The sequence below is a fragment of the Bidens hawaiensis genome, unplaced genomic scaffold (assembly GCF_021521415.1).
Source record: "Bidens hawaiensis isolate Kalapana, Puna unplaced genomic scaffold, B.hawaiensis_p1.1 tig00004817_1, whole genome shotgun sequence".
Taxonomy (NCBI): Eukaryota; Viridiplantae; Streptophyta; class Magnoliopsida; order Asterales; family Asteraceae; genus Bidens; species Bidens hawaiensis.
Window position 1 is genome coordinate 1,714,362 of NW_027491300.1, and position 72,089 is coordinate 1,786,450.

The following is a 72,089-nucleotide window of genomic DNA, read 5'->3' on the forward strand; positions in this document are numbered from 1 at the left end:
CTTAGACCCTAGTCGAGGATATATTCGATACCTAAAAAAATAAATAAATAAAATATAAAATAAAGAAAATATAAATGAAAGATGTAATTATAAATTCTTTTTTAAGTAATATTATTTATTCTTAAATAAATAAGTATAGAAATAGAGTATACGTTTATTCGAGAAGAAGAAGCATAATGTTTAGAAAAGTAAACAAGTAAAACTAAAGGTTTAAAACTTGTTAAATAAAGAAAATATATTTTGAACTAAAGGTTCGAATAGAAAATATAATCAGGGTAAATATTATACAAAAATAGACTAAAGGTTTAAAGCTAGATTATTGATTCAGTAATAACAAAAGGTTATACCCGTACTATAGGTGTTTAATTGAGTTAAATTAAATTGATTACATGAGATTACATATCTCTAAAACATTATGAACAAAAGTAATCGTTAGCCCTCAGGCTGTCGTTTACGTTTGTTTGGATCCTTACATATGTGGTTAGACGGTGGGCACCCCGCACCACACCTGGTGATATGCCTCCGCCATGATGGGCCGGACTTAAGTTATGTCCGAGAGAGGCTAATCATGTGTATACTGATGGTAGCTAAGTAATCTCGAACATTGTGGTGTTTGTTGAGCAGTTTCGAGTAGAGCTTAAGTTTATAATTGTGATTTGGTTTTTAACTTGATTATTCCTAAGCCACAATGGGCCGAGATCTAAATTATATCTTGAGGGGTAATTAAGTACATAAAATATTTAATGCGTCAGCTTATTCACCAGCATGTGTTGCTGGCGTATTTTCAAACTGTTTTACAGGTAACGAAGAATAAGTGCTTGAAGAATCGGAGTCATCATTAGGCGATCTGATGTCTCAGGTCATTTTGTTAATATTAAAACTTGAATGGTGGCTTTGTATAAGCAAGTAATCTTTTGTAAACATTAAACGTGTACTTTATAATCCCGTTGTTTGATATGTAAATATTAATATTTTAATCCACACAAATATTCCGCTTTAATTCATAACTCTGATATAATTACTAGAGCGGTATCAACTGCGAGTCACACGCTCAGGCCCAGAATAAGTATGTGACAAGATACCATGTGAGAGAGAGTTTCTCTACCCAATTAGAAGAGATTGTGTCTATTATATTATATGATTATTACAAGTACAAAAAGGAAATAATAAAATAATTTATACAATATAAAATACAGAATATTGACATTGAGTAAAACATGGGATATGAATATATCAATTTACGGGATTGATATATTATTTTCTATTATTTATCAAGTTAAACAAAAATAGTCAAACATGATGAATTTTGTCTGTAAGAATGACTACTTTTATTGATTTGAACAGGTGTCGCCCCCCCCCCCCCCCCCCGCCCCCCTAATTTCTTAAGAAGACAACTTTTATGGACGTGTGACACACACTTAGTCACTCTCTCCTCCATATTCGTTGTCACGTCCTCTTTATTATACACGAGGTCACGAATGTCGCAAGGGCCTCTCGTTGTAAAACCATCAAGAATATGTATATCCATAAACTTTATTAAAGGTTTAGATATGAATAGTTCTCAAAATCAAAGGGAGATGGGACATTTTAACACCGTCAAGGAATATTAAAGTATTATAAAGGAATTATATAAAGACTTGTGAAATTTAGTAAAGCTTTCTAATAAGTTAACTTGTAAATCACACTCTCCTCCATGTGTGTTGTCACGCCATCTCTATTTTACATTAGGTTAAGAATGTCGCAAGGGCATCCTATTGCAACTCATTAAGAGTGTGTGTGCATGTGTGGGTGGGTGTGTGTATATATAGAGTGTGAGAGAGAGAGATAAAGGATCCGATACATTAATCCTTTCTCGTACAATATGTACGCGACACTGTGGAACGTTGATTTTCAAAAACCCTAAACTACAATTACACTCATCTGTCTGTCCCTCTCTCTAAAGCCATCTCCACCACCACCAATCCACCACTTGCAGGTATCAGCACAACTCCTTCACCATCACTGGAGTCAATAACGAGGGTCCGATAACTCGCCAGAAAAACACGAACATCGCTCTCCTTGTTTCACAGGTTTTGTTTAGATTTTTGATAAGAATTGAAATTGAAGCCAATTGATCGGTTATTATTTGAAACCGATTCAATTAATCAGCAATTTGAAGCTTCAATCGATTGATTTTGAGTTTTGAGTTTTAACCTTGAATGCATCAGGAATTAAGCCTGGACGTTTTAGATTTTTAGTCTGAACGTTTTAGGTTTTAAGCCTGAACGTTTTAAGGTTTAACCTTGACATTTTTGGGGTTGAGAATTTGGCTTGAACGTTTTTGATTTTTTAACCTTGAACGTATTTCGCATACCTAATGTACGTTAAGCAATTACTGTACGTTAACGCACCCATATATATATATAGGGAAATGATCTTTTGAGAACTTGATAAGTTATAAGAACTTTAAGAACTCGATATGGACCACATAATCAATTAAATGAGTATTGAATATATGACTAACAATAAATCTGATTACAAAATGAATCATAGTAGATAATAAAGATTTTTGATGATTACACAAGTTTAAATGTTAGTTACACATGTGTACAAAGCCGATTCGGTGTGTAAAAAAATACTGTAATTTTTTTACGTTACTTACACTTACATATTACATATGTGTAAAAAATAATTAAAAAAAATTGTTACGTTGAGTTCTTTCGAGTTCTTAAAACTCAAAGTGGTTCTCAAAAGAAATCAATCATATATATATATATATATATATATATATATATATACACACATACATACATATACAATGATCCTAAAAGAACTTTTTAAAATTGAGAACTTTGAGAACCATTTGAGGCCACAAAAAAAACCCTTAAAATTGAATAAAACGAAAAAATCGAAAGTTTGAAAAAAGTAAAAAAAAAACGAAATAAAAATATTTGGTTTTTTTAATTTTTGCGGTTTTTTTGTTTTATGAATTTTGTTATTTTTTTTCTTAAAAATAGTTTTTTTGATCCAAAATGGTTCTCAAAGTTCTCAGTTTCAAAATAGTTCTCACATGATCTTGATCTTATATATATATATATATATATATATATATATATATATATATATAGGGGTGGGATCTAGAGATAACTCCTTTTAAAAAGAGAACTAGATAACTAATAAAGAATTATTTTTAACTATTTTTAAAAAAATATTTTGTGATTTCTTTTTCTTTCCTCCTTTTAATAAGATGATATTGTTCCTAAAAAAAAAACTTGTCGGTGTAGTACTGTAGTGCATATGTGCACTAATGCCTATTGCATATATACAATAGTGTTTTATTGCATATAATACAATACAATTGCATTATCCAATACGCACTATTGAATATATGCAAATACAACACTAATAATTGTAAGCAAAACACATTATCGCATATATGTAATACAACACTGATGCACATATGCAGTATATCGATTTTTTTAATTTTTGTATATAATATAACACTATTGCAAATATACAATACAAACAACTATATATATGCTATTCAACACTATTTAAAATATCAAAATGCACACTATTGCACATATGCATTATAAAAAAAGTCGATGTATTGCATATATGCATTACTCGTTAATTTTTTTTATTATTTTTTTATTTTTTTTCATTTTTATATTTTTTTTGTGGTGAAGAATAACAACATATAAGAAAGATGAAAGAAAAAAAATTCTAAAAATATTTTTTTAATTACTGTACGCTAATGCCTTAACATACGCTACGTACGCGAGACGCTCAAATGCAAAAACCTAAAACGCTCAGAAAACATAAACGCTCAGCAAAACGCTCAAAAAACGGTCTTCGTGAAAAAAGTGAAAAATTGATCGATTAACCATCCAAAACTGTTTTTTTGGAGAACAAATGATTGATTGGATATGTATTGATGATTCTGAGATGTTTGGATGTGATTTCATGGACCGATTCGTGAAAAAATGGATTCACGTGCGTTAATGTACGTTAAGGATTAGTGTATTGGATCTTTTCACTATATATATATATATATGGTTTGGATCAAATACAAATAAAATTAACGTGTTAATTGTGAGAATCAAGTAGAGTAATTATATATACAAGTAGAGTTATTATGTAATTACTATACAAGTAGAATAATTATATATACAATTAGAATAATAAGGTAATTATGTCATATAGTAATTACATAATAACTCTACTTGTATATATAATTACTCTACTTGATTCTCACAATTAGCACGTTAATTTCATTTGTACATTAACTTTTCCATATATATAAATATAAGGCATGTATAGAATGAAACTCATTTGAGTTGAGAGAACCCATGAAAACCTTATGTAACATCGTTTTTTTACATATGTAATATATGTCGTTACATTTAATATAAAACATCGGGGGAAAAAATTTGATTCCTATTTTGTTTATATTTTTTTAACTTTTAAAACATATTTTTCAGGAGAGAGCAAATGTTAACTTTACTCCTACATTTTGTAACCTTAATTGTGGAACACAAGATTCAAACTTTAATTAAAAACATCTTGTTTAAAAAGAGTTTATAGAGTTTTCACAACTCAAGTGGATGTTTATTTTATCCTAACCATATATGTGACAACCGGTAATTTTCCCAAACCCATAAGCTAAGTAATCAACCTAATAATTAGGTGATTGTGAATATTAAGCGCGTACATATGTTATGTGCGCCCTGCGCGAGCGCGCCATGTTAGTCAGCGCGTGCAGTTGTTATGTGCAACCTGCGCGAGCGCACCATGTTAAGAACCAGCGTGAGCATATGTTATATGCGCCATGCGTGAATGATTTGGCTTTATGTTTTCATGTAACTTAAACATTATGTTGACTATGGGTTGACCATCCCGCATGATGCTAAGGCGGGTGCATCCTACATCGTTTATGCGCGTGCGGAAGGGAACTAACCTACCCGCATGGCGGGAACGTTGAGAGCTAGTTTGTCTGAAGCTCCAAGATGGAATTGACTTCAACATGACTGATCACTATGTTGAAATACCAAGACCACCTGGAGAATCTACAAATGAAACTCAAATGTCCCTAACTGCGAGAAGGTTACGCACCTACCCGCAGCAAAGACATGTCCTATACGCAGAAAGCTATGCGCACCAAGTTATACGCGCAGAACACTTGGTCTATTCTCCAGTTAAGGAGATTACTCCCGCCCGAATGGAAACAGTAGCGTGTTTCAGAGATTTTCCACTTTTTACTGTACACTGACAAAAGTACCTGAAAAAGCACACTGTAACATGAAAAGTCAACTGTCAGCCACCCTATTCTCACCAACCCCAGATCTGCATGTTCTGTCCAAATCAAATCAAAATCTTTTATCCACCACTCCACTCTTAAGTAAATAATAATAACTTCCATACTTTATCATCATTACATTTAGATATGAAAAGATTTTAATCCCCTAAAGCAAGGGATTGTGTTCCCTTGAGTTTGCCTATAAATTTGTAGCCTAAATTATCACCCAAAACACACTTCAAGAACTACAAACTTGCACTAATCCTTTCCCAAGCATCCGTTGTTTCCAGCTCCGATCCTGTTACTAGGTAAGCCGAGAATATAACCTTGAGACCTACTATCCAACCCTTATATTCTCCTATTTCTTGATCTTAATATATATACTTGTTATTTAATCGTATTCTAGACCTTCGATTCCGAGGCCAACACCAAGAAAACCCGAATCTCGATTAATCCCTTAACAAGAACCTCAGGTGAGTCTCACAGCCCCTATTTTCACTGTTTTCACTGTTTTTAAATTGCTTTCGGGGCGAGGGACACGTACTTAAATAATGTTTTATCATGGTATACTTACAAGCTATGAAAGCGATTATGTGTTTAAGTTATGTTTCATGATGAGCAATGCAAACGGTTATCTAAGGTTTTCAATGTATGTGCGCTAGAACTCGAGTAAGTGATCACTTTACCATTGGAACTCTAAGGGTAGGGACTGCTGGTTTGATCCGCCCACTCGTAGGGGTCGCGCCTCTTTGCATGGACGAGCGCCTTGTTTTCCGGCACAACGTCTGCGCGTAACCCGCGGGACGGTATCCTTAGCTCGTAGGGGCAATGCCTCTTTGCATGGACGAGCACAGTTTCTCAGAATTGTTCGCGCGTAACCCGCGGGACAGTATCCTTAGCTCGTAGGGGCAATGCCTCTTTGCATAGACGAGCATAGTTTTCCAGAAACGTCTGCGCGTAACTCGCGGGACGGTTTTACGTTATTTTAGCTCGTAGTGGCTGCGCCACTAACATGGACGGGCACCGTATCCAGAATTTGTTCACGCGTAACCCGCGGAACGATTTTTATCAGAATATTGTCAGAATTATGTGTTAATACGATTTTACCAAGCAGATGTTAATGATGTTGCCAGAAATGTTTCAGAATGATTTTATCGAGTTACTAAAACTTGTGAACTCACTCAGTTTATACTGATTCAAATGTTTTTACGTGTCTTTCAGGAGATAACTAGGTAGCGCATGGAGTCACACTTAGAGCACCACACGCTGAACATCTAAAACAAGCTTTTTGGAAGATTTTGGTTTTATCCCCTCGATGCGCACGGTTACCCGCCGCGCAAGGGGATATGGCGAGGAAATCTTCAGTTTTATACTTGGATGTTTCTTTTTGTAATCTTTGAACAATGTAATGTGTTTGTAATAAACTTCTCATGCGCAATAAAAATCTTTGAATGTTTTGCAATGGCCCGTGCTTAATTATCAATCCCCACTCGTGCGCGCCCGGCTGTTTCCGCCGCTCAGGGCCGGGTGTGACAGATTGGTATCAGAGCACTGGTTATAGCGAACTAGGAAAAGAAGTTTTTAACCTAGACTATAACCTTTGGGGAATCGCATGAAATATTTTTTCAAAGAATATTTTCAAAAGAATATTTTCAAAAGAAAAATCACACACGCACTTAGGAACACGGGTCACAGTGTCTAGAGATAAGGACATTATGTGCTCTGAGTACATGCGCTAAGTTTGTTATATTTTCTTTTTATGAAAAGAATGCCTCCAACCAGAGCCAAGGGAATTACCATGACACCCGAGGAGCTCGCAGAAATAATCGCGCAGGCGATTGCAACGCATGAGGCCAGCAAGGCCGAATCTAGTCAGGGTCGCCAAGAGAACGAGACCCCAGAACCCGAATCAGGAGCCTTGAACAAAGGATGCTCCTATAAAACATTCATGGCCTGTAGGCCTTGGCCGTTCAAAGGCACCGAAGGAGCCATTGGGCTCTACAATTGGATTGACAAGATGGAGACCGTTCTCTCCATCAGCGGATGTAGTGAAAACCAGAAGGTCCTTTACGCGACCTGCATGTTCCAAGAAGCAGCTTCGTCTTGGTGGAAGCTCCAAGTAAAGACTTTGGGGCGAGAAGTTGCTCTTCACAAGACCTGGGAAGAATTGAAAGAAATGATGATGAGAAAGTTCTGCTCTCGCGCAGAAATTCAGAGCTTGCAACAAGAATTCTGGAACCACACCATGGTAGGAACGGATATCGATGCCTACACCAACCGTTTCAACGAGCTCTGCCAGCTGGTGCCAGACATGGCAAACACAGAAGAAAAGAAAATCGAGAGGTACATCTTTGGGTTACCTCCTGTCGTTAGAGTCCCGCTCAACGCCGCCGCACCTCCGACCTTTGACGAGGCGGTTGCGCGAGCCATCACCCTTACAAGGGATACGGTTCGTGCGGGTATGTTGACCACCCGCTTGAACGAGCAGCGAACCTCCGACTCCAAGAGGAAATGGAACGCCCACCGAGGGTCAGACTTCAAGCAGCCACCGCCCAAGAAGCAGGAAAGCACGAGGGTTTACGCGATTCAAGCCGCGGAACCATCAAGAAAAGGATACAGCGGGCCTCGCCCATGGTGCAGCAAATGCAAGTATCACCACGAGGGTGAATGCGCAAAAATCGAATGCGCCAAATGTGGCAGACCAGGACACAAGGCGATGAATTGTCGCATCAGAGAAGCTGGATCGAGCGACAACTGCTACGCATGCGGGAAGCCTGGACACTTCAGTCGGGATTGCCCACAGAAAGGAAACCAAGCTCGCGGGAGAGCTTTTGTGATCGGCGCGGGTGAAGCAAAGGAAGAGCCGAATGTGGTAACCGGTACGTTTTTGCTTAACGGTCATTATGCATCTGTCTTATTTGATACTGGCGCTGACCTAAGTTTTATATCCCATGAGTTTAAAAACTCCCTGGGCTTAGCGACCAGTAGGCTAGACAAACCTTATACTATAGAACTAGCCAATGGTAGGCAGTTATGCGCGAATGAAAGGACTGAGCAATGTGTATTAGTCATGGGAGGTCATGAGTTCAATATAAACTTGTTGCCAATAGATTTGGGAAGTTTCGATATTGTGGTAGGTATGGATTGGTTGGTCGAGAATCTCGCGGAGATTGTTTGTCATGAGAAGCAGGTTCGGATTCCACTGTTGAACGGAGAAACTTTGATGATCCAAGGGGAAAGAAAGGGAGTTGCGACGAAACTGATTTCGTGCCTAAAGGCGCGTAAGTGCCTAAGGAAAGGGTGCTACGCCTTCCTGGCGCATGTAGTAGAGAAGAAAGATGAGCGAAGAATTGAAGACTTACCGGTAGTGCGCGAATTTCCAGAAGTTTTTCCTGAAGATCTGCCCGGATTACCGCCGCCGCGACAAGTCGAATTTCGCATCGATTTGGTCCCAGGAGCTGCGCCAGTAGCACGAGCGCCTTATCGATTAGCTCCATCTGAGATGCAAGAACTATCCAATCAGTTACAGGAACTATTGGATAAAGGTTTCATTCGCCCAAGTTTCTCACCTTGGGGAGCTCCAGTACTGTTTGTAAAGAAGAAGGATGGTTCGTTCAGAATGTGTATTGACTACAGGGAGCTGAACAAGCTGACAGTCAAGAATCGGTACCCTTTACCGAGGATTGACGACTTATTTGACCAGTTGCAGGGATCCAGTTATTATTCGAAGATAGATCTACGGTCAGGATACCACCAACTTAGGGTCCATGAGGAAGACGCGCCAAAGACAGCCTTCCGAACTAGATATGGCCATTATGAGTTCTTAGTGATGCCTTTCGGGCTAACTAATGCGCCGGCTATATTCATGGATCTGATGAACCGTGTGTGCAAACCATACTTGGACAAGTTTGTGATTGTGTTTATAGATGATATTCTGATTTACTCTCGGACCAAGGCCGAGCATGAGCAACACCTGAGATTGATTTTGGAATTGTTAAGGAAAGAAAAGTTGTATGCGAAGTTTTCCAAGTGCGAATTTTGGCTTAGAGAAGTTCACTTCCTCGGTCACGTTGTAAACGAGAAAGGAATTCACGTTGATCCTTCCAAAGTCAAGGCCATCGAAAACTGGGAAGCGCCAAAAACCCCAACTGAGGTGAGGCAATTCCTAGGACTAGCTGGCTACTATCGACGCTTCATTGAGAACTTCTCCAAGATAGCTCTACCTCTGACCGCGCTAACTCAGAAAGACAGGATGTTTGTTTGGGGCGAAAACCAGGAAGCAGCGTTTCAAATGTTGAAGCAGAAGTTATGTAGTGCGCCAATTCTATCTCTGCCCGAGGGGACAGATGACATCGTCGTTTACTGCGACGCTTCACATCAAGGACTCGGATGTGTCCTTATGCAGCGAGACAAAGTCATAGCGTATGCCTCGCGCCAACTTAAGACCAATGAAAAGAACTACACAACGCATGATCTGGAACTTGGAGCGGTTGTCTTCGCGCTAAAAATTTGGCGCCATTACCTCTATGGTACAAAGTGTATAATCTTTACGGATCACAAGAGCCTTCAACATATATTTGATCAAAAGGATTTAAACATGAGGCAACGAAGATGGGTTGAATTGTTGAACGATTATGATTGTGAAATAAAATACCACCCTGGAAAGGCGAATGTGGTGGCAGACGCGCTAAGTAGGAAGGAGCGAATAAAAACGCTACGAGTCAAGGCTCTAAGGTTGACCATTCACGCAGATCTCTCTACCCGCATCCGAGACGCTCAGCAAGAAGCCTTGAAACCAGAGTTTGTTAAAAACGAAGCCCTTGGGGGAATGATTAAGAGTTTGGAACTGAAAGAGAACGGCAATCGATATTTTGCCAACCGCATATGGGTCCCTCTCAAGGGAGGATTGCGCGAGCAGGTATTAAACGAAGCTCACAAGACGCGGTATTCCGTACATCCTGGCGCAGACAAGATGTACCAAGATGTTAAAATGTTGTATTGGTGGCCCAATCTTAAAGGCGCCATCGCGGCGTATGTCAGTAAGTGCCTAACGTGTTCGAAGGTAAAGGCTGAATATCAGAAACCATCAGGGTTGCTTCAACAGCCAGAAATTCCCATGTGGAAGTGGGAACAAATCTCTATGGACTTCATCACCAAACTGCCAAGGACACCTGGGGGTTATGACACAATATGGGTTATTGTGGATCGGCTAACTAAGTCAGCGCACTTCCTGCCGATCAAGGAAACCGATAAGATGGAAAAGTTAGCCCGATTGTATATTCGAGAAGTAGTTTCAAAACATGGAGTCCCAGTGTCCATCATTTCTGATCGAGATAGTCGGTTTACATCAAGGTTTTGGAGATCGTTACAAGGAGCTCTAGGTACTCGCCTTGATATGAGTACAGCTTATCATCCTCAAACGGATGGGCAAAGCGAGCGAACAATCCAGACATTGGAAGATATGCTGCGCGCGTGCGCAATCGATTTCGAAGGTAGCTGGGATACTCATCTCCCATTGGTTGAATTTTCTTACAACAATAGCTATCACACAAGTATCAAGGCTGCGCCGTTCAAAGCTTTGTATGGGCGCAAGTGTAGATCCCCACTGTGTTGGGCTGAAGTGGGCGACAAGCAAATGACTGGTCCGGAAGTGATCCAAGAAACAACAGACAAGATTTTTCAGATAAGGGATCGCCTTAAGGCAGCACGCGACAGACAGAAAATTTATGCTGATATGAGAAGGAAACCGTTGGAGTTTCAAGTAGGGGATAAAGTACTTTTGAAAGTCTCTCCATGGAAGGGAGTCCCCCGTTTCGGTAAGCGAGGAAAACTAAATCCGCGCTACATTGGACCATTTGAGATCCTGGAGAGGATCGGTCCAGTTGCTTATAAACTCCGTCTACCCGCCGAACTCAGTGGAGTTCATGATACGTTTCATGTGTCCAACCTCAAAAAGTGCTTATCTGACGAAACGTTAATTTTGCCGATGGAAGAGATTCACATCGACAAACAGCTGCACTTCGTAGAAGAACCTATAGCAGTAACCGATTGGAAAGAACAAAAGTTACGCAGGAGCAAAATCAAGTTAGTAAAGGTTCAATGGAACTCGAGGCGTGGGCCTGAATTCACTTGGGAAAGAGAAGATCAGATGCGCATGAAATACCCACACCTCTTTCAGAACATGGCTTCTGCCAGCAACGTCTCCTAAATTTCGGGACGAAATTCGTTTAACGAGGGGAGAATGTGACAACCGGTAATTTTCCCAAACCCATAAGCTAAGTAATCAACCTAATAATTAGGTGATTGTGAATATTAAGCGCGTACATATGTTATGTGCGCCCTGCGCGAGCGCGCCATGTTAGTCAGTGCGTGCAGTTGTTATGTGCAACCTGCGCGAGCGCACCATGTTAAGAACCAGCGTGAGCATATGTTATATGCGCCATGCGTGAATGATTTGGCTTTATGTTTTCATGTAACTTAAACATTATGTTGACTATGGGTTGACCATCCCGCATGATGCTAAGGCGGGTGCATCCTACATCGTTTATGCGCGTGCGGAAGGGAACTAACCTACCCGCATGGCGGGAACGTTGAGAGCTAGTTTGTCTGAAGCTCCAAGATGGAATTGACTTCAACATGACTGATCACTATGTTGAAATACCAAGACCACCTGGAGAATCTACAAATGAAACTCAAATGTCCCTAACTGCGAGAAGGTTACGCACCTACCCGCAGCAAAGACATGTCCTATACGCAGAAAGCTATGCGCACCAAGTTATACGCGCAGAACACTTGGTCTATTCTCCAGTTAAGGAGATTACTCCCGCCCGAAAGGAAACAGTAGCGTGTTTCAGAGATTTTCCACTTTTTACTGTACACTGACAAAAGTACCTGAAAAAGCACACTGTAACATGAAAAGTCAACTGTCAGCCACCCTATTCTCACCAACCCCAGATCTGCATGTTCTGTCCAAATCAAATCAAAATCTTTTATCCACCACTCCACTCTTAAGTAAATAATAATAACTTCCATACTTTATCATCATTACATTTAGATATGAAAAGATTTTAATCCCCTAAAGCAAGGGATTGTGTTCCCTTGAGTTTGCCTATAAATTTGTAGCCTAAATTATCACCCAAAACACACTTCAAGAACTACAAACTTGCACTAATCCTTTCCCAAGCATCCGTTGTTTCCAGCTCCGATCCTGTTACTAGGTAAGCCGAGAATATAACCTTGAGACCTACTATCCAACCCTTATATTCTCCTATTTCTTGATCTTAATATATATACTTGTTATTTAATCGTATTCTAGACCTTCGATTCCGAGGCCAACACCAAGAAAACCCGAATCTCGATTAATCCCTTAACAAGAACCTCAGGTGAGTCTCACAGCCCCTATTTTCACTGTTTTCACTGTTTTTAAATTGCTTTCGGGGCGAGGGACACGTACTTAAATAATGTTTTATCATGGTATACTTACAAGCTATGAAAGCGATTATGTGTTTAAGTTATGTTTCATGATGAGCAATGCAAACGGTTATCTAAGGTTTTCAATGTATGTGCGCTAGAACTCGAGTAAGTGATCACTTTACCATTGGAACTCTAAGGGTAGGGACTGCTGGTTTGATCCGCCCACTCGTAGGGGTCGCACCTCTTTGCATGGACGAGTGCCTGGCATGGGGCAGTACTATGGGGTTGAGCCCGCTCGTAGGGGTCGCGCCTCTTTGCATGGACGAGCGCCTTGTTTTCCGGCACAACGTCTGCGCGTAACCCGCGGGACGGTATCCTTAGCTCGTAGGGGCAATGCCTCTTTGCATGGACGAGCACAGTTTCTCAGAATTGTTCGCGCGTAACCCGCGGGACAGTATCCTTAGCTCGTAGGGGCAATGCCTCTTTGCATAGACGAGCATAGTTTTCCAGAAACGTCTGCGCGTAACTCGCGGGACGGTTTTACGTTATTTTAGCTCGTAGTGGCTGCGCCACTAACATGGACGGGCACCGTATCCAGAATTTGTTCACGCGTAACCCGCGGAACGATTTTTATCAGAATATTGTCAGAATTATGTGTTAATACGATTTTACCAAGCAGATGTTAATGATGTTGCCAGAAATGTTTCAGAATGATTTTATCGAGTTACTAAAACTTGTGAACTCACTCAGTTTATACTGATTCAAATGTTTTTACGTGTCTTTCAGGAGATAACTAGGTAGCGCATGGAGTCACACTTAGAGCACCACACGCTGAACATCTAAAACAAGCTTTTTGGAAGATTTTGGTTTTATCCCCTCGATGCGCACGGTTACCCGCCGCGCAAGGGGATATGGCGAGGAAATCTTCAGTTTTATACTTGGATGTTTCTTTTTGTAATCTTTGAACAATGTAATGTGTTTGTAATAAACTTCTCATGCGCAATAAAAATCTTTGAATGTTTTGCAATGGCCCGTGCTTAATTATCAATCCCCACTCGTGCGCGCCCGGCTGTTTCCGCCGCTCAGGGCCGGGTGTGACAATATATATATATATATATATATATATATATATATATATATATATATATATATATATATATGTTGGTGAGATCAAATGAAACTCCTTTCAAATAGAAAACTTAAAAACTCCTGAAGAATTATTTTTAATTTTTTTTAAAGTTTTTTGTTGTTTTTTTTCCATTATTCTTATATGTTGATATTGTTTCAAAAAAAAGTCGTCAGTAATCTCGTTGATGTAGTGCACATGTGTAATAGTGTGTATTGCATATAGTCAAATGTGTTGTATTGCATGGAATACAACACTATTGCACATATTTGTTACACGCTATTGTATATACGCAATATAAGACCAATACATACATGGAAAACACATTAGTACGCATGTGTAATACAACATTAATGTACATGTGCAATACATCGACTTTTTTTATTATATTTTTTTGTATATAATACAACACTACTGGACATATACAATACACAAATATTAAATATGCAAATAAACACTATTGAATATAAGAATACATAGTATTACACATGTGTAATACAACAGTATCGCATAGTAATACGTATGTGCATTACAACATCTTTTTCTATTTTTTTTACTAGTGGATAGTAACAAAATATAAGAATAGCGGAAGAAACGGAAATTTGAAATATTTTTTTATTTTTAATTAAAAATAAATCTTTAGGAGTTTTAAGGTTTCACTTAATCCTCTTCATATTTTTATATATATCTTAAATATATATAAAAGAAACTTTCTACATTTTCTCAAGCCACTAGGCTGTTTTATTTGCAAATAGAGAATCTCATGCATTTGACCTGAATTCACGTGTATGGGTTTAACCAAACCCAGATAGCCCTTAAACGGGTTATAACATCTCATTATATTAAAAATTAATCTCAACAAATATTTGACAGGAAAATCCTATAAACTATGGATATATTAAAACTAATATCTGATTTAAAAAAAAGATATTATTTATAATTAAGTAACAATTTTATAGTAAAAATATAAGCAGGTTATGAGTCTCACAAAACCAATTTTATCGTCATTGATTGTGTCTGTATTCCTTAGCATTGTGTATTTTTTTTCTTGATATTGTGTTATATTACTCAAAATTGTATTATATTTTGCTCCGCATTGTGTTTTATTTTGCGATATATTGTGTTTTTTTTATTTATCACTCTGTTTTTTGTTTATTTTCGTCACTGTGTCTTTCTTTTTCTCGACATTGTGTCTTTTTTTCAACGAGAAAGACGTGGGAAACATTTTGGTTGTTTTACTTTTTTGTTTTTGATTTATTTTGAGTTATGAATTTTTTATTATCTTTTTTAATTTTTTAGTGCTTTTTTTAAGGCTACAAATCCTTCTCACACTTTATATTTTTATCTCTCTTTGTATTTTAACATTTTCCATTTATTTTATACATCTTTCAAGCATAAGAATGTCAAAAATAAACGTTAATAATAAGAGAAACAAATTAAAATTATACACTTTTGTTGAGAAAAAAAGAAAACTCAAAAATTCAACCGTAACCCGGAACTTAATTATAAACTACACTAATTGTGGTATAAATGTATGCATCATTTTCTCTTTTGTAGGGGCCAAACTAAGACGAGGGTCAACTGGTCAATTGACTCTTCGATCATTAGAATTTGTCATATCTCTTTTTAGTTGTAGTTGAAATAAAAAATCTCCGATCATTAGAATTTGTCATTATTCTTTTTTAGTTGTAGTTGAAATAAAAAATAACTTTGTGATATCGCTCTCAGTAAACAATTATAGGTCAGCCACTTACCTCATGCATACTATCGTAAACTGTACGTACATTATTAACATCCCTCGTGATAAAGCAAAATTGGCGGTAGGTGACCTAGAAAATAAACGATAATATGCATGGGGTAAGTGGCTGAACTATAACTGTTTAGTGAGAGCGATATCACAAAGTTATTTTTTATTTCAACTAGAACTAAAAAAAAATAATGATAAATTCTAACGATCGAAGGGTCAATTGACATGTTGACTATACATTATTAACAACATCCCTCGTGATAAAGATACATTGACGTTACTTTTTGGCCTATAAAACAAACGGATACTACTGGACTAGCTACATTAATTAGCTCATCATAAACCTTACTAACAAATCTTAGCTAGACAATACCTAGTCAAGAGAAAAAAAAAGTACAATTTTTATAATACCCCCCCCCCCAACCACCACCACCACCACCACCACCACCGCTCATTTTACTTGACTTCATCTCACAAATGCCGAATTTCCTTCTTTTCTACCTATCAAACGTTGAAAGAAGCCTTGAACATGTGTGTACCCCTATCACTTTTTATATAGCCTTATCTAATATGAGTTATGCAATCTTTATTGCCCCATTCTATGATTTCTATTATAACATTATATACGATTTCACCAAACACGTCATTTTGCTCTTTTCGTTTTTTTTGTTCCTAAATTTGGAACCAGTTGATCCTCCAGGTTTTCTTTATATGGTAATTGATTGTTGGGTTGCATTGATTCAAGCAAGAGCATGTAATGCTAGTATAGTGGTATATATGATTTATCAGTATGTTTTTGCATTGAATGTATCTAGTAATTCATTAGTTATATGGTGAGTACCAATGTAAGATGATTTGAACATAAGGAGACCATGTCAAACTAGTAGTAACTAGTCAGTAGGTGAGCCATTGCACTGACGTTTACGGCAAAAAAAAAAAAAGTAATCTTTTGTTATTCTTTGTAAATAAATGATCTTTTGGACTTCAAATTTAGGTTAATGATGCATTCAGTGTTATTTCTTTTGCTACTAGGCATTCCTTATTCTTATCCCTCCCAAGACTAAGAATACCTCTCACTAAACTACTAGTTTGCATATAATGTTGTAAACATGTCTCTTGTAGATGGTTCTGTGTATGTGTATTTGATAATTGCCTGGACGTTAAACCCATGTAATGCTCAATCTTGTCTATGATCCTTTTTTGTAGCATTGTGGTGGCTATATTGGCAGATGGACATCACGGTCATATATATTGTTAGGTGGGACGAAGTTGGTTCTCTTTTGACTAATGACAATGGAGAGTATTCATGATCTTCATTTTGATCAGTGAAACAATTGGGGGAGGGGGTGGTTCCAAATCCATCACCCATCACACCCGATGGGTAGGTGACACCTCACATAAACCAAATCCATCACTAGTGATGAAATTTAGTGGGGGTGTTAGGGATTCGGGTATTTCAACACACACACAAACACAATATAATCTGCAAGAGAAATAAAAACGAAGATGAACACGCGAAATTTAACGTGGTTCAGTCTAAACTGACCTACGTCCACATGCTGCAACCAGTGTATTTTATTATTGCTACTGTCTCACTCGTGATGATGAATTACAAGTACAAGGATACATTATATAGAGACTAGTTAGGGTTTCTAGCTTTGGGAACAAAATAACATAAACGGACCTTAAAAAATAGATATAAGGCCGGCCGAAAAACCTCCCATGTCTTCCATCTTTATAAACCCGTTTAATCTGTCTTCAAGTAAACCGGACCCAAACCGAGCCCAAGCCTCCACAAACCCAACAATCTCCCACTTGAAGGCTTGATAATCTTCAAACTGCCTACCAATAATCGCTTGTACCTCTTGTAATCTTCCTCATCTTCCTGGTTGCATCTGCCATCTCATCAGTTAACCTGAACGCCCGTTGAAGCTCCCCCGAGCTCCAACACATCAGTCATGGCTACAAATGCCACTGACTCATCTCTGTCCCTACCGGCTCCCACTTACACAAACTGCCGAGTCCTGGAATACCTTGAGAACAAACAACACTCTTCATATTAAGCAGGTAATCTTCTGGAGAGACTTTAACCGCTGAAATATTGGTTCTCTTAACCCACTGTCTGGTAACTCTGGCTAAAGCTTTGACTAACTGACTGTCAGTGCTCCCAGTGCCGCGAAAACCTCTGACTGGTTTTTCTGAACCTCTTTTAGCACGTTCAACCTGAATCTGACATGTGGCTCTAGATTTATCTCCTGCAAAACAAATCTTCTTCTGCCCACTAGACTCTGTGAACCGGACTTTGGTCTTCTTCTGAACTGGGTCGGTCACTCCCTCAAACGATAAACTAACCATATACAATGAACCCCTCTTTCTTCCTTGAGCAATGACAAGATTTCCCTTAACAACTTTCCACTGCCCGTTCCCAAATTTAACCTCATGTCCTTGTTCATCCAACTGCCCGACAGAAATCAACTTTTTCTTTAAGCTTGGAATCACTCTGACATCCTTCAAGGTCCATGAACCGGCTGAAGTAACTAAATTCATGTCACCCATGCCCGTAACATCAAGAACATCATTGTTTGCCCGTTTAACCTTACCAAAATCACCTTCCTTCAAATTCTGCAATGCTTCATTGCTGTGGGTAGCATGAAATGAAGCACCAAAATCTATGATCCAGGAATCAACATTATCATCAACACTAAGAACAAAAAACTCATCCTCTGAGCATTCTTCTGCAGTGTTGACTTCTTTCTTTTCATTCTTATCATTTGGACACTAATTCCTGAAGTGTCCCTTCTCTTACAACCCCAGCATTCAATATCTTTACGAGTCCTAGACTGACTCCTCTTCCTGCTCCCACTGCCTCATTGTTTTCCCCTACCTCTGCCTTTTATGACTAATATATTACCTGCTGATTCACCTGAACTTCTGCGTCTTGAATCTTCTCCAAGAATCAAATCCCGAATCCCATCAAAAGTAATTTTTGTAGACGAACTACAAACCGCAGTCACTGTTTGCGACCAACTGTCAGGCAAAGATGATAACAACAAAAGACCTTGAACTTCATCATCAAACTTAATGTCGACCGACACTAAGCGGGACAGGATCGAAATAAGATTATTAATATGCGTTGCAATAGACCCGCCCTCTTTCATTCTTGTAGTCACTAGCTCTCGGATAAGATAGACCTTATTTGCTGCAAAGGGCTTCTCATACATGTTGGACACTGCATCCATCATACCACGCGTTGTGGTTTCTTTCATGATGTTAAACGCCACATCTTCCGACAATGACAATGTCATACAAGCCCTAGCCTTCTTGTCTAACTTCTTCCAATCTGCTTCTGACATCTTTTCTGGTTTTTCATCTTCTAGCACTACGTCCAAGTCTTTCTGACAAAGTAGCGCTTCAACCAGCATCTTCCACCAACCAAACTTTTGCCCATCAAACTTCTATATCATAACCTTTCCGTCTTCTGTCATTATCTCAAATTGAGAATTTCGACTTTGGATCTCGGTAACACAATCAGAACAAAAATAATCTCGGACAAACAAAATAACCCTCGCTAATCACCATAAAACCACCCGGCTAAACTGCCCGGAAAACGCCACAACCCAATGATCAAAAACAAAGCCAAACCCGATACTCCAAAACCGACCAATATTACTTGAACCAATCCAACCCGTAATTAAAAATCAGAAACTGAAACTAATTAAGAAACAAAAACCTTGTTTTCGGTTTCTTTCTGATCAAGAAATTGATGCCGAAGACTTGAGCAAAGGACTTCAACAATTAGCAATTGGTCTTTGGAGAATATCTTGTTGACTTTTTGATTATTTTACTTGCGTCGATGGTGGCTGTGGTATTCTCAAACAATGCAATTGTATTATTAGTTCAAACAATAATTAGTTGCAATATAATAGATGGTGAAGGAATTTTGATGGCGGCGGCGTGAAGGCCGGCTGCCAATACAAAATCAAGTCTGACACAAATCTTTTCTCTCGCGATCGTGTTTTTTCGTGTGTAACCGTAACCTCGGCTCTTGATACCACTGTTAGGGATTCGGGTATTTCAACACACACACAAACACAATATAATCTGCAAGAGAAATAGAAACGAATATGAACACGCGAGATTTAACGTGGTTCGGTATAAACTAACCTACGTCCACAGGCTGCAACCAGGGTATTTTATTATTGCTACTGCCTCACTCGTGATGATGAATTACAAGTACAAGGATACATTATATAGAGACTAGTTAGGGTTTCTAGCTTAGGGAACAAGATAACATAAACGGTCCTTAATAAAGAGATATAAGGCCGGCCCAAAAACCTCCCATGTCTTCCATCTTTATAAACCCATTTAATCTGTCTTCAAGTAAACCGGACCCAAACCGAGCCCAAGCCTCCACAAACCCAACATGGTGGTGGTAGTGTGATGGGTTTTGGTATACATACATACATACATATATATATATAGGTTTTTGTGTGAGTGAAATGGGTGTATCTTCTTTTGGTATACATACATCAACGGCTCCTTTTCCTCGAAATCCACCCCCTCACAGCGTGATAGCCATCACGCACTAAACCACCATCACGCTAGATGGGGCACCGGCGGCGGTGTGTGTGAGGCCATCACGCGTGATGGAGGCTCACCACGCTCCACCCCGGGTGCCCTTAGGGGGAGGAGTGGTCCATTTCCATCACCCATCACACCCAATAGGATGGTGACACCTCACCCAATCAAATCCATCACTAGTGATGGAGTTTAGTGGGGGTGGTGGTGTGGTGTGATGAAGTTTTTTTTTTTTTTTTTTTGCAACTTAAAAAATAAAGTTAATATTTTACTAGAACATATTACAACTTAAAAATTAGAATTAAAAAATAAAAGTTACAATAAACAATCTACTCCTCATCTGAATCCGGACATTCCAAACTTAAAGAACCTATAACTTCAACTAGATCCCATCTCAACAGATGGTGAATATTCTCATCCCGCAAGTCTAATTGCACATCCTCAGGAACGGGAACTTGAGTAGGAGGATCCGGTACCCAATCTGGAGAAATTGCACGTCCATCTTCTTTTATTAACATATTGTGTAATATGATGCATGCATATACGTAGCTAGAGATCGTGGGATTTTTCATTGCACGAACCGGTCGACTAAGTATGCATCATCTACCCTTTAAGACACCGAAAGCTCTCTCGACATCTTTTCTTGCCGATTCTTGCAACTTCTTGAACGCTTTTTCATTGTCCTCGACAGAAATTAAAAGGCTTTCACAAAAACATACCATTCCAGGTAGATACCATCGACAAGATAGTCCACGTCTGTAATATCTCCCGTTGACAAAATACGGACAGAAAGGTACGATACCATCTGTTACGCTATGAAACAACGGTGATGTGTACATAACAGTGATGTCGTTGTTTGAGCCGGGAACACCAAAATAAGAATGTCAAATCCATAAATCATTTGACACAACCGCTTCAAGTGAGATGGTCGGTCGTTTGATATCACCTCTAACATACGCCCCTCGAAACTCTCGTGGACAATTCCTCCATTCGATATGTGTACAATCGATGCTACCGAGCATCCCTGGGAAATGCCATCTAGCCTCATGTGCGGTGTAAAGACGTGTAATGTCGTGTCTTGTTGGTTTTCGTAGAAACTCTTTGCCATACAATTTAATAATCGCGTTACAAAAAAATTGCAGACATTCACATGAAGTTCTCTTAGACATTTATAAGTATTCATCGAATTGGTCAGGTGGGTTACCTGTCGCTAATTGACGAATAACAGATGTGCATTTTTGAAGCGCCGTAAAACTTCGTTTGCCCCTCGCGTCGTAAGATTCTTGAAACCATTCTTCGCTTGCTTCGACATCGGCTACAATCTTTAAAAATAAAGATTTCGGCAAACGAAACCGTTCCCTAAACATCTCGTCATTGTATTTCAGCTCCTCCACAAAATAATCGTTCATTAGTACTTCGTGGGCATGTATACGATCACGATCCACCATTTATTTCTTTGGACGGCTCGGGCCTTCAAGTTCGTTATATAACAAAGGGAACCATTCGGCAATGTCATCGTCCGTAGACGAAGAGCTGTTGGTGTCTAACGGAACCAAGTTGCTCGGAAATTCCATATTTTTTTGTTTTGAATGAAGTAGAAGATTGAGAGTGTTTTGTGTTGGATTTGGTTTTGAGTTGGATTGAAATGGTTGTTTATTTATATTGTTTAACTTTTTTTTATTAAATCCCCCCCCCCCAACGGTCAAAAAATCCCAACGTTCAATTTTCTCGGTTTCCTACACGTGATGGTCATAACGCTGGATCACCATCACGGGTGATGGCCATCACCGGCGGTGTTTGTGCGCATATAACGCGTGATGGTTTCCCATCACGCACCACCCCCAGTACCCTTGGTAAAGACTTTAGTTTTCCTATTATGGTCTTTAGTCCATATTTGCTATATGTAATTTAAACTTCAAAGATATATCCGAGACTTGTGGTTTCAACAAGATAACAATTTAGCCGAATACCTTTACAATTATTAAACTTAATAAATCCGAACAATAACTCGTCTTAACAACATATTGGAAACCGAAGAAAGCTCAAGCCCAAACTCAATTACAAGCAAATTAGTAATTACAAGTAATGGTGATATAAATGTTTTCTTTAATATATACTTTTTTAACAATGTTTGCAACCACTTTAAATGCCAACCAAATTTTGACGTTAGAGGTTTAACTCTCCTAAGAACACAATTAATGAGACAACCTATCACTATAAGAAAACCCTCTTCTTAAGAACACAATTAAATATTAATGAGACAACCCATCACTATAATAAAACACTCTTGAGTCATGTTTTAAACCTGAGACTTTAAGATCCTAAGCATTAACTGTCAACCCCTTATTTTTTTTAAACGACAAATAAACAGAAAATTGCCTATGCACTAGCACGAGGTGGCTCAATTGCAAAAGGCCACTCCTAGTTGGCCCAACCCAACCGTACGGAGCTCTTAAGAGCCTCTAAGTTATCTCCGGTTCCACCTGCTCGAAGACCCACATGTGGTAAAATCCGGATGCCCGCATGATTGAACTGGAGATCACAAAAATCTTAGTATTCTTTTATTGAACCATCCATATCTCCTTCAAGATGTTGTTTATGAGAATTAAATCTGAGTCATCATTGAAAAAAAAACCAAACTCGTAACAACTTATACTAATTGCACCGTAAATTATACACCTAGTAATAATCAAGTGAGAAAAGGACAGAGTGGCATCGTTTTTGTATTGTTGCAAGGATTATTAAAAAACAAATGAATTTTGTTTAGCGTAAGATTTCTTCAAGATTCACACACACCCCAAAACACTCACTCACCCAAAACCACACCACTCACTTTTTCTTTCTTTCTTTCTTTCTTTCTTTCTAAATCTCACCATCCAAAACACCCTCTCAATAACCCCCATCACTCTACTATTTCTTCCTGTATCTTTCTTCCACTTAGTTTTTAACAAATTCACTACCCATTTCCACTGGGTTCTAGATCTCTACATTAAAGGCTTTCAATTTCCTTGTTTCTTGATCCTTTTTCTTTCTTGGGTTTTTTTCCCACAATGTGAGGTGGGTTCTCAAAGATTTTTTATTATTATTATTATTATTATTATTATTATTATTATTATTATTATTATATCAATCAATGATGGTGGCTGCAGTTTCTGAAACAACCAACCAAACATCAAGACCCCCATTGTTACCTTCTGATAATGGAATTACAAACCCTAATAATAATAATAATAATAATAATAGTAATAAACCAACCAGGCCCAAATCAAGACAGGTTAATTCTAGATACTTATCCCCTTCACCTTCAACCTCTAATTCTAATTCAACCTCTAATTCAGTTTCCACTTCCAATTCAAACCCTAATTCATCTTCCAGAAGGTTCCCATCCCCTTTAATCTCAAGAAATTCTACAACCCCGGTGGCAAAACGGTCGGTTTCAGCCGACCGCAGGCGATCCACCCGACCGGATCTCAGTTTAAAACCCGGCAATGCGGGTGCCGGCGAGGTGTCGGCTGCGACCAAGCTGCTGGTCACATCTACACGAAGCTTATCGGTTTCGTTTCAGGGCGAGGCGTTTTCGCTGCCGATTAGTAAAACGAAGCCTTCACCGAATTCGAGTAGTGTGCGAAAAGGTACTCCGGAGAGGAAAAGAACAGGAACCCCCATGAGAACTAAGGTGGATAATGGAGTAGGGGATCATGCAGAGAATACTAAACCTTCCGATCAGCATCGGTGGCCGGGCCGGGCCCGGCAGTCGAATCAGACGATTTTGTCGAAAAGTTTGAGTCTTGATTGTGGGGTTGAGAAAAGTAACATGATTGGATCTGGGAATGTGATTAGGGCTTTGCATCAGTCTATGAATTTGGAGGGTAGACGGTCTTCGGTTGATGGTGGTAGATTGAGTCTTGATTTGGGTAGTTCTGTAATTCAACAAAGTCCAAGTGGGAATTTCGTTAGTTCGGTTAACGGGTCGTTAATGGCGCAATCTGATGTTTCGGATACTGATAGTGTGTCGTCTGGTAGCACATCTGGAGTCCAAGAAGGTTTCGGGTCTGCACGCCAACGAGGTATGGTTGCATCGGCTAAGTTTTGGCAAGAAACGAGTAGTCGAATGAGACGGTTACAGGACTCGACGAGCCCGGGTTCAAAACATGTGACCCCATCAAAGACGGCTTTTGCGAAGAAGTTTTTAAACGAGAGCCCATTATCTTCGCCTAGAACGATGGGGTCTCCGAATAGAATGAGGCCTGCATCACCGAGTAAGTTTATGATGTCATCGAGGACGTTTTCGCCGGCTCGAGGGATAGTTAGTCCGAGGAGGAGTTCGGTTTCTGGTACGGGTTTTTGTGAAACGCCTTCGGTTCTTAGTTTTGCGGTTGATGTTAAAAGGGGGAAAGTGGGTGAGAGTCGGATTGTGGATGCACATTTGTTGAGGCTGTTTTATAACCGACAGTTGCAGTGGCGGTTTGTTAATGCTAGGAATGAAGATGCTTTGATGAAGCAGAGACATAGTTCAGAGGTATGAACATGATCACTAATTGCGATATTTGCTTAGTCATAGTTAATGGTTGTTTAATTTGGTAAAAAGAAAGCTAGCAACGTTAGACCCTTAGTTTAGAAACCACTTATGAGTTTATTAGAATAACTTTGATAACATGTGGAAATTTTGACCCGTTTACTTGGTAACGGGTCGCTTAGGGTGGTAATTGAGTTTTCTGAGATGGGTTTCTTTGGGTTGTGTTTGTCTCAAAAGGTTCAATTAATTTTGACTCGTTTACTTGGTAATGGGTCGCTTAAGGTGGTAATTATCTAGAGTTCTATGAGACGGGTTGCTTTGGGTTGTGTTTATCTCAAACGGGTCAGTCAATAAGATAGCTAAAGGTTTAAGTTAAAGCTTCCTAGCATATCATTCTTAATGCATACAAACTCATAAATCTTTATTGTTCAAAGATTTTTAGATGATAATTAAATATTAATGTTGTTAATATAGTCTTGATATAATAATATTGTTTTAACATGAAATTTTGGATTAGATCCTTTAACTTCAAAACTTAAACTGTTAGTCATTTCCTTTTCGCTTTCTTTATCGTGGCATGAATGCTGTTAGCTAGAAGCCGTTAAGCCTTGTCAGGTGCTTGGCATGTGACGGGCATTTCAGTCATTCGTCTTATTTTGTTCCCTTTTTTTCCAGCATTTTGAACCTCTAGTTTCATATACAAAGTTCATAGTTTTATAAAAGCTCAAGAACACAAGCATGCAGTTTGTAAATTCTAGATCAAGATCCAAGTTATCATTGAAACAAAGCCTTATTATTCTTAGAAATCAAACCCAACACCAAATTACTTAAATAGCAAACAAACAACCATACTCAGTAAAATATCGGCATGGGAGGGTGGGATGAGGGCAAACCGTGGGATATAGAGGCTGTTCACCGAGACCCCTGGCTCCGAAAACAACTTGTTACCTAATTACTTATATGTTATCCTATTTTCATGAGCTAAAACATAAAAAAGAAACCCTAAATTTAGATTTCTTTTCAGAAGGTATAAAAGGGATAAAGATTCTGTCACTTAATAATCAATAATCAAACAAATAGTACAGTGATGCTTGAGAATTTTTGACATTAAAGTCTCAAGAAGAAATGTTTGTGTTTTTTGGATGAAATCCCAAAAATGAAATTAGGCTTTTTTGAATTTGGGTTATGAAATTTGAATATGGATGAATATTTTCTGATTTATAATCTTAGGAAATTTATGCACCATTATGTAGTTTCTACTCTTAGGGATGTAAACAAGCTGAGTGAGCTCTTCTAGGCTTGACCTACATTTCTAAAGCTTAAGCTCGGCTCATGAGTAGATTCAAGCTTGAGCTTGGCTCAATTATTAGTTATTGATTAATTTATATATGTTTATATCTGTAATTTTTATATAAAACCTAATATCTATTATTTAGTTACCTTTACCATAGTTTTATATATAGTAATAATTAATATATAAATATATATATATGAAATATATTAAATGGAAGTTATGTAAATAAGACGCTTGTTTAGGCTTGTGAGCTGGTTCAATTAGTGAAGCTCGAGCTCAGGTTTGTTATTAGATAAGCTTATCTTTAGGCCTGGCTTGATTTTAGCTTTTAGCGAGTCAATCTTAAGTAGCTCACGTGCGGGTATGCTCGTTTACACTCCTAGTTGCTAGCGCCTCCTAGCTAAGTCACTTGGTTACAATGATCTTCAGCTCAGAATTACATGACTTTATGCTTCTCTTCATAGATGTCTCAGCGCCGCAGCGGGCTGGATGGGTTGGGTAATGGGTCAAATCCGGTCTGGATAAATTGATTTAGGAGGTCTTATGCATTGTAAATACACTTTTGCGCCTTTTAACATATTTGATCTGTTTCCTATTTAGCCCATAATTTTTTTATATAACTTTGCCCATGATAGAACATAATCTGAATAAATGGGTCTAGGTTTCCATTCGGGCAACCAGAAACAGTCTTGTTGCATTTTGCATCATTAATTTACGCATCTCTAACCTACCGAGCTAAATGTTTGCTTTGTGTTCAGAAAAATCTCTGGAATGCATGGATTACAATCTCTGATTTACGTGACTCGGTCACCAAAAAACGACATAGGTTGCAGTTGTTGAGGCAAAAACTCAAATTAGCCACCATTCTCAAGGAACAAGTAAGTTTCTCCATAATTTTAAAATGCAAAAAACATTCTTTTTTCTTCAATTCTTTTAAGACATTGACTGTATTTTCTCTCTTATAATCTGTAAATACAGATGGCTTTTCTCGAAGATTGGGCTTCTTTAGATAAAGATCATTCGATATCATTACTCGGAGCAATTGAAGCTTTAAAAGCCAGCACTCTTCGTCTTCCAGTTGGCAGAGCAATTGTACGTTCATTTACCATTTTACCCTTTTCATTTTCTCAACATACAGTAGTGTTTAATAAACGTTTGCCGGGCTCTGGCCTTTTACCAAAACAAAATACATTATTGTTAGTTTACCGTTTTACCCTTTTCAGGCTGACCTCCAAAGTATGAGAAATGTTATAAACTCAGCACTGGATGTGATGCAGGCCGTGTGTTTGTCAGTACGCTCGCTCTGTGGGAAGGTGATTTAATTAATATCACTTTAAATTTCACTAAAACTTTACAAATTAGCTAAAGTTTGACACAATGTTGAATTTTTTAGGTGGAGGAAGTTAATTCAATGGTAACCGAGCTTGCAAATTTGTGTGCAAAAGAACAAGCTTTGCTTCGGTTTTGCAAAGGTTTGTTGTCCATGTCAGCAGCCCTCAAGGTAAACAAAATAAAGCTTTACATTATCAACATTTTCGTGTCGAATTCCACCCATTTTCATTTTAGGATAAAATCACAAAATTATAACCAATTAAAAGTTTTATTATTGTTCCATTGTTGTGATATTGTTTTATAAATGTTATTTATTTATATTTTTTTTAATAAAGTAATATATATGAAACATGGTTACTATTTAATGATTACTTTTTGCAAGTTGACTTGAATTGAACAGTAATGAAATTTTGTTGGCATTTAATGAATATATTTCTTCATGAAAAAAAATAATCACTCAAAATTTATGTTCTATTTAATCACTTAATTTTCAACATTTGTTAAAAATTTATACAACGGAAAAACAATGAAACTTTTGAGTAGTTTTTGTAGTTAGAAAAAACTAAGTATGAGCGACTTTAATGTCATAGTTAGAAAAAAGTATTAGCTGAAATATTGTCTTCTTTTTAATGATTATCTGTTGTAAAACAGGTTAAAGATTGCAGTTTGAGAACCCATATGCTACAAACGATATGTGTGAAAAATTCACGAATGTAGAACTGATCTAATTCAAGAAATGCTAACATTACATCAAGTGAAGAAGAATGAAGTATCCGGAGGTAATAAAGTAGCTGACTTTTTGGCTTGTGGCTTTTGGGTTTGGGGAGTTTGTGTTCTTTTTAATGTTTTCTTGTACCTTCGTCTCGGAGATTGGCAAGGAAAAATGTAGTTTGTGGCTAACTAATCTAGGGGTTTACAGGGAATGTACATATATAGGAGATGTGTAACTGCACTTATTTTGATTCTCTTGTAATCGGTAAAGTCTGGATATTAAGCATTATGAGCCTTGAGCGCGTCGTGTTGGTGTGTTGTATGTTAGCTGCTATTCAATGCTACCATTTTTTGATTTGTTGGATTCAGCAGTATGCATATTATATAGATCACATAATTTAGAGTCAATAACCTGGTCGGGTAAGAACCGGTTCTGGGTATGGTCGGGTTTTGACAGGGTAGAGGTCGAACCGGTTCTAGTGGATCTGGGTACAGTTTCTCCGAGAAACCGAAACTTAGTTCATACCCGCGGGTCGGGTAGGACCGGTTTTGGCTTAGGTTCGGAACTGGGTTTTATGCCTAATTGATTATATAATTTGATAATAGACTTATTATTCTTTTTTTTTTACGTGTTTGATGAAATGCTTGAGAGACTAAACATCTTTCCTTTCGTGATTGGGTTGATGAATCCCCGGGTTGTTTTGCTGATTCAGACACAATACATAAAGATCAGATGATTTAAGACTTGTTCTTTCTACTTAGAGCTATAAGAACCAGTGTTTTGAAACCCAACCGGGACACGGTCCCTACACCGGGTCGGGTCAGGGTATTTGCCCGTTTTCTAAAAACCCGGCCGGGTTTTGCGGGTGGCGGTCGAACCGGACCCGGTGACCCGGCGGGTGAACCGGTAATATGTAGTTAAATCTAAGATTCTAACCAACATTGCAAAATCCGGCCACAATTGCATCCGGCAACTATAAAAATATGCAGGTCGCCAGGTCTGTGGAAGAGAACAAGGAATAGGGGTGTGAAGAAGATGGAGATGAGGATGAAGATGAAGATGGTGGTAAGATTCAGTCTTAAAACTTATATGAGGTGTGAGATGAGATGAGATGAGTTAGGGTAGATTTGTAAAGAGGAAGATGGTGACGGCTCTTTTTAGATCTAGGTTAAAATAAAATTGCACACTTAGATTTAGGTTTTCTTTTAACATCCAAAAGCTTTAAAACAAACTCTATAACCTTCAATGTAACAAACTCTATATATAAACTTTGCACGGTTATATTTAGGTATACTTAACCTTCTATCTATTTATTTATAATTTAAATAAATTACATTTTCAATGTCACGAAACCTAACATCCGATATTAGTTTAATATTATTAATGTTAGTTGTATTTTGTTTCAAATCCTTGTATTGGTTTTGTTATATATGTTTTAATTTATTATTTATTATTAATCTAACTATCTATATAATTGTCTATCATAAAATCCTATGTGTCACTCTCAGGTTGCTCCCCCCATTCTCTAGAGCCACCAGATTGCTTGATTTGTAAATTGAGGTTTCTCGTGCATTTGACCCGAATTCGCGGGTATGGGTCTTACCATACCCGGATAATATTTAAATGGGTTATAACATCTCATTTGTTTGTGAAACTCTTTCATAATCAAACAATAATTTTTGTGGGTCATGGGTCTCACCAAACCCGGATAACCCTTAAACGGGTTAAAACATCTCATTTATTTGTAAAATATCCCCTTAATCGTCAAAGAATAATTTACACGAGTTGTAGGTCATACCAAACCCAAATAGCCCTTAAATGAGTTATAGAATCTCATTTATTGGTAAACACTTTCATCGTTAAACCCTGATTTAATTTATCTCTTTTATATGTTCTCCGTTGTTGGTCTATCATCTCCTTCGCCAGTTAACTTCCGATACTATCCACCATCGTCAACTACATCAACGTCCCCCTTTTCATTAGACAAATATTTGTGTTCATGTTTGTTCATTAAACAAAATCAACATGCACGTGTTCGTTTATGTTTGTTCGTTAAAAAACTAAAAAACATACACATCTCAATTGGAAAACTCTAAACGTTAAAAAATAAAATAAAACATCATAAAATAGCAAAACGATTAAAAACAAAAATTTGAATAAATTCCCGTAACACGGGGGGTCAAACTAGTATATATATATATATATATATATATATATATATATATAATTTATATATTTAAATTATTTTGATGTCATCCGGGTCAAATACCGGTCCGCCCTCCCGGGTCGGTCCGACCTTTAACCCGGTAAGCCGTCTAGGTCGATGTCCGGGTCGGGTTTGAAAACATTGATAAGAACGCACACCTAGTGTTTGATGAAATGCTTAAGAGACTTGAGTATTGATTCGGCTTCATCAGAGTTAACATATCACATAATAAATAGAATTTTGATTTAAGTCGGTTCGATATAAAGTATCATACGTCTATTCGATTACATAACTTCATAATAAACTTCTTATTCTTCTTTCTACTTAAAACTATAAAAACGCACGCCACACATATGATAAATGGCTTAAGAGACTGAATATCATCCTTTTCGTGTTGGGGTCGATTTTGCATCATCCGGATTAGCAGAACCGAGACTCTCGGATGAATCATCATCATCATCATCGTACTCAGTATATCCCACCAATAGCAAAGCTATCGTAGGGTCTGAGGAGGGTAAGATGTAGGCAGCCTTACCTCTACCCCATAGGGATAGAGAGGCTGACCCACTATTCTCTCCAACTCCACCTTTACTCTCGGATGAATCTGACCCACTATTCTCTCCAACTCCACCTTTACTCGACCAAATCTTTGAAAATATTTTCTTAGCCGAAAGCAACCCTTTGACTCTAGGAACCGAAACTTTGTCCGAGGCAGTGCTTTTCGGCCCATGATTCCTCATTCTTAAAGCTGCCAGTTCTTCATTCAAAGCCTTGAGTTCTTCAACTGTTGCGACACCATCCCAATCATCTTCTGGGCCCGTTGCGGGTCTTCCACTAGAGACATTTAGAGCTTTTATTGATTTGGGAATGTCGGGAGTGCTGCTGCCAGAAGACGTGGCGGCTCGGGCTTGCTCAAAGAAGAGAACTTGCACCACAACACGCATAGGAAGCCGCTCGTTTTGAACCGCGTGTGAGCATGCATCCACTGATAGCTTCTTGCAGTCCATAAGTCTGCATATTCTCTTTTTTTCACTTTTGGTAATCCCCGGATGTGCCTGCATCAAGAATCCTAGATCAGTTTTGCTGTCAACCATAACCGTAAAAGTCGAGCATAAAAACCGATTTTAAGTAATATACAATAATATTGATAATTGATGTAGCCCAAAAATATTTGAACCAAATATGTAATAATCAGTTAAGTATTAATTAACAACAAAATTCAGGCGCAAACTTATTATTCTAGGCCCAAAAAACAAACCGAAACCAAACAGAAGCTCTATCTTGAGATACATATCAATGGCGCGATACAACCCATCATGAGCGGGTCGAGGAAAACCCGAAACCATCTCCGCAAGATCAGCAAACACTCCTAATGGTAAATTTGGATCCTTTGATACTTCAGCCAAGTAACCATCAACCAATTTAGCCACCATTAACTTCGAAGCTTCCAACAATATCCCCCCTGTTTCTTGAACCTCATGATCTTCATTTCCAAACTCACCAATCTGAACTTGATCCACAAACTCCTTCACTATCTCATTAACCACATTCACATCATAAATCAACCCACTATCGCTGTCCACCTGTTGACCGACCCGTTTGACCAAAAGATCCTGCACACTCGCCTCTTCCAGCTGTTGACCAACCCGTTTGACCAAAGCCCGTCTCACCATCTCCCCCGAATCCACCAAAACCGCCATTCTCAACAGCTTTAACAAGAAATCACACGACACACAACCTTTCTCATTCGGTAACAACCGAACAATAATATCCACCACTGATCTCGCTTTCGAAACATCACCACCATACACGATACTTCGGTTAAGACCCGGCAATCGCCTTAACGCAAACGCCTTTAAACTCTCACCAATAACCGCATTACACACCAAACCTTTGTTTATAATACTCACAACAACTTGTTTGTATAAGCTGATTTCCAGCTCAACTAAATCCTCAACCCACCAATCTTTTGGAACTGTTCGGCTTCTAAATGCATTATTCAACTCATTTCCGGGTTCGATTTCTTCCGGAAGCTTCTTCCGGTTGTAAGTGTATGACCAGTCAACCTTTGACACATCAACCGAGGCTTTTGAAGCTATGGAGTTGATGCAAAGGTTGACTAGTTTCGGCTCTTCGGGTGATGATGATGTTATGTAACGCGTGGTTTGAAGGACAATGATGGAATCTTTCCAGCTTCGGAAGATGCTCGAATTCATGAACACGCTTATTTTGTAAACGAGGTTTCCTTTATCGACTGTTTCGTGCATTTCAAGGTAATCTGCAGCGCAGTATGCAGATACAACGTTGTGTGCATTTAAGGTTACTGTCATGCCATAACAGAATTTGGCTCATATTTCGAAGGCAGTCTGACCACTTGGGATTTCGTGCATGTTGATCTCTTCATCTGCGGTTCCGATTAACTTTTGTAATCGACCGCTTTTGGATAAAAGTGGAAACTGCAAAAAAAGATTGAATTTGTGTTACAAGTTTACTAATATTATTTTTTATTATGTCTAGATCAAGATACCTTGTTGAAGAGGTAGGTCCCAGCAAAGCCCAGTTGGACCCGCAAGACTCACCTCAAAGAGGGACGTCTGCGCAGTTGAACCCGCAAGACTCACCTTCAACAGGGACGTCTGCGCAAAGGCTAAACTCGCAAGACTCACCTTGAAGAGGGACGTCTGCACAGAAACCAACTGGATCCGCAGGACCCACCATGCTCAGAGACGTGACGTCCTTACGCGCAGTACGCAAGCTGTTCCCACAGGAAAAGCCTCCCAATGGTGAAGTACCCCGCCTGTTCCCGCAGCTGCGGATACAAGCCATCAGGGAAGGCTACCTGCGCAGCAAGGCTACACACACAAGGCACTTAACTCTTAAATAATTCAGTAATGTCACCTGAAGAAGGAGTGAGCAAGCCGGGAACACTCCCGCCCAAAGCCGGGAATACTCCCGCCCAAATGAGCCAGTCCGTACGTTACTGGAGGACCTTTTGTACTGTACCTGACGAGGTATGGACAAAATGTCTGACCAAAGCAGCGACAGCTCACTGTGACAAAGGAATAGTACACAGCCGGCCTGGTCACTATCAGCCGCTGCCTACTCACCAACCCCTGTCACTATTAGCCGCTGCCTACTCACCAACCTGTCGTAGCACGTGCATAGCCTGCAGTTGGTGGAAAAGGAATAGTACACAGCCGGCCTGGTCCCTATCAGCCGCTGCCTACCCACCAACTGCCAGCATGGCATGTGCGTAGCCCACAGTTGGCAGAACAGGAATACTATTCAGCCGGCTGTACCTTCTTGGAAACCTACCTTCGGCTATAAATACTCCAACACCTTGGAATGGTATGGACACATTACATTACATTACCTTATCACATCTTATCTTCTCTAGCAATCTCTTAATATACACTTATATTCAAGAGCAATTTAGGCTGATTCTCACGCCGGAGGGTGGTCACAAGGAGGTACCCCCCCCCCCCTCCTTCTAAGTGACGAGCTCACGGTGTCTATTTTGCAGGTCACCAGAAGAACCATCTTTGCCGGACATAACCCCTCGTGGGAAACATCTATTTAACCCCCAGATTATCCGTAATCTGCCCGGGGTCAATTAGTGTTTCTTCATTGGCGCCATCCGTGCATAAAAGCTAGAACTAATTTTTTTTCAGTTTTTTCAAAACTTCTGGAAAGATGGTCAACGTTACTCCGGTCCCCAGGCCAGGGAGTAACCAAGAAACCCCGGTAACCACAACCCCAGCTACTGGGGGGAACACCGGCGAATACACACGTTTTACGAACACTACTCCGGTTACCCAAGCCGGGGCAAGTGCAGTAAATTTTACAAACACTACCCCGGTCACTCGAGCCAGGGCAAGTGCAGTAAACAATCATCCCCTGGGATTCATTGATACCCGGGCGGAAAGACGACAGACGAGGTTCCCCCACCAAACACTTGATCAAGTTAAAGCGTGGGCGGAAGCACGTCAAAAGGAATTCCAGGCTGAGTTGGATGAACGCTTACGTTCACTCCAACAGGCTGACGAATTCGGAAGCACTCAACAGCTCAACATGAGCAATGAGTGCGAGTACTTGGACGATGATTCGGAGGAATCCGACACCGACGTAAACCCTCGCCATAGGGCGAAAGGGAAGCGTAAGGACACGGATTTCCAACCGAGAAGGAATTTGGGAGAAACTTTCAAACCAAAAAACGCGGGTAGAAACCCACGTGACTTCTCCAAAGCTTTTAGACCAACTGTTGCAAATGCGGGAACGTCCAAGTTTGCAAGGGACATTGCGAAAGCAATCGTCCCGAAGAGTGCCAAGCAGATGCCCAACATCGGCACTTATGATGGTATATCCGACCTAGACGATCATTTGAACAGATTCATAGCGGGGGCAACCGTCAGCAATTGGACGGAACCCACGTGGTGTTATATGTTCCAGATGACGCTAGTTGGAGCGGCTAGAGCGTGGTTTGACCGTCTACCGGTCCACCACATCTATGATTGGGCAGACTTCCAACAGAAGTTTAGCCAACACTTCAGCCAACAAAGAAAGTATACCGAAGAGCAATGGACAATCCTCAATCGCATTCGAGAGGAAGATGAATCTTTGCTAGACTTCATCACTCGCTTCAACTCAAAGAAGCTAAGTCTGGGTAGTATTAGCGAAGATCTTGTTCTCGCTGCTTTCATCCAGGGCACAAAAGACCCAGATCTCATCCGCACCTTAACGGGTAAAGATGGCATGCCATCCACATGGGATGCCATCATGACAGCAGCTAAACGCTTCACGGAAACGGAAAAGCAACTGGGTAGAGATCTTCCCCAGAGCACAAACCTCTACACCCAGAAAACAAGAGAAAACAATGTCCTTACCGCCCGACTAAACAAAAAGAGGAAGCTAGGCATTTGGCAGTCAAGGGTAAACTTTGACACCTCATCCGGCTCGCACCCTCGGTTAGGCGGAAAGGATAACATGCCGTCGTCAAACCGGAACTCCAGATGGACGCCACTCACCAAAAGCGTCACCGAGATATTCGACACCGAGAGACTCCCATGGCCAAAGGCTCCAATAATCCGAGAGCGTCACAACGCTGATCAGAGCAAATTCTGTGACTTCCACAGGACAAGAGGCCACAACACCGAGGAATGCGTAGACTTGAAGGACATCGTCGAAGCATTTGTCAGAGATGGGACGCTCACGCACCTCGTGGCGTAATGAACGCTGAGCAGGCTAATGCGTGTAGAACCCAGTTGGGGAAAACACGAATAAAACTGCAGCTTCAATGTCGGAGACTACATACTGCGTAAACAACGAGATTCCGAACCAAGTGCATATCGGCTCGAAAGGCTCGATGACACTCTCAAGAACATGGAAGGGAGCTCAATTACACAGTCTGCATGTAGATCAATTCCAAACTTGTAAAAGAAAAGGCCCAGAGCCATTTCTAATGGAAATGATTCTCCTTATCACATTGACGCTGATGGTCTTACATTTATACTTAATGAACTTTTCACACTGATATGCCGGTCTTCACCGCATACATAAGTGGGAAAACAAGTCGTTGCATGTGGAAGGCGGCAAAACCCGCATAAACACAAATCGACAAATTTCTAAAGAAAATATAAGGAAAGCCTTCACGCAGGTTAGTCATAGGTAAAGTTTGATCGTCCTACTAAATGAAAGTGCCGGTCCTAACCGCACAAATCATGATAGAGGACACCGAACTAACCTATTGACAACCGCGCGTCGAACGGTTAATTTATTCAAAACACTGATATGCCGGTTTTCACCGCATAAATAAGTGTGAAGAAATCGTTGCGTGTGGAAGGCGGCAAAACCCGCATAAACACAAAAAAACGGCAAACCTTCACGCAGGTCAGTCATAGGTGAAGTTCGGTCATCCCACTAAATGAAAGTGCCGAGCCTAACCGCACAAATCATGATAGAGGAAACTGAACTTTAACCTATTGACAACCGCGCGTCGAACGGTTAACTTATTCAGAACACTTAGAAAATATCTTCAAGGAAAAAATGAGGAAAACCTCCACGCAGGTCAGATATAGGTAAAGTTTAGCCATCCTACTAAGTGCAAGTGACGGTCTTACCCGCACAATCACGAAAGAGTAAGCAAAACTTTAACCTATTATCTGCCACGTTGATAGGTTAACTTATTCAAAGTACTTAAGAAATTGCTAAGTTAAACTAAAGTATGCACAAGCGAATCATATATTGTTTATGCGGCAAAACAAGTGTCAAATTAAACTATAATATGCATGAGCAAGTCGTATAACGTTTATAAAGCAAGAGTGACGGTCCTACCCGCACAAAAGATTTATATTCCATAAAAATTCAAGTATTACAAGAATGGCCGGGTATCTACCCGCCTACAAGAGTGTAAATCTATACAAAAACATAAACCTATCCTAACAATGGGAAGGGATCTAAAGGTTCAAGCTTCAGGACCACTCCCTCCAAACCCACTTGTACCCGCACCATCAGTTGGCTGTGGCGGTTCAAGGAAGGTCTTGAGAATGGTTAACCCATCATCAGCAGCAGCAACTTCGTTCACCTTCTCCACCACTGGATCCGGGAAGGCAGCATACTGGTTTACTGCTTGGTCATAAGCAGCTTCAGTATCCACATCATATAAAGGGAAGTTGGAAGGCGGGATGCCCTTCTCAACGAACCCTAGACCAAGCAGGAAGCCAGCCTTTTCCCCATCCTCATGAGAAACGTTGAGGGCTGCGCTCATGGCATCGTCATATGATGTGTCCGTGAAGACCCGATGCACAACCTACAAAACAAAAATACAAGTATCAAAACCTTTTCTAAGTATAAAGAAATGCGTGAAGACATTATGAAGCTAAGCTTACCTGCGACAACGCTTCTCGTAGAAGTCATTCCTTGGTAACCAGAGCCTCCTGGAGGGCAGCTTGAGCTTGGTTACGGGCGCGTTCGGCTTCACTTTTGTTAAGGTTGGCAAGCAACACTTCCTTAGCAGCAGCCTCTTCAACGCCCTTTAGCTTACGCTCAGTATGGTCAAGCATACCCCTCTGGTCCAAGATTTCTTGAAGCTTCTTGGCGTCTTCCATGGCCAAGGCGTCATGAGCCTGCTGGAGCCTCTCTAATTTGGCTTTGAGCTCCTCATTCTCGGTGCATAGAGGCTCAGCAACAGCTTCAGCCCTGGTGGCCATCTCAGTTGCGTTCCGAGCGGTTTCCTTAGCCAACCGAAGCTGTTCGTTAACAACTTGGGCAGCCTTGGAACGGGCCTCGAGACGGGCCTGAACTTCAACCTCAAGGGCCTTGAAGGCCTTCTCCTTCTCCGCAGCAACGGCGGAGAGCCTCCTGTTCTCCTCCCGGATAGCCCGCGCCTGTGCTACTTCTTGGATACGAGCTGCTTTTAACTTGTCGTTTTCACGACAAAGCAGCTCGACGCGCGGCTGCATCCGGGCGAGGAGAATTTGAAGCTCGTTTGTCAGCCTACCCTCCTGGTAGCTTGACATAGCTTCTCCCAGTGCACCACTGGGGGCCGCGTGACGCGCCCATTCGACGCAATCCACAGGCGTCCGAAGGGTTGTTCCCCGGCGGATGTTCCACCGTGGAACAAACACCTCATTCGAATCCGACACTGCAAAAACAAAAAGCACCTGAAGAAGGAGTGAGCAAGCCGGGAACACTCCCGCCCAAAGCCGGGAATACTCCCGCCCAAATGAGCCAGTCCGTACGCTACTGGAGGACCTTTTGTACTGTACCTGACGAGGTATGGACAAAAGGTCTGACCAAAGCAGCGACAGCTCACTGTGACAAAGGAATAGTACACAGCCGGCCTGGTCACTATCAGCCGCTGCCTACTCACCAACCCCTGTCACTATTAGCCGCTGCCTACTCACCAACCTGTCGTAGCACGTGCATAGCCTGCAGTTGGTGGAAAAGGAATAGTACACAGCCGGCCTGGTCCCTATCAGCCGCTGCCTACCCACCAACTGCCAGCATGGCATGTGCGTAGCCCACAGTTGGCAGAACAGGAATACTATTCAGCCGGCTGTACCTTCTTGGAAACCTACCTTCGGCTATAAATACTCCAACACCTTGGAATGGTATGGACACATTACATTACATTACCTTATCACATCTTATCTTCTCTAGCAATCTCTTAATATACACTTATATTCAAGAGCAATCTATTCTGATTCTCACGCCGGAGGGTGGTCACAAGGAGGTACCCCCCCCCCCTTCTAAGTGACGAGCTCACGGTGTCTGTTTTGCAGGTCACCAGAAGAACCATCTTTGCCGGACATAACCCCTCGTGGGAAACATCTATTTAACCCCCAGATTATCCGTAATCTGCCCGGGGTTAATTAGTGTTTCTTCACTTGTGTAAATAGAACTTTGAATCTCCTACATTGACGACGACGTCAGCTGCTAACTCAGATGCTACAAACCTGCAATATTGTTATGTTTTGAGTGATCTGTCTATTAAAATAGTTTCCACATAACAATTTCATTTGTGGGGGTGTGATCTATATTGAAGCAGGAATATTAATTTGGGGAAATATAGATCCGATAATATATAATAGCATAAAACAGAAAATCATAAATGAAAGATTGATCATGAAATTGGTCCGCACTATTGTGCAGGCCTAATCCACCACGGTGACTCAGACCTATGAGCTGCAGTACATGCCATGGTACAGTTTGGCCCCTGGTGCACCATACAGGTCATAGGTTCGAGTCACAAATGCATTATGGGGCCAAACTATACCATATGTTCGAGTCACTATGATGCAACAGGGGCCAAAGTGTAGATGCCATTATGTTTCCGAATCATCTTGAATATATAAAGAAATATTACCAGACATTGTTGCCATCATTCTTGAATAAATCAGGTTTGGATCCAAGTTTCATGAACTTCATCTTCAAACACCTTCTAAACAACTCCCAATCGCTTCAAAACATTAATCACATCCCAAACTCCTAAAACTCAAAACTCAAAACAAAACCACCATCAAACTTATGGGTATGATAAAAGGATCTTTAGTCCAAGAAAACAAGAAGAAAATGAAAAGGGTATAAATATATATAGTTGCCAAAAGAGAATCTTGAGACACCACACTACTATGTGAGAGAGAAAGAAAGAGAAAATGATGATGGTTATAAGTTGAAGGAAGTGAGACGTTGTGTCCTAGTTAAGCGGCAAATCCCACGGAGTCCGGTCAGCACAGGAGACAAAACCAACAGTAACACACACTCCTCCACACTTATATATATATATATATATTTATACTTTACTTTCTCTAACTACAGTAGAGAGAGAGAGAGAAACTACTCAACCCTGTTTTATTAATCTTCAGGTTGACATTAAACAAATGTTAGAAATGACAATGAGAACCAACCGCAACAGAATCCAACATGATCAATCTTAGTAAGCAGAATCAAATGTGTGATCGGTTGATCGATCATGCATCCATCCACTTGAATATTTATTTAAAAAATATAAAACCTCTGACAATACCCATGATTCTTTACCTTTTTTGGTCGCAAGCAGGCATTTTAATGTGGGATCATAACAGGATCTTTTTTACATATAGATACAAAGAAAGTGGCTTTTGTAGAAGAAAAGACATGTATTGAAAGAAGACTAGTGGTTTTACACGGATACCCAACTTATGAGCTAGCCTGCTTCATTCAGTGTTTGTCTAATTTGTAAACATCAAGTCATGTAAGCATGCCACCAACATATATAGGTTGATAGGAACATTTTTCTTGTGGGAAGGAAAAGAGAATCTTTCGTCTTTAATTCCTTTTTACCAAATCTGAGATATCCTTTAAACAAAATATGTTGTTTTAAGTTTAACAAGAGTTCGATTTTAGACAGTGTTCTCGAGTCTCATTTAATGAGGGAAGGGGAAGGAAAAGAGAGGAAAATATAAAAAAATCATGTTTCAGATATTTTTAAGAAAGCGAGGGGAGGGAAAAGAAGGGAAAATGCTATAAAATGTAAGCATATTATCATCCTCCCAAATTGGAGAGATTAGGAGAGAAAATGTTTGTGTCTAATTATAACTTTTATCAATTCCTAAATTACCCTTATATTTAACTCCATGTAATAATTTACTTAAAGGGTATAATAGAAAAATGAATATTTATTTTCTTTTCCTCTTAACTCGGGAACACCTAAAATGTTTAATTTTCCTTCCTTTTAATTCTTTTTTATTAAACTCGGGAACACGAAATAAAATCACATATTTTCCTTCCCCTACCTTTCTTTCCTGTCATAATTCCCCTTTCTTCCCCTCTTCTCGTTAAATAAGACTCGGGATAGTGGGAGAGTGAAGGAAATTTAATAAAAAGAGAGACCATCAGACAATATTGTATTGATGTGTAAGTGGATGTGTAATGAGTTTTGAAACGTTTCACATTAGATTCTAAAGTTCATTCGAACAACTTATTTTTACGTGCAACACTAAAAATTCACAAACTTTATTAAAAAACAGAATTACAAATTTTGAGCTTTAAATAAAGCTAATTTACAGTTCGTGTTCTTTATTTAGAATCTTTGCAGACGGTGTTCATTAAACATTTTTTTTCTACACGTTATGTCCTTTACGCTAACTAGATTAGAAAAACTCAGTTAAATACCCTCACATGAGGCGCATGTGAGGGCATTTTGGTCTTTTCGTCTGTACCTGCAAATTTATGAATTAGGGCTTCAATTCATAAATTTATCATCTTATTTACTAGACGTGCACAAATCGGGTTCAACTGGAAAACCCGAACCGGTTCGAAACCGGTTTTTTCACACCGGGTTGTAAAATGGAACCGGTTCCAATCAAGAACCGGTTCGGTTCCCGACCCGAACCGATGCCCAGATATGCTAACTTTTAAGAACCGGGTAGGGTATGAACCGGAACCGGTTTTTACGTAAAAACCGGTTCCACCGGTTTTTTTTGAAATTTAAATATTATATCCGTTAGGAACCGGTTCCAACGGCTATATAGCCGTTTTTGACCGTTGGAACCGGTTTTTTAACTACAAATAGGTTATTTTCTTACTATAAATAGCAAGGTTTGTTTGTGTACTTGTTAAACCAATGCCAAAACTATAAAACACACTCCAAACCACAATTAACCTTAAACCGACAACAAATGGCAACTAATGATGACGTTGTTATGGTGATCGAAACAACAAAATGCCCCGATGTTTGGGTTCATTACGATTTGTGTCTTATGACCGACTCACATGAGTTGGCACGTTGCAAATATTGCTCGAAGTTTCTTAAAGCAGGGTCCAACTCGACATTACGAAAACATACGAATAAGTATTGTCGAGAGAAAAGAAGGTTGGAAGCTAAAAAAACGGAAGTGGGAGAGTCGTCCGGCTCTACAACCCAAAAATAAGTATTCCCGGATTAAAACGACGGACTTTGTTTTTTATGTTTTAGTTGTTATGTTTAGTATCGTTTATGTTTTAATAATGTTTGTAATAGTTATTTTTTAAATAAATAAAATGTTCGTCGTTATTAAAAAAGTAACAAAAATTAATCATGAGTAACAAAAGTAATTATAATAAAACAAATCAAAACTAAATATTAGTTGAACAAGTTACAAATGATTTTACCAAAACAAATAATTACAACTCTTCTTCGTCTTCATTCTCGTCTTCATTCTCGTCTTCACCCTCGTCTTCGTTATCGGAAGAAACCCCGTCCTCCGCCTCCTCATCATGAATATTGGTATTTCGTCTTCAAAGTTCGCCTTGTGTTCTACACGATCCACCGCATCCAAATGGTCCTTTAGGCAAATGCAAACCTCTAGAGACTCGGGAGTTAGTTTTGTTCTTCGCATAGATAACACCCTCCCACTAAGAGAAAAAACCGATTCGGAAGCAACCGTTGAGGCTTGTACGGCAAGCAAATCACGAGCCATGGCGGATAGAATGGGAAATTCGTTTTGTTTACCTTTCCACCAAGCCAACAAATCAATATTGCGAATTTCGTCGACCGTTGCGCCCTCAACATAGTTTGCTCCACTATATCGACCAAGTTCGCTACTTGGTGTGTTTCCTCTTTGCCTCTTAGATGCCGATTCACGAATCCCATTCATCAAGTTTATAAGTGGGTCATTGCACGGCCTACTAGTTGTTGTTTTTTTCACAAAAGACGATCTCGTGCTTGGACCATACATTTGAAAATAATGGTCATAAAGGTCTTGAAGGTTTTTGTTGAACTTGTCCTTCGCTTCCGTCGACAATATTTTCGAAGAGTTTGTTCTTCTCCGCAAAGCTTTTAAAAACACAAGACATATAGTACAATTCTTGCAAAACCCAACAACTAGTAGGGTAATAGACTCCCGATAATTTTGTTGTTGACTTTTTGAACACGTCAAGATACTCCAACAAATAACCGACTTGGACCCAAACACTTTCCGGAAACATATCGGCCTCGCGTTCTTCAACAAGATTGTTATGAAAAGCTTGTAAAGTTTGGCGTTGGGCAAAAGCACACTTTAACATATGACAAGTTGAGTTCCAACGGGTTGGAACGTCCCAATTCGGCCCCAAATACTTTCTTTCAACCGACTTGCAATAGTTCTTATATTCAAGATGTCTTCTTTTACCACTTTTGAAGACATCTTGTAACATAAGTCTAAAGTATTTTAAATCATCACAAATGTTTTTATTGTCAAGACCTATTTGAACAACCAAGTTGATGATATGTGCAACACATCGGACATGAAAAAAATCCCCGAAACAAGGTGGTGAATATTTAATGATAAATTTTTCAGCCGCCTTAGTATTGTTTGAAGCGTTGTCAAACGAAATCGAAAATATTTTATTTCTCAAGTTGTAAGTCGTTATAACTTCATCAAGTAATTCAAACAATTTTTCGGCGGTATGTGGGAACGGGAAGTTTTCAAAAGCGATGGTGCGTTTCATCAATTGCCATGTCACCGGATCAACCCAATGAGCGGTGACACATATGTATGATTCGGGCAACCCGTGTGGTGCCGACCAAACATCGGTAGTTAAACTAACCATGGCTTCTAAAGAATGAAAAGACTCGATTAACTCTTTTTTAGCACACTCCCACAACCTGATACAATGACGTCTTAAGGTAGTACGACTTACATGTGTGTATCTCGGTTGTAGAGTTTCGCGAATCAACGACGTCAACTCCGGGTCATCAAAGTGGTTAAACGGCAAACCTCGTTGAATAACGAACTTTGCCATTCTATCTTGAACTTGAGTCGTGTTGTAACGAAATAGTGTACCATCTTTACCCAAGTCAATTTGATCGGTCGTGCCAATCCCTTTCAACGCCTTGCAATATGGCTTCTCGATGTGCTTTCTCAAAGTAGAGTTGGAATCGTGCTTTAATATTGAACCACATAGTTTGCAACGAGCCTTTTGATAACCTTCGTCATCCACAATCAAATCCCAATTCTTCCATATGTCTTGGTTGCGGTTATGGTTGACTACCGTAACAACCCTTGGGTCCTCCGTAACAGGAACGGGGGCAACAAAAGCACTCTTCTTAGTCTTCTTGTTAGTTTTTTTGATGGGTGCCATAATAATATTTAGTTGGATGGTCGGGTAAAGGAACGGGTTTGCTAAACGAGTAGTATTTTAGTTTGTTTTTGAGTTTGGTGGTGAAACAAGTGGCGGAAACAAGTTATATATAGGTTTGGGCATCAAAAACCGGTTCCAACGGCTATATTACTGTTGGAACCGGTTCCAACGGATCTATTGTCTCAAAAACCGGTTCCAACGGCTATATTACCGTTGGAACCGGTTCCAACGGCTAATTGGTGTCTAAAAAACCGGTTCCAACGGCTATATTACCGTTGGAACCGGTTCCAACGGCTAGTTTGACTTTTGTTTGACCCTTCAAAAAAAACCCGTCGGAACCGGTTTTTCCAGGTACGAACCGAACCGGTTCCAATTAAGAACCGGGTAGGAACCGGGTTGGAACTGATACTGACATACAAATAGGAGAACCGGGTACGATTTTCGGGTACAAAAATACCCAAACCGGGTATTGTACCAACCGGGTTGGAACTGGAACCGGTTCCGGTTCGGTTCCACCAGTTAGGTTCCGGAACCGGTTTTTTTGTGCACGTCTATTATTTACAGCTTTTTTTCCTCTCCCAAACCCTAACCTCCAGCCACCCACCAACAATAAATCCACCGGCCACCACAAAAAACAAAACCACGAGCCACCACTTACAATTAAGCTACCATCACCGCTTTGACTTCCGATGACCATCATCGTCATACGCACAAACCACTACCGCAACTCATAGCCGCCGCCACCACTGCCGTAACCCACAGTCGTTGCCACCACACTCCGCCAACACCACCATCCTCGCCACAGAGCTCCTCCAACCACCAAAAACCCTACTTTTCTTCAACAAAAAAACTGACCATCGTCATCAAAATCCAACCACGAGCTTTGTTGTCACATCATCGGGGTAGAGATGTCGACCTTAGCGTGTTGCATTGATGCCGCCATCGCGCCTATGTCACTTCCCGCCATAGATCCGTTCCCCAGTTCCTTGAGAAACCACCGGACACCAACTCACTCCTCCGGTCTGTACAGAACCAAGCATATAATTTATGGATTTTATCGATTAAATGGAATTTGGGCAAAAGAGGAATGAATTGAGATCAAGTTAAGGAGTTAGCAATTAAAGGGGTTTTTTGTGGTGGTGTGGTGCTGCGTCGGTGGTGTGATGGTAATGGTGTGGTGGTTGTGGTGGTGTTTTAGAGCTAGAAAGAAGAAAAAGAGGATGAAGCTTCAGACAGAAAGAGAAAGATTGAAAATGCATTTTTTTTATTTAAGTTAATTATAATATATATTTTCTTTTCTTTTTTTTAAATTTAAGGATACATTAGAATTACAATTATGCCCATCACATGTCTGGCACATACCATACTTAACTGAGTTTTTCTAACCCAGTTAGCGTAAAGGATATAACGTGTAGGGAAAAAATGTTTAAAGGAGACCGCCTGCAAAGGAACTAAATAAAGGACACGAACCGTAAATTGACTTTGTTTAAAGAACAAAATTTGTAATTCTGTTTTATTAAAAAGACTATTATTTTAACAATTAGGGGTTGTTTAGTAGCTCTTAATAGAATATTAGAAGACTACATCTGAATCCATCTACAATAAGTGTGTTTGGTTCACCAGAATAACAACTCTGAATCAGTCAACAAACATTTTACCCATTATGCTTCAAAAATGATGTTGAATGAAAATTTTACCTCTTTATCCCTTCACATGTGTTCATAACCCTTAGTCTGTCACTCACACACCGTCGCCCCGACCCATCTCCACCACCAGGCACCAGTCACTGCCATATCGGGATACGAATGGGTATTATGCTTCTAAAACTTTTCTTTCAGTTTGAGACAACGCAAGAAAAACAAAAGTTTAATAAAAAGTTTTCCTTTGTTTGTAACTCTAATTAAGGTCTCATTTGATAAGCAGAATTCAATCGAAATTGAAATTAACTCCACTCCAATCATGTTTAGTTTAGTTGATCAATTAATAGGAAATCAACTTTCATTCGGTAATGTGAATGAATTTGTTACTAAAAAAAGGGACATTGGAGTTTAATAATCATCCAAACTTTAGCTTATTGATCGATATTAGAAATTCCATACATTAATCCCAACTTTCATTCTATTGGCCTCCACTGAGTCTTTTATTAACGGGAACTAACACGGTTAGTTTTAGAGCAAAATATGTCATTTCTCCAAGTTGAAGGAGACAAATAAATATGTAATTTAACTTAAAAACTCACCACCATAGCCGCCGCCGCTGCCACCACCGCCGCCACCGTCACCACCACGACCGCCGTTTCCAACACCGCCACCGCCTGTTTGAAAAGTTATATAATTATTATTGCCAACCAAAGACCAAAGTTTGGATTACTAAAATCCAATATCCCATTTTCAAACCCGCCCTTCATAAATAGGTGGTGGCGACAGCGACAAAGGTGGTGGTGGTGGTGGTCGCGGTGGTGATGATGATGTTGGCAATGGCGGACACATTGGTGGAGGTCACAGTGGTGGCGGCGGGTCGGCGGCTTTGGTGTCAGTGGTGGTGGCAACGGCCGTGGTGGTGAGTTTATAAGTTAAATTACATTTTTCATTTGGAATGTAAAAAAAGAAAAACCAATCAGTTACACATTTTCTTTATTTGTCTCCCTCAACTTTAAGAAATAACATATTTTGCTCTAAAACTAATCGAGTTAGTTCTCGTTAAGAAATAACTTAGTGGAAGCCAATAGAGTGAAAGTTGAAATTAATGTAGGGAATTTTTTAAGTTAGAATTAATATTCGCCAAAATTTTGATTATTAAAATTCACTCTCTTTTAAAAAGTTTTAAACTGTGAGCGAATTCTATACATTCTAATAAAATCTTCCAAACTTACCTAAAATATGATTTACCATTTTTTCTTCCCGTCATAACTAGCTGGACAATTGGTTCAAGAAAATTGTAACTGTTCAAAATTCAAATTAGAACCTAAAAGAATCACAAACCCAAATTAAAACTCAAAATTCGAAAATATTGTGATCATTGCAAATCAATAAATCATAACACTCGTGTATGGGCAACTAACCCGATCCAAACCAAAGCATCTTTGATACATCACAACGTTATATATAGACCCCAAATGGTTAAAACCAGACAATTTTTTTTTACATTTGGTCATTAGGCAAATGTTCAAACCACATTTAACTAACCGGGCTACATCCAATATCAAGCTACTCTCAAGACGAGTTTGTACCCAAAACCTAAACCAAGAACGAGGTTGTAGCCAGAGCGCAATCCAAACGAAAATGAAAACAAAAGAAGGGTACGAGATCATCACAACGAGGGTACCAGGACCATAAGAACTACAACCTAAAAGAGGACAATGAACACGTAACAAGGCGCGACTGGGAAAATGCCGAAAACACCAAAGAAGAAGTGCAACCGAAATGATTGTAATTTTAACTATTATTACATATTTAGGTTGCTTTTATACTAATTAATCTTACTTTATACCTATGCAAATAAAGTTACCAAAGAGGAAGTAAAGCACTTTTATTATAAATCATTTACAAAAGGGAAAATGTCATATAAAAATAACAAAGTTTTAAAATTGTTTTAATTAGGTCTTATGCAACTTTTACTCAAATCAGGTTGCTAAATCCGTCTGCCCAACAGATTTCTTGAGTGTTCGAGTTTATTTATGGCATGAAACAACCCGCAACATGTGTATAGCTTATTAATACGTTACAGAAACCCCACTTGAGTCCATTTTTTTTTACCACAAACACATGCGCTAAAAAATAATCTATTTTTGAGCAAATGTTTTTCTTGTCTAAGTGTATGTTGACTTTACCATGAACAAATTTCCTTAGTGAACAATAATTGTAGTTTTACCAATATTTATGGGTTCCTTAATTTTCTTTCTTTCACATAATAGAAATAGGATAATTAAGTGGTATGCTATATGTATATGCATGTTAGAACTTCTTATGGCAACTTATGCATTATGTTATCATTTCCAATTGGACGATCCATTTATCCAATTTGTAGAGGATTATAAACAGATCAATTTTTTTGACGTCCTTTGGAAATTAGGAATATATAGGACCCGTTTTATTAACAGGATTTATCACTACTTTAGCGGTCTGACATGTTACTCGGGATTCTCGAATATTCAATTTCTTGATGTTAGCAATGTACAGTGGTCAAATATGATCATTTTCTTCTCGAGACCTTTTACTTTCTTTTCATCATGTGAGAATCAGAAATAATTCCAGTTTGTCTACTTTTATTTATGTGGGGAGGTAAGAAATGTCTCTACTCAGCCACAAAATTTATTTAGGGTCTCGTTGGAGTTTTTGTGCGTCAAGAAAGCAATGAAGGAGAAGATGTGAGAGTCGGGATTTTCAATATATTGAAAAAAAATCGTTAATTATAGTAAAAATAAAAATAAAATTCACGTCCCACATCAAACATCAAATAAAGATAAAAATATTTTCTCATTGAAACAAGAACAAAACATGACACAAAAGTCTGTTAAAACCTATAATTTAATAAAACATTAATGTTAAATAACTTAATTAAAACACTTTTTAAACTTGAGTGAGTGACCTAACTTGAACATTTTTAAAACATGGTCGCTACTCGCTATTATATAAAACTGCTAAAAAAATATATGAAATTAAAAAAGTTCTTTAAATTGTTGTTTATTGAGATGAAGAACCACAAGGCGAATTTGCCAAGGTTACACGCCATTGCTGACAATGAGAATTTTTTGCTCGTTTCTTCAGGCTAACCCCTTTCCAGATGATTACTTGTAAAACCAAATTAAACATTTATTACATTTAATATTATTTTTTCTTTAATATATTTTTCAATATTTCTTCCCGTTTATTTATCGATGTATTTCAGCTGTCACAATATGCGAAAGTTACCAAGGGCATCTTGCAAACAATTTTTTTCTTTAACATATTAACCAGTGTATTAAAACTTTCTATATTATATGTGGTAAAGTTATAAAATGCCTCTTGACCTTCAATGGCGGATACATTTATACCTGTATTAATAATATGTTATTTACAAGGATGTACAATTCATTAAAAGTTTAGTGTTTTGTAAATAACCTAAATAGTTTTGTCTTCTCCACAACTGAAATATTCCTTCTTATTCCTACATTATTGTATAGCAAGGTTACAAATACATTTAACGATCATGTGGCATGGGTACTTTCAATACAATGTATAAGGTTCTAATTTTGTTCAATTCAGTCCCAAAATAACAAATTCACACAATAATATTAGTGAAATTCATTCATTGGCAAAATAGTAACTTTAAAATGCCTAAATACAAAAAGAAGTCACTTGATGAATAAACCGTGCCAAGCATTTAGCAATGGGACAACTTATTAGTTGTTAAACCTACTATTTATAGGGTTGAGTTTTTTTTATAAAGTGTAACAAAAATGAGAAGGATAAAAAGTTATAATTGATTGTCATGTGTCAAATAATGACCAGAGTAGGAATGACACATGGAAAAACACATAATTTCTCTAGTCACATGCAAATCACATGTCACTTCTCTTATCATTTTAAAATGTTTATAATTTTTTCGTACAACATTTTTTTTTTAAAATTCACCATTATAACAAGCGTTTTTATCATTAATATAAGTATGACTTTGTTTTATAAAAAAAAATTACGTCAATTTGTCTTTCTGTTTGTCATTGTGTCTTATATTCATCATCGTGTCTCTCTATTTATTATTGTCTCTTTATACTCATCATTGTGTTTTCTTCCCCGAAAGTGATGAAATCTGAAATTATAATAGTGAAATAACATCGTTGTGTGATTCTAATATATAAATACATTGATAAAATAACGTCATTTGATACATAAACCCCAATGATGAATGCATATTACACAATAACATAAAACGTAAAACACAATGGTACGTGAATTCATATTACACAATTATCTGAAACATAAAACACAATGATAAATACATAATATACAATGGCCTGAATATAATACACAATGAATGTAATACACAATTACTAAAACTCAATAATGAGTAGAAAGACACGATTACGAGCAAGAGACAAAATGAATAGCATAAAGACACAATGACATGGTTTTTGTTTAAAGTTTTATCTTTCATATGTGTAACAATTGAAAAACACAATGACCACAACCTATAACACAATGTAGAAACCCCAACTAAAAAAACACAATAACCAACTAATAACACAATGTATAAAAACCCACTAATTTTTTGTTCATCAATAAAATACTCATATTAAAGATAAAAAAACGTTTTTTATTATTATTTAATTTTATTTTACAAAAAATGTCATATGAAAAAGTTATAAACGTTTTAAAATGACTGAGGAGTTGACATGTACCTAGCATGTGAAGAGAGAAAATAACAAATATGGACTATTTTATATATGCCATTTCCATAACTTTTTCTTTTTAAATTAATCACAATCATTCAAATCTAAAATTAATTGACTATATTACTTCTCATATTTCTCATTTGTTATTTACTTTGTATTTTAAATTAATTTTTACTCTATATTTTTATGAATTAATATAGAAAATCCATTGGGGTCACTCGAATTTCGATTAAAAAAATAGAAATTGAGTCGGTTGACTCATTCGAATGAATGTAGCTGTGCTTTTGTATCGATTAACCCATAAGATAAGACTAATACTATTTGTATGACAATTCTTTTCGGAGTTTTTGACTAGTAGATCATATCATATTATTTAACTACTTTGTTTATTAAATCTGACTATCACTTATAAATTATAATACACCGAGGTGCAAAAAGAAAGTATATGAACGAACATGCTTATGCTTTTTTAATACCATCATAATTATATAACTAATTACCTAATTGAGTGTTTTATAACAAGTTGGAGCTGGTTAAAAAGTTTTTTTTTAAATAGTGAAACACTTTAATAGAAAACTACTTTAAAATAGAGAATCTCATGGAAAACACACAAAGACTCACTACTAGAAAATGAGGTATTCATTATAAGAGTAAAACATTTTCAACTAATGAAGTCTTTATGTAATTCGTGAGATTCACAAGTATTAATTAGTGATTTCCAACGAATTGGCGATGAACCAAAAAAAGGTAAAACATATAATTATCCGTTGGTGATTTGCGACATCAGGAACGGATAACCCAAATCATAAAAAGAGAGACCGTCACTTGCGGATTCATGAGGGACCAAAAAGCAAGTAACTCCAAGTTGTCGGTGGGCACCAATTTCCAATAGATGTTCTCTTTCACTAATAGTAAAGATAAGTATTTCACGGTTTTGTTTATTGGTGGAAAAATTTATGATGAATTTTCCCTCGATAAACAACAACTAACTAAAAAGATATGGTTTTAATTAAAGATTCCGGCCCAAGCTGTAATTGTCTTCAAACAGTAATCTACACACCGAACACTATTGTTTTCAAATTACCACATACGCCTCATCATCAAGGGACGTTTGTCATATGTAATGCTTTTACGTAATGATCGCTAGAAACTGCAATATGTATTATTGCTTAAACTTATTTCCATATTAAATGGCTATATATATAATTGTTACACAAAAACCCGATACTTATATTTTCATATGAAGAAATATTAGTTGTTAATATATCCGGTTGAATTCATTCATGAGAAAATTCATAGTCCATTTATAGAATGTGGTTCCAAGTTTGTCCCCCCAAATTCAAGTTTCCAACTTTGTCCATTTGGTATCTCGTCGGCGGCGACATGTTAGCGAACATCGACGATGTGTTAACATAACATAGGGTTGACAATGCGTTATGTTGCTAACATAGGGTAGCAGCGATGCGTTAATGTTTAAAGCAGGGGTTCCAAGATGCCTTAGTTGATAACGCATCACTGTTACCCTATGTTGGCAACATAAACGCATCAACCTTATGTTATGTTAACACATCGTCGGTGTTCGCTAACATGTCGTCGGCGACGAGATACGAATATATTGCTAACATAGGGTAGCAGCGATGCGTTATCAGCTAACGCATCGTGGAACCCCTGCTTTAAACATTAACGCATCGCTGCTACCCTATGTTAGCAACATAAAGCATTGTCAACCCTATGTTATGTTAACACATCGTTGATGTTCGCTAATATGTCGCCGCCGACGAAATACCAAAGAGACAAAGTTGAAAACTTGAATTTGAGGAGACAAACTTAGAACCACATTCTATAAATGGGCTTTTTGGAAATTTTCTCATCATTCATTCTCAATCCTATTTTAATGGTAAAGCCATACAACCTTTTCCAAAGGGAATCTAGAGCTTAAAAACCACATGGTGCTGACTCTGCCACAATCATTCCACTCACTTCCCAACTTGATTATGACTAACTCCATTTTTATAATCACTTTACTTTGATTTGCTCCATATTATTTTATTTTTAACTAGATCTCCACCTTTTCCCAATTATTTATCTTTTGCTTTGGCTGGATTTTGACTTTCCATGGTCAAAGTCAAAGGGTTCATTTCATCCCAAGTTACCACCCCATTGGGTCTAACCAACATTTGTTTTTGGTTGATGAGTTTAATTAAAAGAACCTAACCATAATCGGACCAATCTTTGACTTAGACTAGGTGAATGTTGGAACTATTATTCTTTTTTCTGTTTGATTATTCTTTATCAAAATATTAGTCATGACCCGTTAAATGTATTAATTAATAATCATATTATTGATATCGAATGTCACATATATACTTTAGTCCTACACATATTAATCCAATAAACAAGTGACTAGCAAAAGCCTATATCCATAAAGGTTCAAGTTTAGAAGACCAAATAGTTTTATTTAGATTTTAATTATTAGAATATTAAGATATTATGATTTCTGTAACGAGCATCAAACAGTATAGATGTGCCCAGCATTGTCACATGTGTATGGGGTAAAGTGCACCAACATTTGGTAATGGTCTCATTTTTATCATGAGAAGCACTATTTAATGGAACAAGACATATGCTTTGGACGAATATATTTGTAAGAGTGCTTGTTCCTTCATAATTATGTCTCCATATTGTTGTTTAATGACGTATCCAGGATTGGATATGGACAAAACATTTTGACCCAAAGAAAAACTTGTCACTTCAAATAGTCTTAGACTCTTGGTTCCTTTGGGTTAGGAATCACACAAAAGCGGTGAAGTTTTCTTGAGAGAATTGGTTTAGGTTTGATATTCGTTGCTTGCAATAATCTATGTTGATGGACCATTCCAATCGTAGATCAATCTATGAGGCACAAGACCTTCACAACTCAGCGTTGCATTGACTAAATTGTTGCAACATCCGACCTTTTATGTTGAACGACATCCTGGAAAACAACTGGCACCGATCTCAAATCTCCTAATCTCAATTTTCTTAAAACTTGGTACCGGTACCGAAAATACTCGATTCGGTACGGTACTGGTTCTGTACCGACACCATAGGCAAAAAAATTGGTAAATACAGGTACCGGCCATTACTGATCCTGAATTTTCCGATCTCGATTTTTTATTTAAAATTTTGGTATCGGTACCGAAAATGCTCGTTTTGGTACCGGTACCATTTACTCATCCCAGCTACTTGAGATAGTTGTTGGATAACAAAAGATGATCAAAGTGAATGGAGACAGGTTAGGCATGGTTTATGGATAAGTGTCACCCGTGCAATGTATCGTTAAGCCATGTCTTTTTCGAACAGCCTGGTCATGGCCATGGACTTCGACAGTCGACAGTACTATAACATGCCATATAGATTGGCCCCCTTCTGGTTTTTAGGCTATGACCAACTAACATGTTTATTTGCAAACTTATGCTATGGCATTACTTAAATATTATGGGTTTAAGTCCTACTCATTGATAGAAACAACAAATGAGTTATTAATTTCTATATTCAATTGTAAAAGTTTGCTTCATACCCGGTTTAAGGGTATTAATAATTATCTGTTACAACTTTCAAATTTTACATAATTTTATCTTTTAACTATAACAAATAAAAATATAACAAATTATACACAATAATTATCAGTTTATCACTATAAAATGTTTCGAGTATCTAATAGATACTTTTAGTATGATATAAATACTAAAAAGTAAGTTTTGACTTCATAACTTATAAAAAAAAGTTTCTTTCTTTCGTATAATAAGGATTGTGTTATAATAAGAAGATTAGTTTTTCTAAGAAGGATAGAAAATAATTTTGTCCATTCATTTTAAAATTGAATGGTTGAGATTAGATTAGAGAGATCATAACGTATAAAACAATGGTAAGGGCATAATAGAGATAACACATTTGTTGACTTTCTCTCTTCACATGCAAGACACATGTCAAATACCCCCATCATTTTAAAACGCTCATAACTTTTTATACGATATTTTTTTTTCAAAACAATTTCACCATAATAACGAGTGTTTTTTTTATCTTTTATATGAGTACCATATTGCTATATAAAAATAAAAAAAAAATTTTGTGGGTTTTTTACAAAGTGTGTTTTATCAAAATTGTGTTCTACAAAATTGTGTTATACAAGTGTGTTTTATTTTTTCATAGTGTTTTTTTCATTGTGTTTTTTACATTGTGTAATTTAATTGTGTTTTTGTCATTGTGTTTTTATTTTCATAGTGTTTATTCCATTGTGTTTTTTACATTCTGTCTTTTTCATAGTGTTTTATTTTCCGACGAAATTTCCGTAGACTTTTCCGGCAAGGTGGTGGCGGTGGGCGGTGGTGGTTGTAGGAGATAAGTGAAAATTTAAGTGGATTTTAATTAAGTGGGGTTTTGAAATTAAATTAAATGGGTTTTCAATATTAAGGTATTAAACAAAAATACCCTCATTCCTAGCCTTCTTAGAATAATCAAACTTCTTATTTGATATTTTCTCTATATAATAATACTAAATTGAATCGTTCTATGATACATGTCAAGGAAATCAAAACTTAAATTTTTCAGGTATATTAATTCATACTTTGATAAGGTTCAGGCCATAAATTGAGGCGGGTCTAGCATACGTTGAGGGATAGCCCAAACTACCCCTAAACTTTCTTATTGAAGTTCAATTTTTCGTATATTTGTTTTTTCTTTTTATTTTTTAATGTCTACCTATAAACAAAACTTTTTAGTCCGTGCAACTCCTCATTTTTCTTCTAGATCCGCTACTAGGTAATATGGTTTCGGTTAACTGGATTGAGGTATTACCTAATACCATATCCCCACCCAAATTCTTGAAGTGTTTTTAATATTCTTATACCTATTAGATTATAATGTTTCGGATATTCCAATGAAGTTTTGGGTTTGTTTACCACCCACATAATATTCTAAAATAAATAAAACGGAAACTTTAGGTGGCGTTGGATGGAATGGGGAAGGGTGATATAAGATTTTTATATATTATCCTTTAGTTGTGTACGTGTCATAAAAAATAAGTGTTAGAATTTAGTTTGCTCTCATGGTTGGACGGTTTAGGAATAAAGAGATATGTAGAGGTTTTTAAAAAATTATTTATATAGATAACATATATACACGTAACTTTATAATCTTAAAATGAAAAATAAAACAATTTATAAATGTTAAAACGGTCTCTTCGGTTACGCTGCCGGTTCTAAGTTCCCAACTATAAACCGGTCCAAAATCGGAATAAATTGAAGGTAAACCAGACCATATATATTTCCAATCGGGCAAACCAATCATTTTGTTATAAAACTGTTCAATCTGTTTCTACCGTTTACAAACACATGAAAAAACGCGGTATCGAATATTTTTAGATTTGTATACCTTTTATGCTTAGTCAGTGTAAATTTAAGTAAATCGAATGAATGGACTACCTTTTGCATCTTGGAGTTTTGGCCATGAAGCATTTGAAATAGCTTCTCAATTGGCATCTTTGATTCTTTTCTTTGGGCCAAAACTAAAGTTTTGTATTATGTCTTATCAGTTTATGGCCTTTGAAGCCCATCAGTATTTTGGAGAATTTTCAAATTTCATGTTCGTATTTTTGCTTTCTTATCCTTTTGTCCCTTTTAAGGTCCAAAAACTCTTTACTTCCATTTACTTGGTCTTACAAACGAGTTCATTTACATACAAAAGGAAGCATGGTGTATTTTAGGGTCTTAAAGAGATTAAAAATATCATGGGTATATATATTATAAAGGTTTTTGAACTTCATACTATAATATAAGATGGCAATATCTTATAGATGGCTAACGGTAGGATGAATACGTGGTTTGCGGATGGAAAGTTGGAAGCGATAATATACATATTAGATATGTTTGATGTTTGATACAATCTATGTAGAATGCAATATTGATACATGCAAAGGTCAAATGTCTTTTGTTAATTTGACATCTCAAAGAATTGATTGAAAATGGATCATGATAGCTAGGGTGTATGGAGATATTGAAACATATGCAATAATGAATGATGTCACTCGGCACAAGCTTATGCTTGTTCAAAGAAGCTACAAAACTGAAACCAACCACGGGAAAAAAAAATTCAAATGCATGTCCATGGAAATACGCTTAGACATGTAACAATAATCATGGTCCAAAATCTAGGGGCTTGCTTTATAATATTTACATTTGAAGTTCTGCTCTTTTGCAAGGTAGACATGTAAGTTTATCTAACCTCTACTATATGATCTTAATTTCGGGCAACCATCGCTATTATGTCTTTATGTAGTGGTGTGGAGGTTCCATCTTTAAGTTTGTTTATTTCTCTCCACAATGTAGACATTCTAGACTTCTCCTTCTTAGTATTATTTATTGTACGAAAACTTAAGCGAGCATTTGATTTCTTCTTTTGTTTCCTTATAGTGTACGAGAGACATGTATCCCCTTCGTCATTGTTTAGTTGTATGTCCCACCTCTAGTCGCTGCTTTGTTGACAACTTGACATATACATTATCTTTTTCATCACTAACTAAAATATCATCAATATTAATCTCTCTCTCTCTCTCTCTCTCTCTTTTATTTTTAATTTGGAGTGTGTAATTCTTTGAAATTCGGTATGTTATAAAGGAGATGACGATTAGCCCTCTTGCTTAGTAACCTAAATATACACCTATATGAATTTTGGCATTTATTCAGCAGTTCAACAATTATATGTATAATTAAAAGGCCACGTTAGAAGTTTAGTTCTTTAATGTTTTGTCACATAAGTTTCAAATAATTAACTTTTGGCTTCTTAAATTTATTTACCGGTGCATTAGAGTTTTGCCACAAAATTTTCACGTATATATATTTTTGGTCCCTCTTTAGTTTCACATATTAACTATTTGCCCCTTAACTTTATTTACAATTAGGAACATTAATTTTTTGCCACACAAGTTTTACATATTTACTTTTTAACCCCTTAACTTTAATTTTACATATTTATTTTTTGACCCCTCAACTTTTGTACTAAAACTTTTGCCATTCAACTTATATTCTTTTTGACCATATAATGGTGGTAATGAAACATTTTCCCACAAACTTTATCATAACGAATCAAACTACTACTGACTGATATTCCATCGTGTGCCTGTCACAACGTGTTAAGCTTTTGAACATGCAATATATTTAATTCGTTCTGTCACAACAAACAGGTAAAAATACATGTTATAATCCAATGCCCAAATGTATATAAAAAACCTCACTTCATTGGTTCAATATGTAAATAAAAATTCGGAATGTATTTCAAGCTTCCACATCTAATATATTAAAGTATTTTTCAGATACCAAAAGTTAATAATGATAACATCTCGTTGGTCCTTTCTAATATGTTGTAGTGATATGAAGGTTGGGTTTATCAATGGAGATTCAGGTTTAATCTCTATATATAATATTTAGAGGGGGCATTGGTGGCTCAATGAAAGAAGACTGAGATATTTGTGATTTCCAGTTCGAATTGAGGGGGTCCGAGTTTTACCACCAGTAGGTCTTCAAGTGGATAGGTTTTCCCCGAAACTAGATATAACTTGGAGGCATTTTAGGGCTTTGTATGGCTGAGTTGGACCAGCTGGCGGTAACCTTTTGACATTGGGTTACCCCGTACTGAGTAGATAGGCAATTCTATGTTTGTTGGCCGTTCTAAAAAAATTATGTCGACTTTTCATGGCGTTTGAATTTCAAATTTAAAAGATACACGTAATTGACCTTCTTTTGTAACGACGGATTTCTTGTGTGTTAGGTCACGCACTCCCCAAATTTGGAGAGTCTATTGCCGCACTCTGGCCAGACTATGTTGTCTTAACCAGGCCGCTTCAGAGTTTGATTTGGGCATTCCCTCGGAAAATCATACCTCTGGATTCCACTTGACAGTTGTTGTGCCACAAAAATAGCATAACTCTCTGGCGTAACACGCAGTTGAATGAAAACCCGGGTAGGCTCGGGATTCGAACTGACAACCTCGCAAAGTCGCAAGGCCTAGCTCAAATTCTTCATTATCATAATCCACCAAAAGTGACACAAGTGGAGATCGAACTTGAGTCTCCACTGAAGAACCCAAACCTCCTACCATTAGACCACAAGTGGGGATTACACGATAATAATAATAATTTTTAGATTTCAAAGATACACAGAATTATAACTAAATGGAATATGAATTTCTTGATTTGTTTGGTTCACAAAATTTATTGAAACTGAATTCGAATTAAAATTTCAATTTGTCGGATTGGCAAATGAAGTTTTTATTTAACTCATCAAATTCTTTCACTAAAAAGAGTTCACAAATTCTTTAAAATGTGAAGGATTTCACAATGGTCCGGTACCAGTATAGGCCCAACATTGATGCATTTGAAGACCGACATACGATCTTATACGCGCCAGTGCTAATACAAGTCCATTGTTGGTTCACGTTAAATTAGAGCATCTCCAATGTTGTACATCAGTTTCTGTTTCAAACCGCCAACTCAGCATGCCATATCAGATTTTAAACTAACCTACAAAAAACCTTTAATTCTGCTCCAGTGGTTATTACCTAGTTTGTATTTCAAACTGCCAACTCATCACCTACTTTTCCCTTTATTTAATCTAAATCAATTTATATCTTTTATAATTAATAATTTTATATTTCATATATACTAAATCACTAAATAAAAAAAACAATTACTAGAAAAAACAACACTTTAAAATTAAACTTAAAACATTGTATGGCGCATTACATGAACATATTATCATTTGTATAAGGAGTCAAAATAGGAATTATGGGTGGAGGTGGAGGAGGTGATTGGGTTTTTTCTTCGTTACTCGAGTCGTATGTGTCTAAAAGACCACGCATAGGAGAAGAATGCATTGTTTCTTCGTCGCTCGAGCTCTTTGTTTGTATAAAGGATGTTAAATTGGTAAAGAGAAAATGAAGCTAGATGTAGGTCCCAAAACGACCACTCGAACGTTTTTTATCTTGACACGTTTTTCGAGACGGGTGCGGTAAATCAAACTACCGAACATAAATATATAAAGATAATAATTATAACGGGTTTCGTCATTTGATATCGCAAGTCACTAAAATTGGCCTTAAACTAGAGATTATTTGTTTGTGTGATATATGTGAATGAAGGTATGTATAGATATACATAGGAAAAAAAGGGTTTTATTTATATGGTTTTATCCATTACTAATTTATAAGCTTTAAGTTAAAAAAAAAATTAAAAAAGGGTCCATTAAATTACTGCATTGATATTGCATATGCATATAAACATGCATGTTTGTTGTAGTGGTTGGGCCCATATTCAAATAGATGAATCAGTTTGTGAATTCAATACGCATACATTCTGACACACCAATACAATGCTTGGTCTCACAAGTTTGTAATTCAAAACTATTCCATATGACATTCCAATACACCCATTGGAGATGCCCTTAGGTTGTGTTGATTCCTTGTCACGGAAGAGAAAAAGGGCATGGTTTCTCAATTTCTACGATGTTGAGTTTTAGAATTAGTTGTAAATGGGTGCCATATATTTTTAACAATGAAAAAATTAACCAAGTAAAAAATACGAGGGGACTTGCATTTGTTTATTAACTGGCCCACCCACAAGTCGACTTTTCAAACTATAAACTCAACTGACGAGCATATTTGGCTCATTTACGACTGAATTTCTAAAAAAAACAGAAAAAGGAACATGAAAGTGTGCCATTTTTTTCTTACGCGCCAAGGACTCGCCCAAACTAGTTTTGGTGCCATGTTGGTAGAATCATTATCAAAGCTTGTTGAGAACTGCTTGTAAAACCTGATAATCCGATCAATAGTAAAAGTATACTTTGAAACTCAAGATTAAATCACTTTACCATTTGTTGGATATAATATACTTTCTCTCTATTTAAATTGTGTTAATTGTATTAAACAACAAAAGTATCAAAACAATTAACTACTAATTTATCACGAGTCATATTTTAAAGATTACAAGTCAAAGTAAAAAACGCGTTAGCTTGGTTTAATGGCATCGATTCGCTTGGTTAAATGTAACTGTTACGATACAATTGGTAATCAAGAGATAAGAGCTAAAGATAAGAAGAAAACTCACAGGAAGAAGTTTAATCTCAAATAATTAGCTACTATTTATGTTGCTTTGTCTGTCTATTTAACGAACTAGAATAATAAACGTTACATTTAGCTACTATTTATGTTGCTTTGTCTGTCTATTTAACGAACTAGAATAATAAACGTTACATCACTCCCCCCCCCCTCCCAACCCCTTTTTTGTCCTAGTTTTACATTTGTTTTTAATTTAACCCCTAATACAATTTGACGCCTAACATTAAACTATGCAAATTGTCATTTTAGTTAGTTAAAACAATATAAACGTCAAAATGTTTCAACTTATTCTTGCTATTGTAAAACCGATTTCACTAACCCTAATGAAACCAAATGTACCATCTGAAACCTTAAGCATGTTTTTTTTAGTAAACCCTAAACCAAACCGCATTGTGCCTTGATCGCATTTTGATTAATAAAACACTTGCATGTTTTGTCTTATAGTTCAACTTAATCATTTTAGCAACGATTATAAATATGTGGACTTAGTTAACCAAGGCATAAACTATATTGAAATCATGATTGCTACCCTAAAACGATTTCTTTGGAACCTAGATCGAGATTTTTAGGATTTCAAGAAACCTATAACTTCGATTCATGTGGTTAAGATTCATTGATTCAAGCAATTAATAATTGACACGACAATATATAAATAGGGTTTTAAAAATATAGAATCAAGGAACAACAAGATTCAGTTCCATTCACAAGTATCTCTAATAACAACCGAAAACAACAAAAATGTGGATTATAATATTAAAACTATTTACAACGTTTGTTTGATAGTAAGCGAAACTAGGAGACTAGTTATCCATGATAAGGTACTGAAGAGTGAAGAGTGTCTTTTTCGTACTTTATATCTAGTTTTCTTGTGAACAATCACTAGTTTGAACATTATATATCATTATCGCATGATTTAAATATAAAAGATATTATAGGATGATAAACAGTGTCTATCAATTCAAACTTGCCACATTATCATAAGTTTATGCAACGTTTATCTTGTTAAAACTTTTTTAAAATATTTATAATTTATGTAAAATCCACAAGAACTCAATTTGTACAAGTAAAACTAAAACACAAACAGCCTATTTACTTTTACGTGACTATAGAATTCGAATCTATACTATGTACATGTGTTGATATATGAAAGTGCATTGAAGCAATGCCCAAGTCATGCCAACCTTATATTAAACTGATTGAAAATGGATCATGATACTAGGGTGTGTGGAGAGATTCAAATATAAACAATAATGTATAATGATTTGTCACCCGACACTAGATTATGCGTGTCCAAGAATCAAGGAGGCTACAAAATCGAAACCATCCATGAAAAGAAGATTGTGCGGGTGGCCTAAAAATAAGCTTAAGACACATAACAATAGTATCGGTAGTATCGGTGCAAAATCTGCCGGCTTACTGCCTTATTCTATATAAGTTCTAAATGTAAATATAATATATAATATAACATGCCCGGTTTTTGGGCCGTGCAGCCCGTGCAGTTGCACGAGGCCCAAGTTCTGAAAGGGCCCAAAGATTTTAATATGTAATATTATTAGGGCCGTCCAAACCGCTCGTTACTCGAACTCGCTCGCCGCTCGCTCGGAATTTGCTTGGAAAATGCTCGTCGTTTTTTCGCTCGATTGAAAACGAGCCGTTCTGCTCGGTTCGATTTGTAAACGAGCCAAGCAACGAGCAAAGGCCTGCTTGGTTCGGTTCGGCTCGAATATTTTTAATTTATTTTATATATGAAAAAATATATAAATATATAAACAAAACACATAAATATAAGCTTACAATTATTTTTACCCATTTCAAATTTTCATATTACGTCAACTTTATTGTTTTATTTGTTCGATTCAAGTTTTTAGAATACTAGAAGTTTGTTTACATTATCATTATATCTCACTTCAAACTTATTTTTAATAAAAATTTACAATATATTACACGTTTGTCTAAAAACTACTAATTTATTTATAAAATATATTATTTACAACCTTCAAATTTGTTTATCATTGAAAATTTTAAAGTGAAAAAGAAATAAATAATGCTCAAAATCGCTCGATGTTCGATCGAAAAATGCTCGATTCGATTTTTGCTCGTTTCGGTTTTCGCTCGGTTCGAATTTTAGCCGTTCGGTTGGAAACGAGCCAAGCAACGAGTAAGCCTTCGCTAGGTTCGGCTCGGTTCGTGAACAGCCCTAAATATTATAGATATATGTTGAGACCAAAAAAAACCTGAAAACCAGAATGCGTTAATGGTTCGTCTGTTGGAGATCAGGCAAAGGTCAAAGGGGTAGCGATCATCAGTTGGAGATAAGCAGGCCACACGAATATATCTATTTGTTTCTCATAGTCGATGAATTGATCTACTTTTATGCTTGCAAAATTGAATATGGATTTTAGGTATTGTATTAATTGTACTGGAAGGTATGATTTCTATTCTTATCAAATCGTTTTAGGTATTTCTATTCACATTTGTGTATTTCTAGTCGGTGAATCGTTTTTGTTATGTTTGACACAAATGCATGATTTTACTTTCAATTTCTTATTAGTTCTAGAAATAAAGTGGGTTTTTATAATGAAACTTGTCTGGCCCTTTGTTGAGCTCTTTGGGGATTTTTAATATTTTTTTAGCACCAACATTTTCTTGAGAGAAAGTGTTTTATGCTTATCTAATACGAGTTCGTTTCACTCACATTCACTTAATGAAATTTGATTGAAATTAAAATTGTATCTTTTAAACAACCTAGACAATCAAAGTTCTTGATTTTATTAAATAGTTGGGTTACTGGTACCATCAAACAGTCCAGTTAACAACTTCTTTGTGTTATTTCCTTTTAATTTAAATTAGTGTCTTGCTATTTACTTGTCCATCCAAGTAACATCGGACAATAAAGACTTGATCGAGACATTTGCTTCCCAAAACGCTTGGAGAGCCTTAAAATTCGCTTAATTTGATATTTTAATACAATACTCCCGTTCTGTTTAGTTTATATAAGGAGGAGGCCCAAAATTAATCTCGCACGAGGCCTAAATATTTTTTATCATTCTCGGGGACGGGCTTGTAATATAATATTTACATTTGGGGGTTTTGCTCGTTTACAAGATAGAACACTTGGAAGGAATTAACAATAATTAGTTGATGTTTTACTAAATCAACAAATAGAACTTTGTAAGAGATTGTGTATGTTTGATGTTTTTAGTCGTAAAATTGTGAGGGGATGTTGAAAATTTGAAGTGTATAAATACTAATTTTATCTGGAGTGCTTTTGGGCTTATATTATTTGTTCACTGGGCTGAAGCATGTTGGGCTTAGAAAGGCTGATGGGCTTTGGAGAAAAGATGTGGGTTAAAGCCTCAATGCAGATGCCAGACTTTCTCATTTTTTTTAATAATTAGCACTTTGCACACTCTTTTTTAGGAAAAGAGAGTTTTTTGCTGCAAACCATGAGACAGGTGGGTGTTGTGGGGCCACCCACTCACATACATTGTCACACCCTGACCAAAGACGGCGAAACATGCCGGGGCATAACGTATTAATTGGACAGTAGCTCAAAAGACACTAATTAAAGCGACGATAAATATTTAATTTCATTAACATTAAACACGTACACAAATTTAATCATCATAACGATTACATCATATTTATTATTTGAATAAATACCCTAAGGTAAAAAATAATATCTTCAATCTTGATCAATGTAAATTACTTATACTTGTAGCATGTATAAAAATAGAGTTTGTCAACACAAATGTTTGTGATAATACATAACTTTTAGTATTTATATATATATAGATAACTCACAATTCATATGTAAATGATGAGTATTACAAGTCTTATAAAAATGTAAACAATTAAATATATGTGGACCCGTTCTTATTGATACGAAATCAAAATACTTGGGTAAAGTGTATGTTCATACTATATGAGAATAAATGAGATACCAACCACCAAACATAAAATAAACAATTAGACACATAGAGCATGCAATAATCACACATAAACATATATTGAATTGTGTTTTGAATAGATGCAAAAAAAACATGAGTAGAGTAAATAAGTCATACATGCTACCCCCAAAATATAAAATATGAAAAAAGAGGATATGTAAACTCACCTTAACGAGTGGAAATAAATGATGAGACGACGGTAAGAAGATAAGATAGAGTCCGCGGAATACGTCGACAAAAGCTCCTAGTTAATATTAATATAATTACTTAAGATTAAAGAAATAATAACAAGGCATATGACGGATATGGGATATGATAGGGTTTAAATACAATTTTAAATATTATTAGTTTAATTATCATAAATTTGTAATTAATATAACTAGAGGATAGAAATAGTAAAAAAAAAAAATACGACACGACATAACGGTTACAAATCAGTCTAAAAGAATTTTGGAGTCTTTTGTAGTTTACGCTATTACTATTTTTATGATTAGTATTATGAATGTTATTGTTATTAATATAAAAAGTAGGTATTTTATATAATATATATATATACATATATGTATATGTATATGTATTACGAATCACAAATTCGAAAGGACGAGAAAACACAAGGCCGGGGGTTCGGTTTATCAAGATAGCGGTTATTTAGTGATAAATAATTCTAATATTATCAAATAATATAATTAAAAAGTAAATAAAAAAATAAAAACTCAAAAACGGGTCCATAGGGTTCGAACCCGCGCCTGGACCAGTTCTAAGTGTCTTAACCCACACACACCAGCCACTAGGCTGGGGCTAACACTTCTGAATGATATCAATCATCCAAATATATAAGCAGACCGTCAAAACCAAAACCCAGTTAAAAAAAGTAAACCGTAGATCCATTTCATTCTAATTGATCAACAATATGTCAATGATGATTAAAATTTGTTTAGTGTTAATGATCCTCAGTTAAAAACGAACTAGATGCATGTTTTAATTACCAGATTAAGTGACGAATGGGTATAGATCGACGAACTAGGGCTTGCGACTCAAGTTCCTTATCAAAACCAACCTTGATGGCTTCGTTTGCTGCAATTAGGTGAGGGATTAGAGTCGTGAGGTTAAGATGAGTGTGTGTGCGCATGTTTAATTGAAACGAGGTCGAGTATTTATAGTGTTATAAGGTTGATTAAGGGCGCAGTTTGTTTAGTTTCAAGAACAAGTCAATAGCTGTCAATTAGTCATTGTTTTCCAAGATTAAGGTGTCGGTGGAACGCGTTTAGGATCAAGAATGATTTGGTAAGAATCAATTTCGTGTATTTGGCAGGATTTTATGGATTAAAGATGGTGGATATTAATGGTGACGGGAAGGAGAATGAGGGAACTCAAAATTTGAAAAATAATTTGTTAATTGGTCTTTAGACTTTGGGTTAGGTTCAAAAGGATGCAAAAGTATAGTTACAGGGGCTAAGATTGATCCTACTTGATAGTTATAAAGAAAAATCTATTAACGAGCCAAATAGATTTGAATAACGCGCAACAAAATAAATAATACACGAAATGAAAATTTAAAACGGTTCAGGTTTTGGTGCGGAAATTAACGAATGTTACATACATATTGTATACATATATATTAATACAAATATAATATTTTTATCGGCGTTTGTGAATATTTGGTGTTGTTAAAGAAAATGAGGATTTTATTTTTTAGAAAAGTTTGGAATCTGATGTGGTGATTTATGAGCATCCACTGTTGTGAATGCACTATGTAGTCTAGGGTTAGGGTTTTGTTTCTTGTTTATGTTGATAGAGAACTGTTTAGTTTGTTAATTAAAGTGTTCCTTGATTCAATCGTGTTGATGATATGATATTGTATTAAAATTAGATACGGTCTTCTTTCGTTGATTTGTATTGTTGATTATGATCAACAAATATACGAGATTTATTCTGTTTTCTAATTATTATTTTGACACTATGTAATTGTAGGTTTTGTAGCTTAACAATCTCCCATATGGATGAATCTGGTAATGTGTATCTGCTTCAACATCCCATATAAACTTCTAGCAACACCATCATGCATGTCTTGATATCCTTTTAAGAACCGATACGTGTAACAAAGTCACAATATGCAATAAGAACAATAGTTGTTGTAAATGACATGTTTGGATATGCTATGCACTACACATGTCATAGTTCAACGATTAAAGTCAAACTAAAAAAACTGATAACTTGGCTTGATGACATCGATTCGCATGGTTACATGTTACGCCATGCAAATTGTCATTTTAGCTAATTAAAACAATATAAAAGCCAAAATGTTTTGACGTATTTTTGCTATTGTAAAACCGATTTCACTAACCCTACTACAACCAAATGTACCACCTAAAACCTTAAATAGGGTTTTACGTAAACCCTATATTTAATCACTTTGTGCCTTGATCGTACGTTGATTAAAACAACACTTGTACGTTTGTCTTATAGTTCAATTAATGATTAAAACATGGACTTGGTTAACCAAAAGATACACTAAATTGAAATCAGGATCTACAACCCTAAAACAATTTCTTTGGAACCTAGATTGAGAGTTCTAAAATTTCAAGAAGCGTATAACTTCGATTCATACGGGTTAGGATTCAAGCAATCAATAATTTACCCAACAATTCGATTAAAAAACAAATTTGTAGTGGAAATGAAACGTTGTTTTGGAATCCTTCTTGGTGCCATACATTATGCTTATGTAACATTCTGCTTTTGATAATATTAAATAAAAGAGATTCCGCTTACTTACAGGTGTGTTTAAATTTAGTCAAGATTAAATAAAATATTGAAGTGTGGGCTTGGACCTTAAAAGATGAAATAAGATATGGTAATGGGCCTTAGGTCCATGGACCTAAGGGTTTATAAACCCCTTAAACCTTCCTAAAACCCTAAACTCTCATTCTTATCATCTAGCCTCCATACACTCTCAAAACACTCACAAACACCCTCCTATGTCCCGAACCGAGATCTGAAGGAAAAGGCCCGAGCTTGTTGGTGCTAGAACGTCGTGACGAACAAAACCTACATCAAGACTTGATCGTGTTCGTAAAGCGATTCGTTTAAAGGTATGTTTTATAACGAAACACTTGTTCGGATCGTTTAGGATTCCTAGATCTGAACAAATGATAAAGACTAATCAAACGTAATGATTCTCAATGAAATTCGTTAACGTTAGATAGGTTAATTGTTAGCTTAAAGAACCGGGTTTAAACAATGATCAAACGCACCATTTAAACGCAATGTTTGGTGGGTTAGGGGGTAGTAGGCGCTGTGATTCCGAGTTCAATGATACCAAATTTGTGTTGTTTCATCGTGATTTGAAGGATAATTGCAGATCTGGTGTTGTTGACTGTTCTTATCGATTTTGACTTTGACACTTGAGTAAAAGTTTGGATAAGACTGATATTCATCCGTTATGAATAAATGAATGAATGTTCATTTGTTAAACAATCAAAGCGAATAAGACACATTCGTATGTTCCTATAACGAATGAGCCTTCCATTCGTCCTACAGAAGTCACAAATGACTTTATTCAGTCGTTATCCATTCATTCACCATGAGGAAACAACGAATCAACCATTCGTTCTAGATACATTCATGTGCTCCTAATGAATGAGCCATTCATTCGTCTTAAAGAAATCACAAATGGCCTAATTCATTCGTTATAATTAATGGAGTCATACGTCATAACGAATGAGATAGCGAATAAAATAATCATTTAAGAATTCTAATGAAGTTTGTGTTAAGGACTGTTAATGAAAATAAAATTTTTCCAAGCTGGACCTTGCTACGGGCTGCCGCCCCTATACCCCGCTGCCAAGGGCACTACCCCTGGACCCTGTTCGTTGAGGGTTATATCAAACTAGAAATACGATAAGGGTAGTGATAGTTAATTGATACGTGTAATTGTTATACAATTAGTCGCACCCAGTTTAAGAGAGGAGTTACCATTAACTCGGAAAGGAACCGAGCTCATGTGAGTTTCTAGCCCCACTTCCTTGTTATGTTTGCGGGGTTGTGTGCATACTCGATGTGATTAGTTAATACACTTACCTTAAGTGGTAAGTGTATGCTATGTGAATGTTTATGAATGATATATGAATGTCTATTAATGATGTATGTATGATATATGAATGATGTAGAAAAGATTAAGAGTATGTATGAAAGTATATAATGAAATGGTGTATGTAAAGGAACGTATGTATGGTTATATACAAGGGCGAAGCTTCTTTAGGGCCCGGGGTGGCCCCAACCCCTCATATTTTTTCTCGCAGTAGTGTAAATTGATCATTTTTCGCCCGAAAATTTGTATGTGTCGTGTAAATTTAACTGTTTTTTGCCGAAAATTTGAGGCCGCCCCCCCTCGTTTTTAGTTTTTGTAAATACATTTTGAGTCCCCCCCCCTCGACGAACTAGTCCAAGCTTCGCCACTGGTTGTATGGATAGAAGGGACCATACCATAATAATATATGATATATAATGGACCAGACCCTAATAATATCTGAGACGAGAGGCACCAGACCCTAATAATATCTGAGATAGAAAAGAAAGGGATCAGACCCTACTAATATCTGATATGGTAAAGATAGTTATGTACACAGTATGAAAGTGTGATGATATGAAAGAATGTATGAATGAATGTATGAATGTTGGAAAGAAAGGTAACATTAAAGTATATAATATGTATCTTCGGATGCGTATACGAAAGTAAGTTTATGAATGCATGTTTGCTGATTAACTAGAACTCAGTCAGCGTAGCTGACTTTTAGTATGAACGCAGGTGAGTAGGATGAGACAGCTGGCTTGAAGAGGGATACATGGCAGGCAAATAAAGAAGCTGACATCTGAAAACTTAGTTAATAATGTTTGAACTACTAGACATGTTTTATATTGTTTAAATTTAAGACTTATGTAATTAATGGTTGACATTTATCTATTCCGCGAAAAGTTTAAGTTAACTCTGATATTTAGAATTGTGTTTATGAGTAAATCCAACGCCAAAGTAGGGCACCGGGAACCGGGCCTTACAGTTTAGCGGAGAAGTTTCCAAGGTTATACGCTTGATAAATGGTAAAGAATTGTTCGGTGGCACAACGGGCGATGGGAGAGTCGCGAGAGTCGCGTAGGGAACTCCAAGGGGGGTTCTGAAGTGATTCAATTTCTAGAAATGCTAGATTTGATTAATAGAGTTTCGCTTTCGAATGGTAATGACCGATGGGCTTGGTCGTTTCAAGGGATGTCTGAATTCTCGGTTAAGGGGATTTGGGAGAGAATTGATAATAGTACCCTCCCTAGTGCTTCGAGGAAAACCAATTGGTTTCCGTGTTTGCCTCGGAAACTAAATAATTGTGGAGGGAGAGTGTGGGAAATCGTCAGCCAATTAGGACAAACTTGGCTACTAAGGGGATAGATTTTCCGTCTAATTTGCCCCTTGTGTAATGATGGGTCGATGATGATGTAATGATGGGTCAGAATTCGTTATTCATGTTTTTGGTGAGTGTGTCTCGGTTAAGAAGATTTGGGATTTGGTTGAAAGGTGGCTTGATGTGAAGTTGCCAGCCTTGCAATTCCCACCTAATATTATGAATGGGTTGACAACTCGTCTTTTAGTATGCACAAGAAAGAAAATGTGGGTGTGGTTATATATGTTGCTTGGTGGGTAATTTGGAAGTTTCGAAATTCAGCTGTTTTCTTGAAAAGATGCGGTGTTGTTTGATGATGTTACTTACTTTTCTTTCCTTTGGTATTCAAGTAAAAAGAGTAAATGCAAAGTTAATTGGTTAGAGTGGTTGAAGAACCCTCTTTTATTCATGTAATTTTCCTTTCTTGTTTTTGCCCAGCTAGAATCTTGTTAGTCGGTGCTTTATATAATTTTCGTCGTTAAAAAAAATAATAATTGACCCGGCAATACATAACTAGGGTTTTAAAAACCTAGAATCAAGAAAAAAGAAGATTTAGTTCCATTCACAAGTATCTCTAATTGACTAAAATAACACTAAAGAGTTGGTTCTATTTAACAACTGAAAACAACAAATGTGTGAATTATTAGGATATTAAGGCTATTTAAACGTCGGTTTGTTTGATAGTAGAGAAAGTAAGAGACTAGTTATCCATGATAAGATACTAAATAGTGTTTTTTTCATACTTTGTATCTAGTTATCTTGTAAACAACACGATTGTGACACATACAAAAAATAAAGATAGTAGATGACGAGGGACTACATAGTTTAGACATATATCATGATCGAATGATTTAAAAATTAAAATTAAAAGATAGGATGATAAACATTGTCTATCGAACTTTCTAGCTTATCATTAAGTTTATGCAACTTTTATTCTAAACTTTTTATTATATTTTATGTAAAACCACACGGAACTCAATTTGTACAAGTAAAATTGAAACACAAACAAGCTTGTAACTTTTATTACGTGAACATCGAATTTGAATGTATTCTATATATACACACGTGTCAGTATATATAAAAGTACATTGAAGCAAAGCCTAATTAAGTCATGCCAACCTTATAAAAGTGTTTTGACATGTGGATTTAGGCATCAACCGGCCCACATCGGAAGTTTCGTTAAAGCCATCTCACAACCGCTTTGGGTGGCGCTGGCTTCTTGTCCCCACGCCACCTTCTTCCCTCACACGTACGTATTAAATAATAATAATAATAATAATATTCAAATACAATCAACTTCAACGTACGAGTAAGTAATTATTACAGTATATAAATACAAACAACTTCCAACTTTTAACATAAGACTCATATAAACAATTAAGAGTAATTATACTAATCCATGAGTAATTATTTTTTATTTTTTTTTAAATGCTAATTTTTGAAAAAAAAAACTAAAAAACAAGAGACTACTCACAAAGAGTCCAAAGATACAAGAAATAAAAGAAAACAAACAAAAATTACATAAAGAATTAACGGGTAATTTAGAAAATTTAACCGACTCCTTTTGTTTTTTTTTTTTTTTGACTCACCTAAAGGAAAAGACACGCCTTTAATTTATTATTACTTTACCGTTTTAAACTAGTTACGTACTATTGTTATTTTAATGTTTTATTGCTTGTATATTAGTAGATTAATTTAATTTGTACAGATATCCTCAAAGATATTAACAATAATAATAAGTTAATAACAATAGAACATGCACAAAAAATAAGTAAAATTTAAATTCCAGTAATTAATGAATAAATCAATGGTATGAAAACAAGATGATCTTTACATTCATCAACCTAATAAAATCATAATAACTGTAAAAAATCACATGAATTCACTACGTGAGTTAATAATTATATGGCGACCGATAAACGTTGCTTCTTCGCCGGATGAGGTGACTCCACTTCTTGTTCGCCGATGAACAGTTGACTTTTCTTGACTAAGTCAACGTTCAAACCCATATGGAACTCAGGGAAAGCCGGCAAGTTGAGGTCAAAGTCACGCGGTTGACTGTTGGATGAAGAAGTTGTGACGCCGCTGGTTGTAACGGTGCCGGAGACGTTGCCGTCGTAGTGCCGTCGTTTGTGGCCGCCGAGTGCTTGGCCGGTGGGGAAGGACCGGTGGCAGATGGAACACTCGTGGGACCTACCACTAGGTTTTAAAGTGGAGAAAGTGGTGGTGGTGGTGGTGGTGGCGGAGGTGGATGGGTGGTGGTCGTCGGTGGTGTTCTTACGGTGGCTGGCTTTGTGGCCACCTAATGCTTGGTAAGAAGAAAACTCCTTGTTGCAAACACTACACTTATGAGAAACTGGTAGTGGCGGCCGTGGCGGCGATGGGGCGGCGGCCACGGTGTTGCCGCCAACGCC

At 37.2% G+C, this 72,089-nt stretch overlaps 1 protein-coding gene and 2 pseudogenes across 2 annotated transcripts; 1 reads left to right on the forward strand and 2 right to left on the reverse strand.

Annotated features, from left to right (window-relative positions):
• The first annotated feature begins 23,245 nt into the window (after window positions 1-23,245).
• Window positions 23,246-28,758, forward strand: LOC143628129 (QWRF motif-containing protein 2-like). The gene is made up of 7 exons (XM_077097795.1): window positions 23,246-24,661; window positions 26,711-26,830; window positions 26,931-27,044; window positions 27,176-27,265; window positions 27,346-27,453; window positions 27,936-28,425; window positions 28,709-28,758. Exons 1-6 carry the CDS (start codon window positions 23,276-23,278, stop codon window positions 27,999-28,001), a joined length of 1,884 nt encoding a protein of 627 aa, XP_076953910.1. The 5' UTR covers window positions 23,246-23,275; the 3' UTR covers window positions 28,002-28,425; window positions 28,709-28,758.
• A 1,637-nt stretch (window positions 28,759-30,395) lies between these two features.
• Window positions 30,396-39,142, reverse strand: LOC143628122 (phototropic-responsive NPH3 family protein NPY4-like; annotated as a pseudogene). The gene is made up of 6 exons (XR_013152702.1): window positions 39,066-39,142; window positions 38,587-38,655; window position 37,698; window positions 31,467-32,658; window positions 30,784-31,271; window positions 30,396-30,639 (listed from the first exon to the last, which is right to left on the reverse strand). The product of XR_013152702.1 is annotated as a phototropic-responsive NPH3 family protein NPY4-like (transcript).
• A 32,290-nt stretch (window positions 39,143-71,432) lies between these two features.
• LOC143628131 (zinc finger protein ZAT10 pseudogene) overlaps window positions 71,433-72,089 on the reverse strand; it is a 1,025-nt pseudogene continuing 368 nt past the window's right edge.

Excerpts from the sequence above, each read along its gene's own strand:
- LOC143628129 (XM_077097795.1), top strand. The coding sequence starts at position 23,276 with ATGATGGTGGCTGCAGTTTCTGAAACAACCAACCAAACATCAAGACCC. Across the intron at positions 27,045-27,175 it reads TTCCAGTTGGCAGAGCAATT|GCTGACCTCCAAAGTATGAG; the intron begins GTACGTTCATTT and ends TACCCTTTTCAG. Across the intron at positions 27,266-27,345 it reads TACGCTCGCTCTGTGGGAAG|GTGGAGGAAGTTAATTCAAT; the intron begins GTGATTTAATTA and ends TGAATTTTTTAG.